The sequence below is a fragment of the Lathamus discolor genome, chromosome 1 (genome assembly GCF_037157495.1).
Source record: "Lathamus discolor isolate bLatDis1 chromosome 1, bLatDis1.hap1, whole genome shotgun sequence".
NCBI lineage: Eukaryota > Metazoa > Chordata > Aves > Psittaciformes > Psittacidae > Lathamus > Lathamus discolor.
The window spans coordinates 22,882,066-22,954,154 of record NC_088884.1 but is presented as its reverse complement, the minus strand read 5'-3'; the positions used below and the strand labels follow the sequence as shown (position 1 = coordinate 22,954,154).

General features: G+C 39.4%; 1 protein-coding gene and 1 long non-coding RNA gene across 8 annotated transcripts; both read right to left on the bottom strand.

Moving 5' to 3' along the window:
- Nucleotides 1-3,328: 3,328 nt before the first annotated feature.
- LOC136007081 (uncharacterized) lies at nt 3,329-12,139 on the bottom strand. Its single transcript, XR_010609459.1, has 3 exons — nt 11,898-12,139; nt 3,989-4,293; nt 3,329-3,519 (listed from the first exon to the last, which is right to left on the bottom strand). It is a non-coding gene; the product is annotated as an uncharacterized LOC136007081 (long non-coding RNA).
- A 14,656-nt stretch (nt 12,140-26,795) lies between these two features.
- IL17REL (interleukin 17 receptor E like) lies at nt 26,796-71,768 on the bottom strand. Of its 7 annotated transcripts, XR_010609626.1 has the most exons (20): nt 71,587-71,639; nt 53,980-54,007; nt 51,207-51,287; nt 49,546-49,587; nt 47,623-47,772; nt 46,720-46,829; nt 45,181-45,295; nt 43,513-43,557; nt 42,437-42,576; nt 42,202-42,273; nt 39,908-39,962; nt 38,772-38,935; nt 36,482-36,529; nt 35,765-35,822; nt 35,290-35,435; nt 34,186-34,285; nt 32,696-32,755; nt 31,655-31,712; nt 29,322-29,376; nt 27,735-27,768 (listed from the first exon to the last, which is right to left on the bottom strand). XR_010609626.1 is itself a non-coding variant. In XM_065665222.1 (17 exons), exons 1-17 carry the CDS (start codon nt 71,686-71,688, stop codon nt 27,741-27,743), a joined length of 1,434 nt encoding a protein of 477 aa, XP_065521294.1. In that variant the 5' UTR covers nt 71,689-71,768; the 3' UTR covers nt 26,796-27,740. The 7 variants fall into 7 exon arrangements, 1 of the variants encoding a protein (XP_065521294.1); XR_010609625.1 differs by lacking the exons at nt 49,546-49,587; nt 51,207-51,287 and adding an exon at nt 71,729-71,757 and having other exon boundaries at nt 71,587-71,628; XR_010609627.1 differs by lacking the exon at nt 49,546-49,587.
- Nucleotides 71,769-72,089: the final 321 nt, after the last annotated feature.

Genomic DNA, 72,089 nt, shown 5'->3' with positions numbered 1-72,089 from the left:
GTCTGCATGCCTCAGCTCTGTTGAGAGTAGTTTGCTCTCCACACCCATATTTCAGTCTGGAGGATGAGATAGAAACACAGAAACCCTACACTGAATAATAAAAAGCTCTACAAGTGCTTTTAGCTTAAGCTACAGTCCCTAGTGGGAATCTTTCTTTCTCTCCCCGTTCCCACAGGCTTAATTCTGGTGTCTCCCAGCTGTTTGTAATGCTGCTCAGAAGAGGGAGGACTGCCTGCATCCAGTGATCAAAGATATTTCTATTGCCCTAGTCTGAGCATCAAATTCATGTCACACAGGTTACCTTCCAGCTGGCTGTCCCACCTCTGTGCTGGAACACAAAGCTAGGAGACCCAGGATGCTGTGATTGAAGGGCCAGACCCTGGGGCAGAGACCATCCAGAGTCTGATCAGTTTCTAAAGTGACAGTCTGTCCCGACATAGTAGTATATGCAACAAGAAAAAGCAGATCTTTATCTGAATACTGATAACTTTTCATCCCATTTGTGAAAGTACAATGAAAAATGTTGCTTTTGGAGAACAATTAGGTTTTCAAGTGTGTACTTTTCATTTCAGGTTATTTTGCCATATATTAGTAACATGGACATTTGTAATACAAGCAGAGTAGCATAAAAAAAGAAAAAAAAAAAAGGAAAGAAAAGAAAAGAAAAAAAACATGAAAGAAAACCATGAAAGATGCCATGTCTACCTGTGCCCGTGGCGCCGCCGTGCAGCAGCACTTCCGTGGGGCAGACAGAAGAGGGTCTGGCTCCGGTGCTAACTCGGTGCCGCGGTACTCGCTGCGGACCGGCCGCTGGGGCATCCCGGGGGGCAGCCATGGACGCCCCCGGCCCGCTCCCTGCGCCACCGCATGCAGTATGGCCGCCAGGGGGCGCCCGAGGGCCGCGCTGCTCCCCATGCGGCTCCCGGGCCTCCCAAAAAGGCCCTTTCCCGGCTGGCTTGCTGCCCCGCGCGGGGTCGGTGCCCCGGGGCGAAGCCGCGCACACAGCCCCGCTAAGCTGCGGCAACAGTCAGAGCCCTGCTCTTAAGGGTGCAAAGCCAGAGAGTCGGGTGCGGAAGGCGGTGAGCCCTACCCACGCATCGACCCTTTCTGTTCATTTTTGTGTGCCGGAGAGCAGATGAAACCCCAGAAATGGCATTTCAGATGTTTGCCAAGTGATACTGAGCAAATCGGAGCGTGGTAATGAGCTGCGGCAGCAGGGAATTGTCTCCGGGACCAAACTCTGCGAGAGCCTGGGCATTTCAGTGAATGGAATTTCTGTGGTTTCACGGGTAAGGTTGGGTTTGGTACAGCAGATAACCGGTGAAGGAAAGGGTGCAGTTCCACAGGAGACACACTCTATGTCCTCTGTTGTGACACTTTACAACTTACCTTTTACACAAGAGGGATTGTTATTGCTTGATGTCAAAGCAAGAAGTGGCTATCAATTCAGGGTCGTTTATACAAAAGGTAACACACGGAAGGGTTGAGTGATTCACTTTAGGTCATTAAGCAGTGGGAAAAGCACAGGCCAGAATTCAGATTCCCCAAATTCCGATCGACTTTCCTATGCAACGAGTAAGTCTTGTACCATGCTTCTGCAGCGATTCACACCCTTCCACGTCATATAGTTTGATGCTTCTCGCTGTACTCTCTCACACAGCTTTCATTGCATAGCAACTGTGGCAAGATATCAACCATTTGAACCCTGAAAACATGTCTTGCAGAGGCAGGAAAGAACCATTATCAGCTTGGGATACAAATTCCCATTTGCAATCTCAAACAGTTTCCACAAACAGAGGTAATACCATTGTTCCATTAAAGCCAATTCCTCCCATTTCAGAGGGGGCAGGAACTCATTCTCTGGGGGAAACACTAACAGGATTAAAACGTTTAGTTCAGTACCAGTGGAACTAGATCCTTTTCTCAGGGCAGGGATCAACCCCCTCTGAAGAAAGGGTTAAATTTAAACAGAATAGTGAAAAATATATGGTCTCTAAAAGAGGTGGTTTTCCTGCCATCTCTACCTCTCTTTCCATGAAGCTTTAACGTATCTCAAAACAAACAGACAACCATTTTTTTTCTTGGGTCAGTTTTCTGCTAAGTAAAGGACTTAAATCAGTTCAGGGTCTGACTAGTGCAAATGGGTGCAAGATGAACAGGGAAGTCATGCAGCTGAGAGTGAGGGGAGACAAACAGAGAATGAAGGAGCTCACTCCTTCAGCTGTGATGACTGGCCAAAGCCATCCTAAGCCATCAACTTCACCACCAGTAGCTGAAAAAATGTATACACCAACCCCTCCTCCCTGAGAGAAGATTTGGAGCTTGTCACGTCTGGACTCCCTTCCTTCTGTAGGTGACCTGAGAGTAAAAGTATACATGATGTTGCCAGAAAAAAAAAAAAAAGTAAAAGAGACTACGGCTTTCAGACCTTTCATGAGGGGTGTTTCTCAACACATTCTATTGAAAGACAAAGTTCATGTGCAAATAAAACCTCTCTGTCTCCCAAGTGCATAAAATTGTCCTGACTTTAAGCACATTCTCCCCCCTAACTTGACAGAAAGCTGTTGATTAAGCCATCTTCTCAAAAAGATGGAAACACTACTCCTGGATAAAGTAGCCCTGTTTGTATTTTTCCTTCAAATTGTATTTGCACAGGAAAGACAGCATGTACAACTGCTTTTGGCTTTATTTCTTAGCCATTCTTGAGAAATCCTTTGGGCCTCTACCAAAACTTTCTCACACCCCACTGAAGGACAGTAGTAGGCTCGGCAATGGTGCGCATTCTCCTGATGGTGACCATAACCTCCAGAAGAGCAACAGTCTTGCTCAGTTTCACATTCTCCACACCCAGGGACACTTGCTTGAGTGACTTTTCCGTTTGCTTCAGTTGCAGTGACAATCAGGTACCAGGAAGACAAGGATATGCTGCTTCTGCATAGCTGTATGACTGTACACGGGACTGTCATTTGTCAAGACACTGACTGTTCATCAAGATCTGACATATGCTTAAAAAGGCAATTTCAACCAGTCAGAGGGGGTCTGCAGAAACAGTTGGAATATCAGCAATGAAGGCTGGAGGGTGAAGGCAGCAAGTTCAGGCACATCGCAGCTCAGAAGAGCAAGATACCAGCAGAGAGGAAAGTACCTGCACTTCCCCTGTCCTTCAGCTGCTGTGGGACTGCGTCCACAATATATGGACAAATCACAGAACACTGTCTTCCCATCCACAGGTGCGATTTCTGCATTTCTGTTTGTAAAAGATCTCATTGACATGACCTCAATGTGTTTTCACCTAGTTATTATCCCATTAAAATAATTATACCACCTCTTTAAGCAGCAGGAATTTCTGTCCTATACCTTTACACACATTAAAATCCCCTGCTTGCAATAGTGGATGCAATAAGCATTTATTTCATTAGGATCATATCTTGGTTTTATTAAACATCCTTTGCATTGCAGTTATAATTTCCTTGTCCTTGGCAGCATGGGCTTTGATACGTAAATTCTTCAGATGGGTTCCTGGAATAAAAAACACAGCTTTCTGACATAGCCAAAAATATCTCTTCTGAGCAGAGCCTTGGAATATGTACGTGTGAGAGGCTGGGAGAACTGGGGGAGCCAGCTCAGACTGGCCTCTGGTCAGGGATTCCCAAACCATATGAGCAACTCATGGTGCACAAGACATTTCAAAACCTCCCCTATTAGGGAAGATGCAGAAAGAAACTGCTGCTGCCACTTAAATACAAAAGAGGAACTTACAAGTTTAAATCTTTCCCGGTTGATTACGAAGTCAGCCACGTAATTTCTAGTCACCATGTCAAATGAAAACTCTGAGTTCCCCTAAAACTGAACTTCCTGTACGTGAGATAAGTTAGCCATAAGTTTAAATTAATTCCCCATTCCTGCAATCCCAGAAAAGATGTCCTATTACTCTATATTCGGCAAACAATATAGCAACATTAAAAAACCTTTACCATCAAAAACTTACCGGGTAATATCTTGTACAAAGGAAGTTATCTTTTGTCATTTGCAGTGGAAAACATTGGATTAAGAAGCTTGTTCATACATCAAATGTATCTTTTTGCTCTTCTTGTTGCCTTGCTTTCTTTCATCCTCTTTGTCACAGAAAATATTAATAGTTTGCTCAAGTGACTTGCCTTCCATTCGGGTGTCTTGTCACCCAGTAGACCTCCAAGTGAGGATGTCTTTCTTTATCCACTGGCAACTGGCTTAGAGAAAAAGAATTTTAGGCAGTTCTCCAGGAAAATCCAGACCTTCATTTTCAGCCATGACCTGAAAAATAAGATTCAAGTGCAAAGGTCATAATCTTCCAGATCAATGAGCACACAAGGTGATGGCTATTGTGGTTGTCTGAGGTAAGCCACTACATGCTGCTTCTACCCTCAAAGGGGAAAAACTTGGATCTAGCCTGGCACTAGTGTGTTCTGAGGGTGGTAGTTTGGGGATATTAATGACATGAACTTTGTTTCTTTTCCTCCATGTTCCCTTTATTTATACCCGCGTGTAGAGTGTATTGCTTATGATTGAAGAAAAACCTTTTCTTCAAAGCTTAGAGAGCTTGGTTTAATTTCCTCAGTTTAATTTAATCTCTCCACAGTTCTGCATGGGGATGCAAAACAGTGTGTACATGTGCTTATTTGTTAAGGATTCAAAGTGACTGAACTTGGCCAAGAGACTGAATAGTGCCTTCTTTACTTTTCTACTAGTCAGTCCCTGCCAGAAAAGTTACATGAGTGAAGATACCAGAGATACCATCACCCTGGGATGCAAGACAGCCAGGACAGGATGAAAGGAAAGCAGATTTAGAAGTGAGAAGTTGGTTTAGCTCTGAGTGTGAAGAACTGTATAAGAGTTCTTGACATATGCATGGCACCTGTACCTGGCCTTGCAGTCTCTTTGCTGTGTATATTTAAGACACATCAGTGTAAATATTTATATATCTATACCTGCCTATATAGACACACAGTGGGCATGCACTCTGTGGTGGTTCACACTTCACAGTAAGCACACAAAGAACAGCCTATGCCTATAACATAGCAGTTCCCTTGCTGAAGAAAGCCCGGCAGGTAAGACTGGGCATCAGAGTTATGGTAATATAGGCTACCTTGAGAAAATCCTTCAAAAGAGAAGTCTTTTGAAGGGTTTTCTGCTGTGAGAAACACAGGGCAACACCTAACTCATAATATGCAGAAGTGAGGAACAGTGATTACAGGAATACTTTGCCAGCTGTTAAATCCAGAGCTTTCTGTAAGTAACACGTCATCAGAGATTTAGGTTTGCTTTTCAAATGTCTTTCTCACTGACCCTGCAGAGACATCTGATTCTGTTTCTCTGCATATGAAAAACAATTTAAACAGCGCAACATCAACAGAAAATGGGCCATTAAAAATGATAACAATACTTTTACATTCACTACTAAGTCCATGTTGACCATCTTGTAAGAGCTTTTTATGCACCCTGCTATCCTTTTGGAGAGTTCTTAAATGCTGTGAGATTGGCATACTCTCTGCCTCCATTAGGGCTATAGCAACACCAAGGAGGCAGCCAATATGCATGATCCAAAAGCACATCCTATACTGTTTGGCACCTAAATTTTAGGCCACTGTTCCTATACGGGATTTGTGAGCTCTGGGGAAGAGCATAATTGAACTTATTTAGGTTAGCAAAAATTCTCCAATCGTTTCAGCAGAGTGGATTTTTAAGAAATACCTTGTCCATATAGAAACAATGTCAGGATCTGCTAATATAGCATTATCAAATTTAGGGACAGGTTGCTTCAGTGCTTCTTACATCTCCAGACAGTAGTTTGGGGTGGAGAGCTGCAATACGTCACACAGTGTTAGAGAGTCTCTTTCAGGTGAGAAAGATCAGAAAGCCTATCAAGGTTTTGCTGACGCCAATTAGGGTAGCAAAGATTAGAACAGAAGAGATTTTCAGTTATCACAGCATCCATCTTGCTTTAGGCTGAGCAGTGATGGGATGCTTTTCTCCCACTTCCATTCTGTGACAACAGAAGGCTTGGGTACAGAAGGTTTGGGTTGGTCAGTGTCATGGGATTCCCCTTGGATTCTGGAAAACACTGTAGCAATCAGAAGGAGCTGAGAGGAAGCCTACAGTCTCCACTGTCCGGGAGACACCAGCAAGGCATTCCTAACTCTGAGCTCTTCAGAAATGGAAACATTTACATTTCTTTTTTGTTAGTCCTGTAGACATGTCAAACCTGCAGTAAGTACAAAAAAATCCTTGTTGTTCAGAATCTATGACTGTTCACTTGTGGTGTTTAAAGACATGCCTGACTAAGTTATCCACCAGACTGTTCTAATAACTGCAGCACAGAGTGATCTGATGCCAGATCAAAGCATGTGTTTGAAAGCTTGATTACCTCCTGGCATTCAGAAAAGCTCTTGCTGCTTCTCGCTTCATTGTCATTGTCTATCATTACTTATACTGATTATCCTGAGATATGCTACAGAGATCATTCAGGAGCTTTCTGGTCTGCTTCAGACTCCAGTGCTGAAGGAATTTGCAGCGAATACCTGTCTCTCGGGCAATGTGTAAAGTAAAATAATACCTGACAGAAACTTACCCAAGTATAATACAAAATGCAAGTTAAATATGTTTTGTGCCTGCCCTCAGTCCTTTTCTGTCTCTCTCTGCAGTAAACATTGGCAAAAGTTTTCACCCCAAAAGGCCTGTTTCTACTCATTAAAATTACTTAGATCATTAGCTCAGTCTGTGTGTTTAATTTACATTCAGAAACTGAACCTTGTTCATTTTCCAAATGGTGTCTGTTTCTGTCTGGTGACTGTAATAAGAGAGCAGACACCAACTCAGTGGTAGATGTCTACACCTGATCAGATGAATCCCATCAGCAGCCAAATTATTGCCCAAGCTACTAGATTAGAGGCCTTTCAATCCCTACGTTTTTCATTGTGAATTCCTTCTGATCACTTTACATAGTCATATTACTTCATTATGCTGGGTGTACAATGGGAGGTAAAGATCTGAAAATGAATCATTTGAGCTCACTTCGGTAAACCAAAGTGGATTTTTTTGATCGTGGACTATGATAACATTTCTTTTAGATTTTAAAAACAGCAGGATAATGTCTAGATTTTTAATTAAGCTTTTTGTGGGAACATCTGTTCTCTGAAGAGCTACATGCTCACGTTTTTTCTTCATGCGTAACAAAAACAAATGTTGAAATGTTGGAATTTTGCTTGATTGAAACTGGGCTGTGTTTAACAGCACTAAAAACATACTGAATTTAGCCAATTAGGTCACAGAGTTGCAAAAGGACTTTGCTGCAAAGAACAGCATACCATATTTAAACAGCTTTTTAGTGTTTTCCTTTTATGTTTACTGTAGCAAACTGTAATGCTATGAAATACTGGCCATACCTCTATTAGTAAGATGGACAACTGGGGTCTGTTTTCTGATCATGCAAACGAATGGGACAGCCTGGCTTGTTTGCCACACCATAGCTAGACCATTTCCAAAGCATGATCTTCACCATGCTGTGTATTGTGACCAGCCCCTGGCCTCGTGTTATCCCTCAAGCCACTCCTGGCCATCATCCGAGGAATTGCTAGTTAATGGTCATACACCACGCAAAACTGGGCCAAATAGAGGGGCAGTAGACACCAAAAAGTATGAATGATAGATGCTACTCCTCAAGCCAATGCTTTGGCCCTGTTTAGCTTGCTTCAAGTTTGCTTTTAGTTTACTGCTGCTAAGTAAAAGTGGCATGCCGCACCAGGAAGGGTGAGCTCCCTTCTCCTCATGCCTCAGTGGTATATTGGTGGTTCTAATATATCCTACTGTTCAATCTATTTCTTTCAGTTCAAAGTGTTTAAAGTAATGTAAGAGGTGTTTTGCAGTCCATCAGGATGTTTTCATTACAAGTGATGGTGGTGGTGTATTGTGTGCCCAGGGATATACTATGGCAGTGTCTGGAGGTGAATGGGAGGGCAAAAAGTGTTCATATATCATGGAAAGACTGTACAAGGGAAGAGAGCCAAAGCTGGGATAGTCATATATACATGGTACCTTTTGAGAAAAGGTCCTGGAGTGAACTGTCCCCAGAACTACAACAGGGCTTTTTCCTAGCTCAAGCGGATAAGAGAGGGCCAAATCAGAACCACGGAGTGAAACTACAACCAAACGCAGTGAATAACAAAAGTCTCTCTCCTTTGCCCTTGTGCATTTAGCAGCAATAGCAACTTCAGGTTGTAATAAAATGTTTAACAATGGTCTATCATTGCTTTTGAGAACTCACCATGGACTGGAGAACTGGACTTTAGAGTTAAACCATGCTTAGCTTGCAGGTTCTCTAAAGCCAAGACTATTCGTGTCAGAATTTCGCTTTCAATTTTAGAACAAGTGAACTTGAAGAGAATGTAAAATTTCTGAACAAAAGATAACGTAAAACTTTGCTGTTCCAAACTGGAGCATTTGTATGTGTGGTTTGTGACCAGACTTTGAAACAACAACTCTCTTGCATGGTAACAGGCAAAGTGACACTATCATCTGTTTTGTAGAGATATGATTTTATTACAGCAATGCCCAGAGAAGATTCCCCTTTATAAAAGATTCATAAATGTCTATTTTCAAAAGGCCTTATCTGAACCATAAAATATATCTGTAGGCAAGTGCTATAAAATAAGGCTGTGGCACTCAAGCATGATTTTATATTTTTGGCAGCAGCATAGACAGTATGTTTAAATTTGATTCAGTCCTTTTTTGGTAACTTAAGGGATGTCACAAATTATATCACATTTTTATAGCATTAGATTTTTTTAACAGACTTAATAAAATCCCCAAAGAAGCCTGGTTTTATGCCTGTAATTTTTATGGACTAATAAATCTGAGATGGACTGGTGTTTCACAGCCAAATTCCAGCTCTCTACAAGCATGTTATTTTCACTGTCTTTGTAGAAACACTAATTACTGTAACCAAGACTCTACAAAATCTTGTAGATACAGGTTTGTAATCTACTGGGAAACACCCTGCAGAATCACTTTTGTTTTTACACACTTTTATGTTTAAAGCTTAGCGTGACTGACCGGTGACTCCTCATGGAGAACTATAGTTCAGAGCAATGGCAATAAAAGAAATGTAATAAATGTGAAATAATTTCAGATCTGTGTGATAGCATCTTCTGTCAGTTAACTGAAGAAGAGTTCCCTTTTTTTTCATGCACAGCAGGACCTAGCCCAGTCCCCTGGGCTGGGAGGTGGTGGGCCAGGGACTCTACCTGCCAGGCCAGGTACATGCAGACATTCACATTCAGTAACGAGCCTCTATTTCCCCAGACTGCCTCAGTACCCCAGCAGCTGCAGCTGCAGCCTACATCCAGAACTCCCAATGTGCCAGCGCATCACACTCTTTTATGCATGACCCAAAATGCCTATTAATCTTGGGCCCCCTCACTGCCTGCTCCCCTCAGCACTGCAGGCACTGCCTCTCACCTACTATCAACTGTCTCAATGCCTAATCCCATGCATAGTCCCTCACTGTAAATTGCTTATCTCTTGTCACATCTGCCACACTCATTTGCAAAATCACATGATTCCTTGATACAGAGCCACAGGGCTGTAAAGCCAACAGGGACCTGTGCAGGAAGGCCATGCATTTGTCACTGCTGCTATACTCTGTGTGTTTTGACCTCAACGTCTCCTTTTCAGTCAGCACCAGAAATACACCGAAAGAAGTTTTAAAAGGTTTCAAGTGCTGACTTGACGATATAACCAAAAACAAGCTTGGGAAAGTTCGTGCTGGGAATTAGGTAACACAGAAGTGCTTTGGTTTCTAGGAAGAAGTGACACTGCAAAAATATTGTGAGTAAGGTAAAATGAGGAGTCACACAAAGGAGCTCATAGGGTAGATTGTCCCTGTGCTACTGAAAAGGAGGTGTTCTTATAAATCTGATAAGAAAGAAAAGTGAATGAGTAGGTTGTAGCTCAGCTTGCCTAGGAACAACCATGAGCTACACAAACCATATGAGAGCTGTCTGACTAAACACAGGATGTAGTATTTGTTCATTTTACTGTACAGGTAGCAAACATGCTGTCAACTTGCCTTCACCTCTTCCTCATCCCCATAATCCTCATATACTCAAACATTTTATCAGCCCCACAAGACTGTGTCTCAGAAATTCAACTTTGTCACCCCTGAATCCACATATCTTCCACTCTTATTATTAAAACTAATTCACAGTTACTAATTAGGATGGCTTGAAATGTCTAAGGTTTTCTCAGAATTCAGAGTTTTCAGAATGAAAATAGTTTTCTCCCTTATTTTTAGTTTTAGTTTTATTGTTTTTTAATAAAGCCAGAGCTTCCCATGGGAAAAAAAAAATATACAAAACAATAAAAGATAGTGTTTTGGTCCTGATAGGTGGCAAAAATTGATCACCTTTCCTTTTACTCCATGGAAGGAAAGGCAGTAAAAGTAAACAAGGAAGTGGAAATATTATGCTCCTGAGAGAGCAGACGGAAGAATATCTATAAATAACCCTGTCATTTGGTGAGAAAATGCCAGCTGCAGGAGGCAGCTCCTTACTGGAATTAGCTACAGAAGGAAAGACAAACACAGAGCACAGATACAACGTGCTGAATGACTGGCTGCCTGAGGCCATCACTTAAAAAGCCTTTGGCCCACACAAGGCTGGTGTTGCCAGAAGGGAAGTTACACTGGGGTGACAGGACGGTGATACCCACACTCGAGTCCCCAAGCCTGTGCCTGCCCGTGTCTGCTCTACAAACCCACATTCACTTTACAGAAGCCTTTTCAAGAGAAGCATGTGTTTCCTCACTTTGAGAGCACTTCTGTCTATACTGCAACACTAGCACATTGTACTTAGATCTTAAAGAGCCTGTGAACTTACATAAATATGGCCTTATCCTCTGTTCTTATTTCCTGGTCCCCAGAAGACTTCCTACTGCATGTATCTACACAGAAACTGCTGCTGAGCTGGATCTGCTTCTGCTTGAAAAAGCAGCTCATGAGACACTTACTCCTTCCTATTTAACTCCACTTAACAAATGACATTAAGGGACACAGTCATTTATTAAAAGACCTACTGCATGTCTTTTTGGCTTAGAACAACTGATCAGAAACCATACCCCAAATGAGTTTTTAGTTAGGAATAAAAAAAGCTATTTTTCCTTTCTATACTAAATTTGAAATTCATAATAAAACTTTGACCAACCCTGTCATGATTCAAAAGCTGGAAAAAAATGCTACCCTTTCCTGTTTAGCATAAATCTGTCACTCTTATTTCAGATAGGTCTAATCAGACTGATGTTGTCATAGGTAATTATTTTCCCAAAAATTCATTACACAGAACATTAGCCAAGGACAAGGTTTTGATGCCTGGGACTGCATAACTAGTTCAGCACATATGTGAAAGCTGGAAAGTTCACCCAGAAGAGGAAATAGCCATTTCTTATCACCTTTGATCTGTTTACACTCCTGTGGCTTACTATATATCAGCAACAAATTCCTGTTAAGTATTTCCATAATTCAGATCAGTGTGTCATCATCCAACAACATGGCACGAGCTAGCCTGCAAAAGAGCAAACATCTACAGCAAGCCGGGCACATCCAGTGATTGATCTCTTTCTCAACTTTCACACTTAATATGCCTCAGTAAAAGTGAAAATGCTGGTTCATTCACTCAAATACCCACATGGAGAAAAGCAGTGGTAAACCATACTATTTGAAGTGCATTCAGCATGACTGTCTGCAGCAACCCAGATCTCTGAGACCCCTGGAGCTCTTTGGAAATGTAAATATTACCCTATCTCCAACTGCTGCAGCTTAAGAGCTGCAACTCCATGTGTTACTGGCCACTGCAAAGCCTTCCACCTACCTCCTGCAGAAAGCAGCCTGCTGGAAGGAGTAGTTTCCAACATCAGTGTATAGGCTAGATGATGCTACACTGAAAGACTCTTCCTCTTCTTTCAGATGTTCCAAATATCCAAGGAGTAAGGATACTATATCCTTGACCTCCTATGGAGGTTCCTTATCGTGCTCCCTTCATTGGTTATTATTAAGAAAAGTATAACCTATAGAGGGTTTTAATATTTTTTAATGTAACTTCATTAACCTTGAGCAGGTGCTAGCAAGCTGAGGATTGGTTACTGCGGAAAAAAACTGTGACTTAGACCCTCCCAACTGATCTGTGCCCTCCTTAGGTGCAGTGATTTTTCTCAGTTCTACAACAAACCAGTTAAGACCATTCAAATGAGCACAGCCTGAGCCGTGGCAGTCCCTTGGGCAGCATAGAAAAATTCCAGCCTGCAAAGGCCAGAGTTTGCTCGGTCTTATCTGTACAGATTCCAAGGGGTTTTCTCATCTGAAATAACCCATAACTAGCTGAGAAGAAAAAGTCACACTTCCTCACGCACCCACATCAAAGATGATTGACACTAATGGCCTTTGCTATATTGAGGCAGTTTCTTCCTTTATCACACTGTGTTGCTCTCTAGTTCTGTCAGGGGTTCCCAGCACTGTCTGGTTTGTTCTTATCGTGGCAGCCTTACTGGAAACTGTCATCCCTGTTGCTGTTATTCTTCACAGGATTCATCATTCATGATTATTGCACCAGTTTTCAGAAGTGCTTGTCAAGTGGAAATTCCCAGCTTTGGACCCACTTACACAGATTACAGTCCGTATTATGTTTGCCCAGTTTCCTTATAGGAAACTGGGGACAGGCTGTGCTTTTAGAATTAGTTGGTTTACTTTCTCTAAATCACCTTCCTCTGTAAATGAAAAGAAGCTGTGTTGTAACTGGAAAGCAGCCAAGGATAAGCAGTTTTGTAATGGGTTGTATGTCAGATCATAAGCTTGGTTATTGTCATTTCTGTGCCAAGGCTCAGCTCTCCCCGACATAGCATGCAGCCACTGGAGCCAAAGAAGCAACTCGATTACCTGGACACAGCAATAGGCTGTTCGCTGCAGTGGCACAGCCAGTGTGGCAGAGGCATCGATTATGTGAATTCGCCTTCTGAAATCTCTGGCATGATTTTCTTGATCACATTGTCTGCTTGGCAGAGTACCTGGAGTCATCCTCTTATGCTGAAGCTAAAAATAAAACTCTGGAATGAGAATTTACACTTAAAATGGTTATTGCTGGTGGTAAAGCTCTGTTAAAAATCAGTCTGTGAATTCAGACTGAAGTTAACACAGATTAAGGACTGGAACAAATTTCAGGAAGGCCTAGAAAAACGCAAATTAGGGAAGAAATTATGAAAGAGATAGAAGATTGATTTCAGCTTTTAGATTCCTGCCTGAGAGTATAGCCATTCTGAAAGACAGCTTTGAATGAATTAAAATTCATCTGAGACAAGCACTGATACCATGACCTTCTTCCTACACAATGACAAATTATGTATTTCCACATAAATGGTTGGATGATGCAAATTACTAAATCAAAACACACATTAAATTATGAAAGTAAAATGAAGTACTGATAAGAAAAAAATGCAGAAACTACTTCCGAGGCCAGTTTCTCACCACAAGAAGCGTGTAGAGCAAAACGACATTTGAATATCTCTGGCAAACTAAAGTAGGAAAAAACCTGTGAAATCACAATACAATAAAATGGTATTAAGTCTGTGGGCCTTCCCTTCCCCAACCCTCAATAGAAAAGAAGGGCTAGACAGGGTGAGGAGGCAGAAGCAAATCTTTGCATGGCTGGATCCAAGGACACTATGAACAGACCAGGATGTAATTCTTTGTGTAATATGGGAAGAAGTATTAATACGAACTAATACCTCTGTAATAAGGAAAACCAAGGCGGTAAAACCAAGACACATTCAAAGTCAGGATTCAGAATCAGACAATTTTCCCTCCCTAGAAATTGCCTCTTACTGTGTGCATGTGTGGTCCCTGAAGACTTGGCTCTGCAGTTCATACCTCAGTCATTACCTCATAGGCAGGGATAATTTGACAGCAGATGTATCTTTTGTATTTTCTTTCAAAAGGTACTGCATTAGTCACAGGTTGTGCATTCCTCTTACGCACATTATTCTCTTTTATATAGCATTTTAGCATTCTCCTTTTGGTCCGCTTGCAGGTAAGTGGAACTGAGATGTTTGTAGGGGAAAAAAAAGCATTTGCAAACTTGCATTCGCTTCCCTGTTCTTGTCTTTGCAAAGTGGAAGGACCTCCCATGGGTTCTGATGCTGTTATATTAATAAGTAAAGAAAAGTTAGTAAAAAACTAAGAGTTAAAAAGCTGTGAGGAAAAATGGCCATACTTGCTGTTCTGGCTGTGGTTTCCTGTTCAGATTGGAGGAATGTTTTAGGAACCCTGAAGCTGAAACTGCATCATCATGAAAAGGAAACCTATGAGGGTGATGTACAGTAGATAGAAGTGGGTAAGAAATTAGTGTTTGAAAAGAGATGAGAAAGAAAAGGGATCTGAAAAATTTACTTAGCTGCCTTGATGGAAAAATACTAGGAAACGGCGGATTTCAAGCTTTGCAAAACTTTTATGATTCATGACCATGTGCCTGTTTTACCTCTGAAAGCTATATGTGGAGTAACTCTAGGGAAACTTCAAGGAGGCACATCTATGGATAGCGCAACCAAGCCCTGCAGCCATTATGGCAAAGCCACCCCTGCTTTTCATGAGGAAAATAATTCCCAGTAACTAATACTATGAATATAGCAGATTAATCTGTAATTAGCTTTCATTTGCTTTTACGAGCCCATTTTTTGTTTCCAGTGAAGCATCAGGGAAGTCACTCCCAGAGTAATCCTTTCACCTCATGATGAACAGCTCTCCTCTGGAATGAGCAATGGCCCAGACAGAGCCTCACCTGGACCTGCTCCCTGTACCTCATGTGTTAATCAGCATAGCATACACACGTTTGCTTTATAAACTGCGTGTTAGAACAGGAAGGTAGAGCATTTCATGAACCTATTATCTATCCTCTTTTCCACATAAACGCTTTGGAGATGTTTTCCTGGCACACTGTGGGTTCCCTTGGTCTGCAAGCTGGCCCAGGCCTCAGGGTTTGCAGTCGGTTTTCAGCACACTTGACAAAACTGTTGCACTCCGCCATGCCTGAGTGTCACTCCCACCAAAGCTGCAGCTCTGCCTTTACAGGTACCATAGCACAGTCAGATATTCAGGAGCCACTCCTGGGCTCTGAACCAGGGACTCCCCTTACTTCCTATAAGTTGCCAAGATGCCAGGTAAAGGCACCTCAGAGACACATCAGTGTGGGGTGTTGGTCATAACAAGTTTGCACTGATGTTGTCTCATCAGTTCCTGGAGGGAATTTCCAGGCTTGTTTGTTCTCCTCACTGCACCTCAAGCCCCTGCTTTGCATTTGTGATTGCATAGGTAGATGGTGTCCCTCTCCGCTCTTCTTTTCTGTCAAACCCAGAAGGTGATCCGTACAATTCCCAAATTCTGGAGATGGGGCAGTACAGATGTCAGTGCCAGAGGTTGGACACAAAATGGTATTAGCAGCCAACTGGCTTCACATCTTACTGAATAAGCTACTGGATAAGGTAACTTCCAAGCCACCAGACCGTAACCTTCAGTACTCAAGTGCACCAAGAGAGGGAGGGTCCTTGTTTCTTCTTTGTCACTTTTAAAAAGAAAGAGAGGCTGAGTTGCTGCTGAGGAGTCCCACTGGGCCTTGAAAACACACAGAGCAATGGTGTCCAGAGAGGTGTAAAATGGCTTGTCTTGAAAATCAGAGACTGACAGGTGTCATTCAAAAATAAACAAATGAGACCAAACAGCAGATAAGTAGGTGTCCTGGATGTTACACGGAGAAGTTTGAGGTGGGCTGATGCCAGCCTTATGAAGTTCAACCATGACAAGTGCAAGGTCCTACACCTGGGTCGGAGCAATCCCAGGCATGGCTACAGACTGGGCAAAGAAGAGATTCAGAGCAGCCCTGCAGAGAAGGACTTGGGGGTGCTGGTCGATGAGAAAATGAACATGAGCCAGCTTCAGTGTGCGCTCACAGCCCAGAAAGCCAACCGTATCCTGGGCTGCATCAAAAGGAGCGTGACCAGCAGGTCAAAGGAGGTGATCCTGCCCCTCTACTCTGCTCTTGTGAGACCTCACCTGGAGTATTGTGTGCAGTTCTGGTGTCCTCAACATAAAAAGGACATGGAACTGCTGGAACAAGTCCAGAGGAGAGCCACGAGGATGATCAGGGGACTGGAGCAGCTCCCGTATGAAGACAGGCTGAGGAAGTTGGGGCTGTTCAGCCTGGAGAAGAGAAGGCTGCGTGGAGACCTCATAGCAGCCTTCCAGTATCTGAAGGGGGCCTATAGGGATGCTGGGGAGGGACTCTTCGTCAGGGACTGTAGTGACAGGACAGTAACGAGTTAAAACTTAAACAGGGGAAGTTTAGATTGGATATAAGGAGGAAATTCTTTCCTGTTAGGGTGGTGAGGCACTGGAATCGGTTGCCCAGGGAGGTTGTGAGTGCTCCATCCCTGGCGGTGTTCAAGGCCAGGTTGGATGAAGCCTTGGGTGAGATGGTTTAGTGTGAGGTGTCCCTGCCTATGACAGGGGGGTTGGAACTAGATGATCTTGAGGTCCTTTCCAACCCTAACTATTCTATGATTCTAAGTTTGCTCTGCAGTTTCAGAAGAACCACGCAGTTGTGGAAGTACCTTTCACCACAGCTTGAAATTCCCCCTATCAGATTCCTAAATTCAGCAAAACTTGAGGCCCAACAGATATTCTATTCTTTCCTTACCAGTCATTATGGTTTCAATGCTGTGCTCAGTTTTTCACAATTAATTAAATAAATGCTAAACCTATGCAGCTGTTAAGAAACACTTGATAAAAATCACAGCTGAGAAGGTGAAGGAGAATGACTAATCCAAAGTAAACAGTAATTTGCATAAATTAAGAAGTAAATACAGGGAGACATATTATTCACTGCAGAGTACTTCCCGTTGGAGCATACTACAGCTAATTGCAAGTCAGTGCAATGTCATTCCACAGTTTTCGTTTTTGGCCCCAGCTGTGCTATTAAGCAATCTATCTGAAGACAATGATGTCTTCAAGTGACAAAAAAATTAGGATGAGGCAGAGGGTATGGAAAAGGTATCCAGCAATTTAAGAAGAAATATTGATGTGAATTTTTACTGCTGTAGAGGGAGCATGGGTTGGTTTCTCAACCACTCAATAGGCTCATAAATCATCTAGCTAGTGACATAAAACATTTGCCAGTGATCCTAAGGTATTCAAGCTGAATATGAGAAATTACAGGTGGGTTTCACAGCAGTGAGCAGCTGGTGATAAAATGGTAGGTGATGTTCAATACTGATAAATAAAGTGATATATGTAGGGAAAACCCAATCTTAACTTCACAGCTATAGAAAGCACCATTGATACCAACACCACCATCCCCCCCCTCTACCATGAAACCTTAACTACATGCAGAATGCATCCTGGCTTACACGTACTCAGTAGACTTGGGAGGGGGGGAAGCTACCGTAATGACTAGATTTCAAAACTTTTCTAAAGCTATCTAACTTGCAGAAAAATATTATGGTCTGTATATGATACAGTCACATACAGCCTACTCTACATAGAAGTGATTTGGACTGGAGGCTCAGGACTATTTTCCTTTAAAACCTGACTATATTAAGAGCACAGAGTTTTTAACAATGCTGTCATGGAGACATGAATTAAATGAGACTAATAATAGACTTAAACAAAATCTATTTTACAAAAGCAATTGAAGCTCCATCAACATTGGTGGATCACAGATTTGGGATGTCAAATGCAATTGGTACTACAAAATTGACTAAAGAATTCCCAAGTTTATAGAAGGGTAACCCGGAATGTGCAGCAACTCATCCAGTAAGGCCAGTGCTCTCGACCTGGAAGAGTTACCTTGAGCAGTGTCCTGACCCAAGAGGAGAGTCCCAACTACAGGCTCACTGCTCCAAGGACGACTGACTTGACTGATCCTTCAGCTGGGATCCATACTTACCACGGGAACATTCATGTCAGGATGAACATCCTCTGGCTGGGTCTTCTTCCCTGCAGGCTTTCACAGGGGCGTATTAACATGCATGGAACTGTTACAAAAAAAAGACAAGGAAAGTGCTCACAGTTGGCTTTTTCTTCCTTCTGATTTTGCTTAGTTAAATAAATAATAACAAAACCCCTCTTCTGTCCAGTACACAAGAAGCAGGGTCTGCACAGAACATAAAATTTTATTATTTTGTAATATAGTGCTAAACTCTGATTTATCCATAAGAACTGAGGAATGAGATTTCAGATTTCTAAAAGTTCCATGTTGTCAACAGTTCAGTACTCAGTAGTACTGGTTAAAAACAGGCATGTGACTGTCAGCATCATCAGGTAGGGAACAGAGAACAGGACAGAACATCACTACACCACTGCATAAATTAATAAAGTACTAATATTTGAATACTGTATGCAGTTAAAGTGATTTCCATACAAAGAATAATTAAATAGACCTGAATTCTTCAAACTGAAAAAAATAAAAATCAGGAGGTGATAACATAGAGGTTGGTAAAGCATAAGGAGTGTGAGAAAATAAGTACAAGGAAACTGTTCATTGTCCCTTTCAACACAATACCTACAGGACAACTAGAGCTGGGTGAATGGCATAGCGATTGGTGACAGGTTTAGAGCAGACAGATACTTCACACATCACCTGATTAAACTGTGGAGTCACTTGAAATAGAAAATTTGAGAATTTTATGTAAGCTCAGTAAATGTCTTAGGTAAATTTGCATAAGAAAAACCCTTCCAGAGATATTAAACACACACAAGAAAAATTAATTCATCATGTTCTAAAGAATAGGGCATTGAAGTTGGGGAATATTACCTTATGCTTGTCCTGACTATTTGCAGATGTACCTGTTGAAGACAGTACAAGCTAGATGAACCTTTGATTTGACTCAGGACAAACTCCCACATGTCCTTATTCAATGCTAGGGAAACCAGAGGTGACTGGGTAGAAATGTGAAAAAGGTAAGGGTGCAAAGAAACTCTGTTGACAACGTGCATTGAAATTCTGGCTAACTCATCAAGATTGATTTCGGAGTGTTCTGTAAGGAGGGATGGGATTTACAGGGGAAAGATGTAACTATTCTTACCTCCGCCCCGGATTCTGTAAATTTCCCAGATGTTTAGAGGTGGACCTGACAGTGCTAGGTTAACAGTCAGACTTCATGGTCTTAAAGGTATTTCCCTACCTAAATGATTCTATGATTCTATAACAATGTTTTTTGCTCTCCAGCTCCTTAGCCCAGATTTCTCAGCTACCAGCCAGCTGGGCTTCAAGAACAGGAGAGAAAATACAGTGTTGTGTGGCAATAGAGAATGTGTGCCTCTAGCTCCAGCCCCACAATCCTCCCCCAGGATGCACTTGATTTGGAGATGGCATAAAGGGAAGCAGCTTGCTTCATCATGTGATAAATGCCTGAAGGAGGAACATCTTTATCCTGGCAACCTTGAAAGAGTAGCTACTGTCATAAAATATCCAGTCTGCATCCTGTCCTGACTTATATCAATGGCGAACTAAAGTTAAGCATTTAGGAGAACTAGCAAGGATGACAGCAAAAGCTCATAATGTCCTGATCCAGAACCCATCAAAATTTGCCTAGTGAAGAACCGACTGATTTCTCATGATGTGTACTCACTGAACAAAACCGATAATTACCCACATTCCAAAAGCTGTCCCCTATGTCTCATAGTCTAAAAACTTGTTTTCTACTTACCTGGAAATGAATCACTGGACTGCACAAGAGAATTAAGAGCTTTTATGCTTCTGGGAAGTGAAACTCAGTAGTGTGCATATATTGCCAACCAAAAAATAACACAAAAGAAAAATGGAATCCATATTTGACTGGAATTTACTACTTATTACTACAGATGACTTACAGATCAGAGGAGTACTTTCCTTGGGCGGGACAAAGTCTGTTTTCTTTGTGAAAATACTAAGTGAGCTGTGAATGATGTTGTTTCTGGCAGGCACAGTGGTTGTTGTTGTCAAGTAGTGGTTCACAGGACAGATAATTCACAAGAAAAAGTTTCTTGCAATGCTCATTCTTTGTCTCCCTTTGTCTCACACTTCATACACATGAACACACACACCCCCTTCACAAAAATTCACAACGGTCAGATTGAACATGGGATGGGAATTGTGCTTGTGAACTATATTACAATGAACAGTCTTTAAGTGGCCCTCCCACTTTGCTGGAGTTTTTCAGAATTCCATAAGATTGCCTATTACATTTAAAACCAGTTTCTTTACAGACCTTACGATATAGATAAAGGAATGCTGCTACCCTGTATGCCGAGCTTACACAAACCTATATCCAGGAGGGACTTGATGCAATGGTTCTTCATTTCTGTGAGCTGGAACCAAAATACTGGAGTATTTAATGGAGTAAGATAATGAAACCTTTTGAGAATCTAAACCAAATTAGCCTCTGGTGTTTGAGCCTCATAAAATACAAGAAACATAGAAGGTGGGTTACATTCTTTAAACACCACTTTTCTCTTGTAATGGTGACAGAGCATGGCTAAGGTGGAGTACAGTAGAGCATCCATTCAGGAATCACAGAGTTCTCTTTCATCTGAGGCAGTGACACAATGGCAGCGATTTTTGTACAGCTATTTCGCATGGTACCAAATGTCTCTGCAGCAAGCAGATAATGACAAGTGATTAACAGCCCTCACAAGTACATTTACATTAACTTTTTGATCTTTTCCATGGAGCAGATCTTAGTCTGCAATACCAGCTTGTGCAGACTAAATTGTATATATACTGTTCCAGATTGGCTGTGTCCACAGCCCCTGAAGGGAGAGAAGACACCCTGGAGCAGAAGCTGTGCCCATGCTTTGTCTCAGATGGGAAAAGTTAGTTTGCTCCAAATGAAAGCCCTGGAGTGAACTAATATGTATGCAATATGGATGATCAGAACCCTGAAGTAAACTGGAACTAAAGTTTCACCCTAGGGACTCCAACATATTTTTTAGACAAAAAAAATAACAGTATCAGAGAGTTTTGTATTCCCCAGAGGCTGAGGGTCATTTCACAATGCCTCTTCAGACCTAGTTTCCTGAAAGCCCTGTATCACATTTAAGTGCCTGATAAGACCTTTGTAGCAACTGGAACACATTTATCTCAGCATCCTGTCGGTGTTTGTCTCTCCAAAGTATTGATTTAATCAGTTCCAGTTGGCTGTGATTGAAAGAATTGCTCCCTTAGAGGCATTTCACCTCACGAGATGCAAGAAAACACAGGAGGACAAGAGAGAAAGAGACAAACCCATTAATAAGTTCTCCAAATCCATTTCTGGAATAGAGAAAGACAGAAGAACAAAGCTTTCTGAACTTCAAGAATTCTGCTTACAGAAGAAAAGTCAGAAGATTGCTTGCTCATCAGTGAGGAACTAGCGCATGCTTCGGCTGTGAAGGCATAGGTTCTTGATTTGTCCCTGGCCTTTGTTGGATTTTGGGCATGCCACAAAGGCCTAATTTCCACCCCCCTCCCCCCCACCAAGGTATCCAATTCAAGAACTTATGAGCTCATTTTCATGTGGTAGACAGATGTTGCTGCAGTGGAGCAGCTCCCAGGAATGAAAATTAGCAAACAAAATTAAAAGACAATGCAATAAGATGGCATCTGAAGGTTCTGCAGCAGCAGTTGAAGGACATGAAGTCAAGCAGAAATAAAATGTTGGTTGGATTTGGGTGCAGTTTTCACTGCAGTCCTTTTACTGGGAAGTCCTGTTGCAGCACTTCTGGGAAGTGGGGATGGTGTCTGATAAGCTGGCCAGCAATAGCTAGCTGTTTGGTGAACATTCTCCTGGCAGTAGAAGCAGATGAAGTCTGAGCACCTTGGAGCTTACAAATAAAGGTGATCTGCAGCACACCCTTAAAGAGCTAGAAGTGTTTCCCTAGGATGAAACTTGAGGGTTACAAAGCACCATAGAAGTCAGCTACCTGAAAACAGGCCAAAGGATTTGAGGCAGGCTAGATATTTATGACAGTTTTCTGTTCATCACTAATTCACAGAAACTTGAAGGAACACAGGAAGGAAGCCCCTGCTTGAATCATAAAAAACAGCCCACAGTTTCTGAAAGAAGGGACCGCAAATGAGGTAACTCATTTGTCTCAGCTCAGTCTCGTACCTTAAATAAGCCAAGACAGAAAGAGCAGGTTTGGTAAATGCAACTCAAAGAACACTACAGAACACACATCCAGAAAAAAAGGCTGAAGTTTTGTTTATATAGGAAGGTGAAGATGGATTCCAGATTGCTGTCTGTGCTCTGGCTTGGCCAGAGCAAGTTATTCTCAATCTGTAAACCACACTAGTGCTGTGATCAAAATTATGTATTTTGCCTTTCAGTAAATCTTACTAGATTAAGCGTATTCCCACACAAATACAGTTCAGTGGCTTTCAGGACTCAGATACAAAGCCATTGTAGAGCATGGACAGAAAAATCTTGCCTTGTCTAGAAAAACTCTGAGATATTCAGCCACTCATGGTTGTAAGGTTCATCAGTGTAACCTGGGTAGGGGACAGAAAAGAAACTGGGTAGAGATCTACTCACTGATTCTTTATCTGCAAGACCCTGGCCAGATGAAGGAAGATATTCTGGATTTCACAAAGAATCTGAATAGAGAACAGGAGAGGAAAAGCCACAATAGAGGAAGCTGACTGCCACAAAATCCAACACTGCAAGAGAGGAAGAGATTTATTATCTTAAATAACTAAAGTGAGAATTCTACTTCTAAAATAAAGGGGAACTGACAGGAATGCAAAAAATGAGAGAATCAGCTCTGTCAAGTTCCTGTACTTTCAAGGGGGGAAATGAACATAAAAAGGTTGTATATGGCTGCTGTATAACTCGGTGTTTCTCCACTGTCTGTGTCGTGTCTCTCCATCACACCCTTGCTGTCCCTCCCCACTGCTGGGATTTTAGGACTGTTATTACTGAAGAACTTAAAAAAAATATTACAGGCTTTTTCCACACCCTCTCTAACTCATGCTCTGCACTTAGAAGCTGAGGCATAAAATGACTTGCTGAGGACCCAACAAAATGGGAAGGCCTATAGGGAAGAAGCCCATAGGCACACTTACATGGCTATTGGGTCAAAAACAAGAGTTTTTTAATTACATTGCCTACAATATGAAAACATCCAAAACCTTCCAGCACTCATGTGGGGACAGCAATGTGGAACATGATCCCATCCCAAGCTGATTTTGAAAACTGGACCCTTAGAAGTTAGACAGGAATTTACACAGCTTTAAAGAAGAATGATTTAGGTTTCATGAGTCAAAATGTAGTCCATGGCAGGAAATATATCTTGAAAATTCCACCTGTTGAAAGATGCAGTCTAAAGAAATTATCATCTGCTTTTCAGTAGATAAACTGTCCTGGTTTTGTTGTATCAGGTATATATTAAGAAGTCATTTAGTCTAATGTGCTGGCTCACATATGTCTGACTTTGTAGTTCGAGGCATGAAAGCAGCAGTAAACTAACCGTTCAAAAGAAGTCATTATTTCTCTTCCTGTTTATTTCTCTGAAGTAGTTTATCATAAGTCCAGAAGAGAAATGAGTCAGGAACACAGCATGCAGACCACTGGACTAGACCTGCTGTGGCTGTTACTATGGCTTAGTGAATACACAGCTACTCATTAGGATGTGGTGATTCAAGCATGTCACTCAACTATAACTTGCTATCAAGGAAATGTATCCATGACTGTAAATCATAGAATCATAGAATCATAGAATGGTTGGGTTGGAAAAGACCTTAAGATCAAATAGTTCCAACCCCACTGCCATTGGCAGGGACGCCTGTGAGGGACTGATCTGAAATCAGACTCCACTGTCCATTGTCTCAAAGATTGGCATGAGAAGCTGAAATCGGATTCCACTGACCATTGTCTCAGAGATAGGTGGGAGGAGCTGAGATAAGACTCCAATGTCTATTGCCTGGGAGAAGGGTGTGAGGAGCTGAAGTGGGACTCCACCGTCATTGCCTGAGAGATGGGTGGGAAGAGCTAAGACTCTTCCATCCATCATCTTGAGGATTGGTGTGTGGAAAATTGCTTTCCATTTTGCCAAGAATTACTGCAGACATGTGCAGTTGCAGAGCTGTCCACTAGACCAGGGAAACTGGCCCTCCAGGAACATGTAATATGTGAAGAACAGACCCCCGACTCAGTATAAAAGGGAGAAAAAGACATCACCATGAGCTCACCTTCAAAGGGACAACTCCAGGAGGACACTTGCACAAGGACACCCTCCACGAGGACACCCACCTCCGACGACTATTACGGACTCTTGGGGACATTCTGCTCTGATACCAACTACAGATCCTGAAGGACTCCCATCACCTCTGACAATGACTACAGATCCTGTGGACACTGCTGGATCCACAGTGATGACTATCTGTCTCTCTCTGCACCCTGAATTCTTGCTTCATTTCTATCTTTTTTCTGATTTGTCCCATTGCTATCTCTTTCTTTTACAATAATTTCCTTTTTTATAATAATTGTCTTTTTGTAATAAACCAACAGATTGATTACAGTACTTGACCTCATTTGCATCTTAATCTCACTCTTGGGATCACAAAGGAAACAGGTCTGACACTAGGGTTTTCTCCAGTTGGACCCTGACAACGCCTCACACAAGACCATGTTGCCCAAGGCTCTGTCCAGCCTGGCCTTGAACACTGGCAGGGATGGAGCATTTACCACTTCTTTGGGCAACCTGTTCCAGTGCCTCACCACCTTCACAGTAAAGAGCTTCCTCCTTACAGCTAACCTGAATAAAGACATCCAAAATACTGCAGCAGCATCAGTCTGATTTCCCACACCAGACCCTGTGTTGGTGTGGCAAGTGAAAATAAGCCCCTAAATAAGAGGAGGAAAACTGCTTTATGTGGTGACTTTAAATGTTAGTTTCAGGTTTGTGCAATGCACTAGACAGCACTGAAAATCTTTTGAAGAGATTGCTACAAAGCATCCACCAGTGCTTTTGCTATATTTCAATGATATTCTGATATATGCTAGTATCTCAGAACTGGTGCTTCTGTGATAATACTAAGAATGTACATATGAAATGAAAACCAAATAACTGTGGGTTACCTCAAAAGAGGGTGATTCAAGTTTGCCCACAATAAGCAAGAGGGGAATTTCCTTCAAGAAAAGAGTGGAGGCTCTGCAGAATTATCCAGGTCTATAGGCAATCACATAGGGGATTTTTGCATTTGGCAGTTATTACACTACGTTTACTTGTACATCAGTCAATATTGGAAAACTGCTGCGTAGTTTGGGTGAGAAAAGAAAACTTTTCAGTGGTCAGCAGATTGAAATGAATGCTTTTAGAGTTGGGAAAGGTTCTCAGACCTTCTCTCAGGATTGACCTAACAATGTTCAAAATGCCCTGTGGAAAAAACAAACAAACAAACAAACAAACCCACCCCTTTATTTTTGCAGCTGTAATGCCACAAGGACAGTAGTGTTGGGTAGCTTAGTAATGCCAAACTCCAACTTCTCTAGAAAAGGTACTATTGCACCATGTGAGTGGAACTCCTTCTAGTGCATTAGATGTATAGGGTGGTCCTGTCACTATTTGAGAGAGTGGGAAGTGTGTTCTCAGGTAGAGCAGAAATTTTGTATCTGAAGTAGTGTATTAGATCAGCTTGAAAGTCAATCAGAAAAGCTAGCAGCAATTTTTCCCACTACCTAAATGCAAATGAACAGACCTGAGCCAAAGTATGGAAACTCTATTAGGGATTATTTGCAAACATTGCCATAAGAGGGAATGTCTTAAAGGTAAGCATTTAGATTACATTGTCCGTGCTCCTTCAAAAACAAGTATCCAAGCACAATGAAATATGCTTGAAAAGTGTCTGTGTCTCTCCAGCAGCCATCATGGAAACCTAAAGTACTGCCTTTGAATGAACACTTTCAGACAGTTAGTTTAAGTGATACGTCTGCTATAATCACCATTCAAGCTTTCATTTAAAACAGCACAAAAGTCATGAGGACCATGGCTGGTCATATTCTCTTTGGTATTTCCAGCCCTGCAGCCTACAAGAGAAGACGTACTGCAAGATATTCAGCATCTGTGCAGCTGAAACAGGATCTTATCATTGAAAGCATTCAGCTTCAGTACAGCTATTGCTGCTTCAGGACCTCATAGAAGCTTGTCATTGGAGGTGGTGTTTTCTCCTAACTACTGTTTTCAGATCCCACCGCACCTCTATGATTTTAACTCATTGTCAGTCTGAAGACATACTCAAAACTTGATCTTAAGACTTCACTTTTTAAAAAAAGCATACTGTACAAATTAACCTTCCCTGCAGAAAAGACTTTTCCACTGGAGGAAAGTGAAGAGAGTAATGTTATGATGCTCTCTCAGTTGAATGGCTGAATGTCTTGTTTCTGGATGCAGTCTGCAGGGTAGTGAAGGAAAAGCAGATGTCTGAATAGATCAGTGCTTCTACTTGACAGCCAAAGCAAGTAAGTAAATGCTCCAGGAAATCTCCCTTGCCGCCTCTGCTTTAGCGCTGCTGTAGCACTGCTGGAATAAGAATGTATCAAATAGATGTGTAGTCTACACAATGAAGCTTTGATATCAAAGGAGTCAAGAAGGATTCATTCTCTTCAGGTCACCTCAAAAACCTTGTGTTTCAACACAACACATGTCTCTTACACCATATTTGACTCCTATAAATTGCTCTTTGATAATCTTGAAACAAAAAACCACACTCAGATGGAAAGTATGTTTTTATTGATCAACTTCTTGTTCCAGACCCTCACTCCCCACCCATATTCCTGATCCCACATGAGCAATTCCACATGGTTTCAGGATTTGTTAATAATCGTCTTTTAGTTTACTTTCTTCCTTTCTTTGTTGCACAACAGGAAGTAAGGATGTTTGAAGGGAGTATTTAGGGAAATAAAGGCCAAACATGTGATAATCAGTACAGTGTGTAATATTATTTTGAATAATTGAGTATAAATACTGATATAATGGAAAAAAAAATACTCCAATTATTTCAACTAAACTGTTTCCTTCTAGGCTGGATTTCCACATGACAATTTTAAATAGCTATCAAACCAAAGACATGTACCTCCTCAGACAAATAAGAAAGTTATCTCCAAGTCAAATACAAATGCAAACACAGAAAGCAGTTATTAGATACATTTAAGGAATATGGTCTGTCATGGTGAGTTCATCAGAATGGCATCAGAAAACAAAGGAAATTGCAAAGAATGATAATGTAACAAAGCTGAGGAAACTTCCTCCATTCTTAATTTCTCAAACACTTTTGCTTATGGTTTAAAAACAAAGGTTACAAATAAGAAAATCTGAAATACTTATTCTATAGGTACGCAAGGTACTATAACAATACTCATTTATAGAATATTGTATGTATAATATTAATTTAGAAGAAAATGTGAACCTGATTCTCTAAGTGATCTAAAACATTTTTTGGTTTTAAGTACTGGGAAATAAGGCATCATAATTCACATTCTTTTGGACATGGTAGAATAAGTCTAACTTGCTGTGTGCTTCCCTCACAACAATGATCTCACAGTAATTAGTAGAAACTACCAACATGAGAGATGACCATTTAGACAAGACTTGCAAGTTACACCAAAATACAACTTGATATTGAGAACATACTAGGGACCTTCAAAATGTGTTGTTAAATTCAATGCAAGGAATGCACACTCTTCATTCTAGGGAAAAACAGAAGAGGAAAGAACATTGGCTTTTTTTTTCTCTAAAGTGTGAGAGAGTTAATTACATTCATACATCGCTGGACTTAAATAACACATGTAACCATTTGTCTACAGCTTGTTGACTTGCCTGTCACAGTCCAAACAGCACTCACATGAACAAATTAACAAATCCAAAATACTTTATTCTGAATGGTATCTCCTGACAAGTGAAAAGCCAAAGACTGCCTCAAAGCAAAGATGGTAGCACTTTCTCAGCCTCATGACTTGTATAACTTCTGCAAAGCTGCATCTTTTTCCCACTTTTAAAAAAGGAATTTTCAGAGCATCTCTACTGTCTTTGGAGTTATAGGTTACTCCCACTATTTGAGGTTGTCTCCAAAAGGGTATCCTAAAAGTATTAAAGAGCTCAGGGTCTACCAAATCATACACCCATTGGCTGCAGTAATTATTGATTTTTTTACAATCTGGGAATAGGTGTTTTTCAAAGGGCTGTGGGAGTGAAAAGAAACACTGAAATAGCTGAGAAGACATGTCTAATGCGTGAAATCACAGAGGGGACTAATCTGCCTGCAAATGTCAGAGAGAAAGCAGGGGGCAGGTGCTAGTAATGTGAATCTCTGTCCTGGTTTCAGCTGGGATGAAGTTAATTTTTCTTCCTAGTGGCTGGTGCAGTGCTGTGTTTTTGGCTTTAGTCTGAGAATAACACTGATAACACATTGATGTTTTAGTTGCTGCTCACTAGCGCAACACAAAGGGCACAAAAAGCCAGGACAGAGCAGAGACAGGACACCTGACCCAAACTAGCCAAAGGGGTGTTCCATAACACAGCACATCATGCCCAGTATATAAACTGGGGAGAGTTGGCTGGGGTGGACCAATTGCTGCTTAGGAACAGGCTGGGCATCAGTCAGTGGGTTGTGAGCAGCTGTATTGTGCATCACTTGGTTTTTTTTCTATTTTCTTTCGGTTTTATTCCTCTCTCATACACACTCCTTTTCTTCATTATTATTATGATTATTATATTTTCCTTTATTTCAAATATTAAACTGTTCTTATCTCAACCCACAGGTTTTATCTTTTTCTGATCCTCCTCACCATCCCACCAGGGAGAATTGGAGAGCAGCAAGTGAGCAACTGCATGGTACTTGCTGCTGGGGTTTAACCATGACAATGTCATGCTCAGCAAATCTGAGATTGTTCCAGGGCTCTTGACGGTTGTCTTCTTAATTTATAAACATCTTACTTCTACTGGTTGTTTGTCTCCCCTTGCCCTCTCTCTTTGGCAGCAAGGCAGCTACCTCTGATGTCAGACTACTGTGGTGCAATAGGGAAGAGAGCAAGAAGAGTAAGACCACAGGAGCAAGAGATGTTTTTAGTGAGGACAAGAAAAGGGGAGAGATGATAGTGCAAAATTCACTCAGATGAAGTTTGCTAGTACAAAATTCTCTCAAACATTGCTTCTGTTCTTTAGAGAGGCCAAGGGTATGATTTCAGGATTAACAACTCAAACAGCTCACAAAGGTGTTTTAAAATACACATTGGATGGATACCTGTGTGCTATGGCCTTTGCTGGGTTTCCATTGCTATACGTCTGACCACGGAAACCTGATAAAACAAGTTCAAATGTCAGTTGCCATTTTGGTTTTATTAAGATTCACATATTAATTCTCACATTAACTGATTTGGGTTATTGTTCCATTCAGAATAGATAAGTTTATTTTTTAATAGGTGAAATCAGTCTCAAAATGTTTGGCTACATTAAATGGAATCCAGGAAAATGGCCAAAGGAAAATAAAAAGAGGACAAAGTTTTGCCTTTAAGCCAAATTAAATATGCATTTTCCCATTCCCATCCTCTGTAAAGCAAGTAAGACCAAGCCATTCTAATTCCAAAGCACAACTACTGGTACAAAAATGTAATGGAATTGAGTATAATGCATACTATGTGTCAGAAAACTCTTGCAGCTGGAAAGAAAGTAGCCTTCATGATGGTTAAGTATACTGATCTTTTTATAATAGATACTGTTGTCACTGAAATCTTGGGTTCAAGTAATAAAATATACGTTAATAACACCATGATGCTGTTTGGTATTTTTAACAGTGACATATTTTCACTATGCCATTATAAGATTATTTCTCATTCATTTTGACATTTTGTATAACCCAAATTGTCACAAATTATGGACTAATCTTGGGTTTAATATTCCCTTCAAATTTATGTGGATTGTTTTTCTTAATATCTTAGGTTCAAACACAACAGCATCCCAGGGTAAGAATTATGGTCCTTGGGGACATCATCTTTAAGAAAGTTTCATCATCCTCTGATTTGAAAAAGCTAGTGCTTGAGAAAATATCTTTGTTATAGGAAATAAACATTTAAGTATGCAAAAGTCCTTAGTAGCAATGCTATTACAGTTGCATTAAAAATCTTACACAATAACAGCAGTGAGTTAGACCCACCTAGTTTTGTCCCATCTCTGACGGTAGTTTGTACCGATCTGCCACAGAGGAAGGTTTTGGGAACCCTCTCCTGCTCAGCTGACAGAGATGGACCACATTATCCCAAAAATATTAGCATGGCAAAATTCATGAAGCATGAGGTTAATATCCTCTATACAACAAACATAGTGATCACATATTGATATGCAGTTTCTCATCCTTTTTCTGTATCCCCACAAATTCTTGATCAGAACAAAACTTGTGACAAGAAGTTCCACAATTAAAGAAAATACTGTGACCCAAAAGTTCTTTAGTCCATTTTCAGTATTCCACCATTTTCATTTAATACACAGACCCATTCTCTCTTACTGTAAGGTAGAAGGGCATTCCCAGACTGCCATCTCTGAACCCTTTCAGTATTTTACATGTCTTTGTCACACCCTTCAATTTGTTAAAAGGAAAAATGAATAAGGAAAATGCATCCATATTACATGAATCACAACACACTGATTATTTAGTTGATTCACCTTGAGCGGGCTTGTTACAAGTTTTTAAGTGGAGAAGAAACCAGAACTTGCATTATGCAAGTGCTTGCACAGAGACCTACACTTCCAATTCAAGACTACATATTCAAGCACCCTCCTTTTTAGTGTCAGGCTTCCAAATCTGAAGCTATAGTTAACTGGCAGGTTTTTTTAGTCAACAAAGAACATCTGTCATAGGAATCACACTATGTTTACAATGAACTGGGAAGGGAAGCTTGGGTGGGTGGGTTCAGGGCAATTTAGCAATGTTCAGATTGAGTCTTGTCCCAGCTCGAGTCCTTTTAGACCTTCTAGTTTTAAACTAGTCAATCCACTCTTCCTCACCATAAACCCCACAGCCTTAGTTCACCCTGAACTCACTAACTTCTACACTTCCAGGGCTTCCAGGGCTTTACTTCCAGGCCTTGGAGATTTTGGAATATTCTGATTCCATGAACTCAAATCATAACAATATCCTCACTGTGCTTCTGTAATGAGAGAAGTACTACTGTCCCATTTGCAGAGGTGGGGAATTAACAGCAGGGCTCTGCCTGAATCACTACAATGACAGCACTGTGTGCCTGCTTGCCAAGGATTGTTTTTCACTAATTACCTCATGTACCGACAGCAAGGTAAATATAGATGCGGCATGCAGAATTTGGCATGTGATGGAAAATTCACCCAGGAAGCGGAGAAAACAGCCAGCCACACAAGTTGTCCTTGCCCTTGCTAATTAACTGCTAGTTGAGGTATGAGTCCATTATCTATGAGGAAAGCTGAGCATATCCAGCTCACATGCAGACTTCTGCATTCAGTCAGGTGAATCACACTTTGCTTTCCCAATAAAAACGCACTTCATGTGGAGTGCTCTCTTCTATACAGTTGAGACCTAATTTTTCTTTTGTTACCATTCATACTTACCGCAGTGGATATCACAGATCTGCAGTGGAACTGAATAATCTACATCTGTCCTCCAGCCCTTTTAAAAGAAAGAATTGACGCTTATTCCCCTTCCAGCAGCACTGCTACTAAACACTTGTGTTGACAAAATGATGTTGCTTTATTAGTTTACACAAATTACTACATTTTTAATCTGTTTTTAAATATATGCATATGGAGATTGATGGTCTGTTGTATATTTAGTGAGTTGCAATCACTTTTAGGTTTCTAATGATAAAGCTAATCAGATTTTTTTTCTTGGTGGGGGCTTTATTGTGACAGATAATGTCTTATTTACAAAATAAACTATTTATGTAAGTAAACATCGGTTTTAACACCAAATCTGATTTTAACTAGGGAAAGAAGAACTGTCATTACCCAGAAGACTCTTGCCAATCTTACTTTCATCTTGTCCCTTTCTTCCTAGCACTGGAAAGTGAAGCTGACAATGGCTTGTCCTGGTGTCTGTTGAGAACATTAACTCCAGAGACAAGTAAACCTACCAGCTTCATGCTCATTTTCTATTAATGTTGTCTTAATAAAGTTCAGCTACAGAAACTATATGCAAAAATGTCAAAAATCATTTGCTCAGCTCTGTTTTCAGGAGCACTAATTCTCGTGTGCTATGATGCTCTTACCATGCTGTTTGCTATATGCATAACCTTCTCCAGCTAACGTCACTCTTTGAAAAACTCATCCATGATTTACTTGGATCTTTTGATATCTTGGAACTTTTTATTACAAAGGAATGTATAAAGACAGGATTAGCAATTTCCTTTTGGTATCCCTTTATATGCCACTGACGAAGTAGCAAGATCATGGAGAGCAACTTCTCTGTTAATTAAAGTCATCTCAACAAGAGGTGGTGGCAGCACATCAAGCTATAAATAATGCTCTTTGCCAGCTCTGTTTTCACAGTACTCAGATTTGGCTGGGAGGGGAAAGCAGTGAGAGTGCCTGCTGGTTTTCCTTTTTTTGATGCTTTATTTTGTACAGAGTACCAGGCGAAATCAGGACACATACCTGAATGCAAAACGTTGACCCACACATTTCCCGTGACATAGCAATTGATACAGAATCTCCCTAATGAAAAGAAAAGAATTGAAAACTATTATTTTCCATACCCTGGAACAAAGGAAATATATTGTGTCTCTCCAGCATTTTGGTTTGTTTGCCAGTAATACTACATGTTCTATCCTGTCAGAAAACTAATAAAGTATATATTCACTATGGAGGGTCATTTATTTTAGAGATATCCCCGGATCTCAATGACCGTAAGTAGTGGTGTAGTTTTGCCAAGCACAATTTGGGCAGCACAGGAAGAGGGCTAATGTTCCCACATTTTATGAAGCACCAAAAGGTAGGACATCCTCCCTGCCATATCTGCTCACACCATGTTAGCCAATGACCATCTTCATTTCTTTTCCCTGGTGTACATGAGTTGAAGGAATGACTCTTTCTTTAAAGTGCTTCTGGACTTCCTACCACATTGTATGCTAAGAACAAGTTCAGCCTTGGGGTAAAACCGTCCTACATGACTTTCCTGAAACTTAATGTTTGATTGTTTCTGGTTTGTCCTCAAAATAATGCTAGTGTACTCCACTAATAACTATGAATCCTACAGTGCTCTTTTTTGCATGGCAAACTCCAAAAATAACTGGGGGCAAATTAGATTAATATGTTCTTTTTCGAGCACAAATTCACAGGGATTGAGCAGAATGAACCTTGGTTTCTTGAAGCAGAGAGCTAAGTCTTGATGAAAACTTTGTGTACATTGCTCGTGGTGTTGAGACAGAAAATGTATGTAATTTATTGGGCTTCCATTCTGCCACAGTAGCCAAGGATATAACAGCTTGTAAAAGAGGGAAGAAAACAGCATTTTTAAATGCATCAGTGCCCTTCACAAAACACACACTTCAAAACCTAGCTGTGACTTACTGGTACCCCTTCTCACTTAACAATTCACACAGGAAACCTTTAAAACCCTAAACTCCACAGATTTCACATGAAAGAAGCCGGTTCAGTGCCACTATGTGTTCACTAAACACAGTGTTGGACAACTCTTCTACCATACAGATCGCCATCTCTGCCAGTAACACAGCGTTTCCCTGAATACCTTGCCCCACTAGGACAGGCTCTTGATGGCATCACAATGCCCTCTGCGGTCTGTTGATTTGGATAGCTGTTTCTTCCCAGGCTTTTTTCCATGATTATTCAGCTCTAAGATCTCCTGCAGGAGCAGTTATATTGTTCCACTAAAGTATGTTTTCAGATTGAGCAGCAAAACTGAGTTAGGAAACTTTGCTTTTAACAGCTGTTCTGTTGCATTCAGCACCAGAAGTGTAAGAGCTAAACTGATTCATTAGAAAATTAATTCAGCTGTCAGTGCCCACCCTTTTCAGTTTAAGAAGCCCTTATTCATAGAGGCCTGCTTCGTATATACCCCTGGTATGTGCACCCTGCACAGTGAAAGCATCAGAGGTACTTCAAAAAGTCACAGCTGCAGCATATACCTGCATACAGTGGCAAGAAAGAAGTACAGCTGGTATGTATCCTAAAAAGGGGAGAGGTGTAGCAGCTACAACATGCTTCTCTCTTCAAAAGCACATCCCCCTAGAGCAGAGTGAAGTCAATGCACACAGTCAGGAATAACAGTGGAAATCACAACATTTGGATTTCTCGACTTTCTCCATCATACAACATCTCATATACGTGGTCAGGGGAGCAGACAGAAGGAGCACACATTTGGGAGTGGACATAACACTACCAAGGAGCTGGCTCCTGAACCAGCTGGATACCTTTCAGCATAGCGGTCCTAGTAGCTCCTAGGACCTATCCTGCTAATATTCTCCTATTTGAAAAATAATGCTGTGGCCATTCTTCTGCTCCTTGACCTCACATTCCAGATGCACCTCTTGCTAGATCACAGAGCAGTCCAACAGGGTAACTGGCAGGCTGTGCTGAAGAGCAAGGGCAGGCCAACATGCTGCACTGAAAATGCGTGATACAGGCTTAGCTGCAAGACAGGAATCACTAGCTGTGCCTGAAACAAATCATCCTCCCATAATCTCTTCCTTCCCTCCCCCAGCTTTGCTGGAAGAAGCAGTTGTGTATTCACACAGCCTGCTGGCTCAAAAAGCTAATTTGGCTGAAAACTTACCTTTTTTTGAGTGTTGAGATTGTTTTGGCAGCTGTGGAAGTCAGAGTGGCTCAAGATCATCATGGATTTATGCCTCAAGTCTTGCATTTCATGATGTGAAATTTGCCAGGTCAGCTGTACCAGTGACCCATATATGAAACACTAACACTAACATTTGCTATATACATAATACAAACACTACACCACAAAATGATGTTAAAAGAATATTAAGTTTCCACTCAATAGTCACTTCCTTTGATGTGATTCATTTGACTTCAGGGTCTTTATTTATTTCTTGCTTCAGTGTGAGATCAGAATTAGAACTACAACTTTAAAAAAGTTCCAGTAATTGTTCCAATATGTACATGGGTTTATTAATGCTTTCAAGCTGCAGAGCGATAAACAGAATAATAAATAAATGAATGCAGTTAGATCTGTAAAAAAGTCTTAGAGTGTTTAAGAAATAATATATACAAACCACAGAGATTGAATGGTGCATCCCAAGAGATTCACATGAGGCCAGCTGCGTCCTGTTACACACAAGTACTGAGAATTGTGCCTTGGTTTGGGATGTGAAGAAAACTTGTATTTGTTCTGCAACTGCAGCAGTTCTCATTTTCCAAGCTGATATTAGGGGAAAAGACTTACTTTTAGATGTACAAGGACATATATTCTAAATTGTTATATTTAAAATAAAAGCCTTTTTTGTTTAAGTGTCATCAAGTGATATGCAAGTAATTTTTTTGATTCCCACAAGTTACTTTTCACACTGATAAATACTTGATCTACTGGGGTTACACAGAAGTAACAAGCCATCAAATCTCTTTGCCATAATTTTAAGCTACAGTGTTGTGAACACATCTCATTTGCTTACTAGAGAAGGCTCATATCTAGTGACTGATTTAAATATTTTTCTCAATTTAATATTATGTAATTAAAAAGTCTATATTTACCTGGAAATTCTCCATGAGCAAATGGACATTTAACCCAAGAGCCTTGTTTGGTTGTAAACTGAAAGCAGAGAAATCTGTTAGGAAAACTATATTTTCAGTTTCAATCTGTGGTTACAGATTCATTCATACAGATCAGTGAATTCCAGAAAGCTGGAGAAAGTGAATTCACAGCTTTTCTGCTTATTGTATCTTCCAACCCTTGGTTTAAATTAGGTCCCCCAGTCATTCAGGTATTTATACACATGCTTATTTTACTGAAACATGTAGTTCCATTGACTTAAAAGTAATCTAAAAGAAAGCAATAATATACCTATATTAACCTTATATGGCATCTTTTTCTCTACTAGAATAATAAAAGTCACTCCACTAAATGTAGAGTATCGATCATTTTTATTAACAAGTACCTAATATGGAAAACCTTTTACATTAAGTTTAGTGCATACTTCAGAGTTTGCATTGACCTAAAACATTTTTTCCCTGCTTTTCTTAAGCAGAGAAAACAGAGCACACGATCTGACCTGTCCGCTATCTATCACTGCTGGTGCACTTCCAAAGAACCTCCTTTTAGTCCAATCTTTCACATTTCCTTCATTCTTACTTCCCATTCAGCAGAGCTATGAAACAAAATATGGATCTTAAAGAATATTAGCAACTCATTTTTTTAGAGCTGACGGAAAGAGGGCAGCTAATAGGCGTTTTAAAAGGAAATCCCTTTACCTTCATGCAAAGCCTTGGGTGAGTGTCCACACGAGAATATTTAACCTGCTTGAAAAAAGAGTAGTCGGCATTAGCTGGTTTCATTAACTAGCTTCACAAACACAATTGCCCAAAATATTCATGGTTTGATTACTGAGAAAGGAAGTGGTTCATTTCCTCTACAAACATCCCAGGAAATTAAGCACATAAAACAGTAAGAATAGAAACAATCACTACTTTGGATTAACAATTTACTTCTTTTTATCTGTAACGTAGCATTTTATGCAGTCAGTCAGACCCATTAGAGCTCAATTAATTGCTTCTGTGGTGGTGCCTGTGCAAAATTCTGATTACACAACTTTGTTTCGGTCTCTTATTTACCACTCGTCAACAACTCAGCAGAACATTGAGACATACACCCTCAAGTGCTGTTCCAGAAATATTTTAATCTTTTGTATCCCTATTCCAGAAAAGCATTAAAAGTAATCTGAATTTTAGACATCCATTTAAGTGACCTAAAAAATGTTGTTTTCCTAACAACTGTTTACCCACCAAGGCCTTCACCATAAAAAGCCTTGTCTCCTATGAACAACTACTATCCATGTAAGTGATCTTTCTTAGTAAATGCTGTTGCTCAAGTGAGTGAGCACAACACATGGCATTGTGACCAAACACCTCTTTCGTGTAACTTTTTTGATAAGAACATTATGTTTATCCTCTTGTATACCTACAAGATGGTCACAGAAGACAGTTTTGTAAGAGTCCACTCAGATATGGAGACAGCATTGTCATCAGCAGAGAAAGCCCTATCCTAATTAGAAGAGTTATGTAGCTTATGGGCCTAAGTCAGTACATGGGCATAGTATTAGAGGACGGAGCATTGTGTAGATTTACTGGGGGAGTTGGCACTACCTGAGTGACCTCTGCAGCCATCTCCAGCACACTATAGAGAAGTTTTTCAGGGTTACTGCACAATAAATGAACCAAATTCCATATCAAACCTTTTAGAATTAATTAGAGGAAAAAGGAAATTCATTCTGTCCATGAACTAATATTCAGCCAGTAAAAGAAATGAGTAAATACCCTCATTGCCTGTAATAAACTAACATTGGATTGTGTTCTGGGTAATGGAGATGAGTACTGCCAGCCAAACCTCATTTTAGGCTTTTTTATTTTTCTCCTCTTCAAGCAAAGAGTTGTGCTTGTTGTCAGCAGATGATAAATCCCACAGGGGCCACTCACATGTGTAAAATTAAATATATTTGCCTTTGCAAGATCAAAGTTTTGTTGAAAGCCATAAAATGGTGAATCTGAAGAATCACTTAACACTTGGCCAGGAGTTCCTAATCAAAAAGCATTCAACAGGCTTGAGTCAGTCCCCCCAGATCATGTCATCAGAATAATACTTATAAAGTTTCAAAAATAAAGAATTTTTATTGGATTTTATTTGCCTTTTCAGTTGTTACCTCAGATTTTCTGGCTCCTCTCCACAAGGAGAGCAAATCCTGAAACCTACTTTTCAAGACAAAAGCTAGAATTCTAACCAACCTACTTCATAAATCCATAAATCATCATCATGAGACTTCAGATTGAAGTATGAAGCAGTGCAAGACACATGTCATAAAAACCCTTTTCAATTTTAGAACATAAGTGCTGGAAGAACTCAGGGACACAGAATTTCAACATGCACAATTTTGAGACATCAGACCAGGCTGAGGAAGACACTTCAAAGAGATCCTAATAGAGTACAAAGCAATTGTGCCTTACGAAAGCAGTATGTTTTAGACACAGTTTAGGTCTCTAAATGTTAAATATCCAAATCTGACCCAATCACAATAGACTCAGTTAAAAGAAAGAGGTACCTTCAGAGGGAAATCCCTCCTATCTTTCTTTTATGCCTATCTTCAGATGAAAAGAATTGTTCTCTCAATATGTCTCTTTCATTTACTTCATAGGGCATCTGACATGAATAGCATAGACTTGAACACCTATCTTTTAAAAATGTCAGGGCAGATGAATCATGGCTTTACTATAAATGAAAAGCAGACTCAATTTACCCCAAAGAACTTAGCAAACATTACTAGCTTCACAGTCATCTCCACTTTTTATTTCTTAGTAGTGAGTCAGTGAGCATTTTGAATAAATCATGTGGTTAGTGTACAAGAACAGACTGTGTTTATGAATAGTTTTAAGTATCAGAGAAGAAGAGAGGAATTTGTAACTGCTTTTTTTCCAAAGTCCAGCTCTTCACATTATGCCTTTGGTGGTGTCTTTCAATCTCACAGTTTGAATAAATCTGCACAGCTCTTACTTTCTCAGGAGAACTTCTGGAAGAGTTTTGTATATCTTCACAGTAGTCATTAGACTTCATTAACCTGCATAGGTTAACCATGACAAGCACAGGACAGGCTGGCTCCCAAGCTAGGGTTTGTGTCACTGGGTTATAAACAATGTTATCCCATAGCGCCTTCGTATCTGTGCACAAAGAGTGGAAATGTTATTAAAGATGTCTAAAGATTAATCAGAATTGTTCATAAACCTAGTATCTATGCACATGCTTAAAACCAGAACCGTTGCTTTTCCATTTCCTTGGTATTTTCACCCATCAAAACTGCAGTGTTGTCATTCCTGTGACTACATAAAGGTTTGGAACCTATGCTTTAGCTATCCCTGTAGTCCTGATTTGATGGCATCAGAGAATGACTGCAGTTGGAGGGGAAGGAAAAGACACAGAATACAGAAGGAAGAAAGGAATCATGGGATCCATGATCCAGATTTCCTGCGTTTGCAAAGCATAACTATAGGTAGGAATAAGAGAAAAACTGCAAAAAAACAACCTGTGCCCCATGAGACCCATTCTCAGGCTGAACAGCTACTAAGAATAGAGGTTAGGACTTCATACTGCAGATGGCCAATAGGCTTTGCATTGATGACTTTTAAGCCAGATCTGACTACATGGCATATACATAGCTACAGACAGAGCTTGAGCATTCCTGTACATGCTCTCTATTGCATAAAGAGAGAAAATTTATTTATTCAAACTGCACTCCATTGCTATAAAGGAATGGTAGTGTCATAAACTTTATATTCTTCCACAAAAAAATAAATTGGAAATGAAGACTGGGCTCACTAAAGAGGAAAATCTCTCCCTGAAGTCCTCTTCTCATAGCAGTATTGCAAAGCTGACCTCAGTGGCTTTTCCTCCTTCTGGCCAGTTTGTGTGTGACTTAGAAAATGTGGGAAATTACTGGAAAGTTACTTAGTGTTTATATTGGCGTAAACTTGGTGAACAGTTTGGTCTGAGAGTAAGTTCTTTGGTCTACCCACAGTGAAACAAAACAATATGATGATTTCCTTCAAGTTTTGCAATGTATGGTTTTAAGTGAATTTCAAATTGTGACATACCACTGGAGCTACTCGTATAAAAAGTAATCACATAGTACTTGCCATTTTCAAAAGGGCAAAGTTGTATCCTTCTTGCATCTGGAATTGCCAGCCAGCCCTACAACCCCAAAAGTGGTCATTAGCTAGAGGTTCTCAGATACAACAGTTTTTAACATTTTAATCAGAATGAGACAGAAAACCTTTCCACCAAAGATAAAGATGCCCTGTTTATTAGAAAGCTTTGGAAGTATTTTTTTAAAGAAACTTTTGCACTAGATATCTATTTTATTGTTTGTCGTTACAGGAATTGGAGCTGATGAACCAAGGGGATCCCTTCTAACACTATGTTCTTATTATTTCTGAGTCATATATTTAGCCCAATTTCCTGTAGAAAGTCTTCCAGTTTGATTTTCATGAAGTTTCTTACAGTGTCATTAGTTTCCAGGGGTAACAAAAGACATTCAAGAATCTCAATATCAGACCTCCTGGCCTTTGTAGTGGTAAAAGATGTATCCTTAAAATCTGAGGACTAAAGCTTAACCCAATCTGCAAGTAAATGTGCATGGCTGTTATTATACCCTAAATATTTAGATTAATGTGCAAATGTTCCTGTTACTCACAGTTCCCATCTGTTTGCTCAGCAATCGTATTGTGGAATTCTCTGTGTATACGCTGAGAGGAATAATGTCTTTCCAGTGATAATATCTTTCCATACCTTTCAGAGTGGAATAAAAAAAATCCCTAGGCTTGGAAGAGACCCTGTTTTTCAACTTGCATATTAAGGTATGTGATTTTAGGTGCCTATAGCGCACACATCTGAGTGTGACTGAAATGCCCAAATTACTATTACAATGACCAAATGGAGTCAAGCCAATGCAGTCTACAGTGCTATCCATCATATCTCAGAATAGCCATCAACATTCGGTTGGTTAACTGACTACATTAACTGGATCTCCACTGAATAAAGAGTCTGGACATCTAATTCAGTTGTAGATATCTACAACTGGACATCAACATTTAGGTATCTTAATCCATGAGGTTTAAATCCTATCCCAAAATTCACTGAGAAACTAGGTTCACATGGTATCTTTATATCTTACCAAGATCATTTTAAATTGGGCTGGTGACTTTTTATAACTTTATATGAAAGATAATCCAAAATCTCACTTCTCAGATTATCAGAAATAAAAAGCAAAAAAAGTCTGCAGCTATCCTGAATATATTCATGGAATTATGTTTTTCCATTCTTGTGGCAAGAATGGCTTTAGCTTAAAAAACTGTTCTTTTTCTGTATAAGTGACCCTTCTGATATGTATTTAGACCACAAATGCATTTCCTATTTTCATGTCTTTTACTATGCCAATGAAAATATGTTCTTTGAATCTTTATTATAAGACAGTCTCTCCATTCCCCAACCATTTTAGATTTTCTATGTACATCTTCCATTTGAATCAATATTTCTTGAATACAGATACAAGAAACGTAAACAGCATTCGAAGAAGGCCTTGCCCGTACTTTCCTGTTAGCTTAGAATAACCTAATGCACTAGACCTTTGTTCACATTTACATCATGTAAGCATGTTAGTTTAATCATCCTGCAATGAACTGTTACACCCAGATCTTTTTGCCTCCACTGTTATTTCTAAATGAAGACTCGCATCTTACAAGAGTTCTTTTTATTAGAACAAGTCCATGAACTTGCATTTCAGATGTTACACTTTATCTTCCTTTACTTATGTCACATATAAAAATCTCTAGTCTCTTCCAGTGATCTTGACCCTCTTCCATTTTGATTACACCTCTCAACTGTGTTATCAGCAAATCTCTTTCCACTTTTTGTGCCCATGTCATTGATGAAAACATTTATACAAAAACTGCTCTAAGTGTGGTCCTTAAATAACCTTCCTACTAGCACAGCCCCATTCAACAGGAGTAGTCAAGTTAGCCCTCCAGCTAGGTGTTATCTACCATACAAATCTTGTTCTCACCCCCAGCTTCTTCAGTTCCTCTTTTAGTTTCTCATGCAATACTATATCAGATGATATGCTGGAATTCGGTCAGATTAAATTTTCTTTCTTTTCATTGCTTAGAAAAAAAAAGTCAAATTAATCTTACACAATTCTTTCCATAAATTAATGTAAATTGTATCCCATTTTCTTATCTCCGTGTTTTAATTAGTGTTTCCTAAAAAATATATATTCTTCATTTACATAATCATAAAGTTAGACAAGCCTTTGTAAAAAACTTAGGTCTAGAACCATTTTCTTACAGATTTTTCCTCCTTTCTTGGCACAAATCAGAGATACAATTTCTTTAATCAGAAGCACCAGTATATAGTAAATTCCAGATTGCATTACCTCAATGCAAAGACAAGGCAGTAGCTGAGAATATTTCAGAGAAACTGATTTTAATGATTCCTTCCCTTTTATCTGAAATTAAAAAGACAGCCATGAAGCCAGGACACTAAATTAGCTTTAATAAAGCTAAATAAAGCTACAGAAAGCCATTTCCTATGACTATGACCTCAATGAGCATTTCCACATAAAAATCACCTCCCACCAGTTCAACAAACTGCTTTGAGCTTTAACTCACCATAGCAAATGCTCCTACATCTTCACATGTAAACCATTTGTGGCACAGGCGAATGTAATAATCTTGATCTCGAAGAAAGTTGGATACATTCACTGAAATAATTTTCCTTGCTCTGTCTACATTATAATCAAACTTTCCAGCTGAAAAAGAAAATTCAAGCATGAAATTCACATCTGTTTCTTTATTACTTTATTATTTCTATTTTGTTATTTCTTTAGAAAAGGTACAGAATGAATTTTATAACTTTATATTCTGACATTCCTAAAGATATTATTATTTTTTGAAATACAATAATTTTCATGAGACTAAAATTCAATATTATTCTGTTTAAAATTAGCATTGGCAATACTGAGAGGGCAGGACACCTACTGATTGTACCTCAACCTTAGTACTTGAAATCTTACGTAGTTAGTGTACAAATACCTGAAATATATACACTACAACTACTACAAAAGCTGATTATACCAAGGTTTCAATTTCATTACATAGAGAATATCATGGAATCATAGAATGGTTTGGATTGGAAGGGATCTTCAAAGCTCCTCTAGTCCAACACCCCTGCAACAAGCAGGGACATCTTCAACTAGATTAGGTTGCACAGAACCACATCCAGCCTGGCCTTGAATGTCCCCAGGGATGGTGCATCCACCACAGCTATGTGTGCGACTATGTTAGACAAATACAGTGGTGGGGATGGTGGGGTTTTTTTATTCATGGGTGTGCCAAAATCAGGGTAACAGTTTGGCAAATTAATTTAAATTTATTTATGAGATCTGCCCGCAGACAAAATATAAAACCAGCAATCTGTAAAGAACTAAAAGGACACAAACTGATTTCCAAAAGTTTAATTATTAAATAGGTTGTCAATATCTTTATCTGCTATCTAGCATTTCCAAGTCAATATAAAGAAAGACGCCTTCCAGGACATTACCTATCAACTACATGGTAATTATAAGTAATGGTAGTTGTAAATCACTGGGTTTTTTTCCTGCTTATTTAGCTATGAAAGCATTTCTCTGTATATGATGTCGCCAGAAATATCTCACAGCTTTAAACTGTTTAAAAGATCAACTCACCTGAACAAGCTGGAATATATTTTCCCACATCACTGTTTCTGCAATCTGCAAAACAGAAGCTAGAGTTTTCTTCAGTGCTGCTTTATTTAAATAACTGTGTAAACAAACTGCCAAATTATCCAAAAGCTTCCCAACAAGAAACCTCTCTTATGCCCGTTGTTAAAGGCAGATTTGCATCCACTTCTAGATAATCACCAGAAAAAGAAAAGTACCCTTGCCACACACAGAGATTATATCTCAACTTGCTTTAAGCAACTATCTCACTGGTGGGGGGTTTCTACTGGAAAACCTCAGCAGCAGTTTAAGGTGGCAGTCTAGATTATAACACTGCACTTCTTTACCTAGTACCTAACAGTAATTTAATCAATAATAATAACTGTTGTTGTTACTACTATTATTATTATTTCAGTTATCCTTTCCTTGAAAGCTACTCCTGTTGTTTACCAAACACATTCCTCTATTATAAACAACTTTGCATTTTTGCTATTCTGACTGTACTCTAGGCTTAGAAAGAAACACCTTATTTAGCTCCCAGGGAGAATTAGAGGCCAGGCAATCCTTTCAGAACTAATACCCAATATTTGTATCTCCAAAAATTAAATCTTGATTTAAGAACACTGTATCAGCTCATAATATGCTGCCTGCTGTTTTCACCTCTCCTTGCCTAACTCGGAGCAGAACTTTGCTCTCATTTCCCACACAACTCTTTTCCCTGGGAAATATTTCCTATTTTCATTTGTTTACTCACCCTTACTGTCTGAAGAGTGTCTTAAAACTCATCTTTATAAAACCTTATTTCCCCCCCTCTTTATTCACAATGTACACATCTACTTCAACAGTGAAATGGGATTTATCAAGAAAATGAAAGGCTTTTTAAACGCAAAAAGGCTTTACTCCTAGGAAAGTGTGAAAGTGCTAAAATGTGCCTGATACAGTGTGGAAGGGATGACACTCTACCAATGGGAAAGGGCAAGAGATGCCCACCCACAGGCTCTGGAGATGGGAAGGCAGGACAGTCCCAGGCACTGGATCAAACATGGGGTCCCGTTTCACTTTTTGCACCACCATTTAGTCTCCACTAGCCACACTTCATCTTGGTTGGACCACAGTACTGAATCTATTTCGATATTCATATGGTAGGCGCTTTACCCTGAAACCATGGAAAAGTGATACCTATCCTTATCTAGTTACATGAAATCAAGTGACAGAACAGCTAGCCAATTAAAGTAAAAGAAATTTCTTTGCATTTTCCAATTGAGTTTTCTTCAGTCTCTGAAACCACCTGTGGTCAAACCATGAAGAGAGGCAGAGGCTCAACATTCTGCACAGAGAGTACAGAGAACTGAACCAGCAGGGAGAGAAGGAGCACATGCCAGTTACAAGAAGGCCAATTAGGAGGAGCACATAGTGTAGTTCAGTTTCCCATGTACTGTTAGATATAAACTCTGGTCTCTCTTTTTTATAGCATGGCAGATATTCATATGCATAAAATAAATCATCAAAATGCAGAATAAGAATGGGCTTTGCATACATGAACTACCATCAATTAGGTCAGTGTATCCCAGAATGTGATTTGGCTTTGCATTTGGGCTTTTTGGGGGTTGTGTTGAGTTTTTTTATTTGAGAAGATGTTTCTTGAAAAACATCTGGTTTAAGATATTTTCCTACCTTCAACATAGTATTCCTGACTCAGCTTGACTTCACAGTAATTTGGTATTGTTTTCATAGTCACATAGATGTGTTGTGCTACATTGACTTCAATGCAATTTAATTGTATCTGTACCTGTTTAAAACATTTACAAAATCAATTTTGCGTGTGACTTCCAGAATACATGAAAACCACTGGTCATCAGACCTAAGCAAGTAATATTCTTTGATCATATTTATTTACATTTACAAGGAGCAATAAGCAGTCTCAGATATTGTAGCAGTAAGAGTGTAAAATAATCAAGATTTCAAAGGGTATCATTATTTCTAATTCAGGATGTTGCTGTCCTCGTCACTTCCACAAATCTGAATATCTACAAGTCATCAATTAATCCTAAAAGCATAGAAATACAGGTATCCAAGGCTTGTTGGACTTCAAAAGCAAAAACTTCTTTCACACTGCCAAAAGTCCCAATTTGTAGGCATTTTACAAGCACAAACACTTGCAAGATAGGGAAAAAAAAGTCTGTTTAAAGATTGAATGGTAACTTCAGCAAATATATTCACTCCAGTAACAGTTTGTGAGAGAGAAAATAATTTAGGTAACAAAAGTTGAGGTCCAGTTACAGCACGTCATTCTGACAGCAGTAGCTATTAAATCCCCTGTAGGTTTTCATGTTGTGTATATTCTTATTTGGTACAAGGTATTTGGAGGGGGAAAGGCATCTTATGTCACCATTCTAGTCACTGAGATAAAACTAAGCAAATTTAATTGTGTTTGTTGGTTCTTGCCTATAAAATTAGCTTACTTTGAAATCTACCAGTTGTTCAATGCTGGCCCTGCATTGCCTGTAAGACCATTTGATCATCAAGTGGTACAGAGCATAAACTGCAATTGCAGTTTGGGACAAGAACTTTATTTCACATGTGCAATCAACGTAACATTTACAAAGCACATGAAGTAACACATTTCGTTTGGGATTAATAGCAGTTACCCGCCAGTAACTGCTTTTAAACAGTTGGTCAAGAATGGTTCTTATTTTTTATCCACAATTGCAAATTTTAATAACAAATACTTCTGGGTTTAAGTTAGTAAAAAATTGTACTCTGTTGTTGCATTTATTACCATGAGTTTAGGACACAACAGCTGTCTTCTAGATGTGTAAATTCCACTTAGATGGTTGGACTTACATAAATCATATGTATGCATTTAAAATCCCTATGGAATTGTGCTTCCTATCATTTGGAGTTACAAAAGTTTTCCCACAATTCGGTGGGTGCAAAAGGAAAGCTAGCAAGGTTGATGTGAAAATTAGGCTGTGCAGAGGAAGCTTCTCTTGCAAAAAGGTAAGTGGAGGAAGTACAAAAATGGTGGAGAATTCAACTCATAGGTTGTAAAAGGACATTTTGTTAGAGTTTCATCTAACAATGCTGAAGCATACATTTCATTGCAGTTTTCCACAAAATTAATAAAAACAGAAAATAGGAGATATAAATCCTTATTTTCCAAAAGTCTTATAAACATTTAAAAGAATATCAACCCAAAATAAAGAAGTCTACCTTCTTTCCATTAAGCATCTTGCTTTTTTTCCTTGCAAATCTCACATTTACACACTGAGATTGCTGTGTGTCCAGTGAAAGAGAACAGATTTCCAGCCCACGGATATTCTCTGAAATGAGTTAGGAATAGGTTTCAAAAACATAATTTGAGCATCTTTAAGAAAAGGAAAAAATAAATTCAAATATATCATATTGTAAGATTTCCTTCTGAGTGAAAAGCACATGTATTTTATCTTGTTAAAAAAGGGACATTATATATAACACAAAAATTGGAGTAGGAGCAAGGCTTTAATACAGATTGCTATAAATTGAAACTTTAATTATGCAAAATCTCATGCAAATTTAAAATAAAAAAAAAACAACAAAACCAAACCAAACCTATTAACTCTGAGTGAAGCACACCAGGAAATATCTAAATAGCAACACACTAAGCACACGAATGGTGAGGTGTTAGTAAAAATAGACTATGCCCCAAAAGTCTGAGTGCTTTCATTTTATTTTAGAGCAGAATTGTAATTTCAGAAGCATAACCTGTTTTTTTCTTCTATTGGGGCAGTCACTCATGTCTGGGTTAGTGGGGCAGAGAGAATTAGCGTGTGTGCGTCCATGCACACATGTCAGAGCAAGAAAGAAAAGTGCAGCAGTATGCCTGGGGCACTGGTAGAGGATAAGTGTATTATGTTGGAAGGAAAAATTCAGTTGTCTTTAATTCACTCAGTTCTCACTCCCTTGAGAAGAGCCACGGCTTTATCCTGGTTTGTAGTAAAATGGTTTCACAAAAAATATCTTTCTAATTACATGAAAACAGCTTGGACACAAATATTGCAATATGGAACAAAATTTGGCTGAAAAGCTATAAACAAAAAGAAAACAGAAATATTCAGTAGCAAATCTGCTTCCTACCATCCAGACTCAGTGTTCCTTTAATGTTTAAATGAAGAGAGCATGGGCTTCCTTGGGCACATTTCATCACTGTTGAGATCTTCATGCTTTTCAGTACTATGGAAGGTAAAGATGCAGGAGCATCATGGCAGAAGCTGTTAAAAATACCACCTGCAAATGCAAAGAAAGATAAATCTCATTGTGCACAGGATACCCGAGTCAGAGAAAGCACCAAAGATGAAGCTCCAGTTCTACTGAAGTCAAGAGGAAAGTCACTGTCGACTTCAGCAAAGCCAGTACTTTACTTAACACTTTCACATAGACAATATAGCCAGTTGGCTTCACTACCAATGCACGGGGGATTGGAAAGAACTAAATTACAGATAGGGTTTTATAATACATTTCCTGGCTTAGGGAAGTGTTAACCCATAAGAGAAAGGAATCACACTTCTAACAATTAAAGCTAGAAGAGCACACCTATACTAATAGTGATTTTAAATAATCATATCTGCTAGATCGTGGCTAAGCTAATAGTCCATTTCAACTTTTTTCAGAACCATTACCTGTATCTTATTAGCACTCTCATATTTTAATTTTAGATTTAGTTAATGCTAAATTAAATGTTAAATGCCAAAATATCCCTTTCACACAAGAGGGCACCATTGTATTCCTAGTCCTGGAAAAATCCCTCACACCTACAAGATTTCCTTCTGCTTTAGGCCAGAACAGCAAGAGCAGGATAAATATTATTCAGGCTTTTTTCGAGGTGCAAAGAGTAGGCACAGAACATAACTATTAAGTCTCATTTTATTTTCCTATGGAAATTTAGGATTTCCTATGGAAATCTCAAAAAAAAAGAAAAACAGTTTTAAGGCCCCAAATCTCATCAGTGATATTTTAGCTGCTTTTATTTCTCGGACTTCCCTGCACAGAAATCGAGTATTTATTTATGAATTTATGTTGGTAGAGTGGATTTATAGAATTATAAAATCAAATAGGTTGGAAAAGACCTTTAAGATCATCAAGTCCAACCTTTAAATTTAATCCCAAACGCATTCCTTGGGCGTCTCTGTATCACATACACTCGTTTTAGTCTCAAAAATTAAGAGATTCAAGAAACTATCAGAACAAATAGCCAGGGAACTGGGGTTTGCCCCTGGGCTTTGTGGTATATAATACAGCACGCCTCAGTTTAGCTGCAATTACTTCATAGCAATTTCTGTGAAATATTTCTTACCCTTCCACTTTGGTACATAGCATGGAAGCTAAAAGTCACCCAAGTAAAACAAAGTATTTTACTGCACATTCTCCTCCCCACAGGAAAGGCTGTAAGAACAAAAAAAACACTTGACCCTTGTTAGTTACACTGCTTAACATACTCCTAGGAGGAGTTCAACTAGTATGGCGAAGAGCATAGGATGAAACACCAGTGCCACAACACTATGCACACCATAAAATACAGGATAACACTCTTAAATCATCAGGAAAGGGTGCATCCCTCAATGCCTACCCAAGAATTGTTGTCAAGCATGGATGCCTGTTGACTCACATGGAAGACATATCCACAGTTCTCACAGAGGAAAGGTAGGGTGTGGAGGAGGACAAACAGCAAAGCTTATCCATACTTACCCTTTCAACCCCTCCAGTGAAGGAAAGTGCTCTAAATTTAAAGACTGAAGGTCAAGGATCAGATACTGGTACATGCAGGATGTGAAGACAGATTGACATAAGGCTTGAACATGTCAGGCCTTAAGGTGCCCTCACACTTGGTATCAGGAGAAATAAGTCCTTCATGATACACATCAAATGTCATAAAACACAAACACTTCACACCTGAATCTCCACTCCATCACCTTGGTTTTGAGCCATTAAGCATCTTTTGGAGGCAGCAGGATTGCTGATATGAACCAAGTGGAAAAGAATGGAAAAACAATGACACTTTACCTCAACTGACAGTAGAGTCAACTCTTGATTATCCAAGGCAATCTTGGCAACAAGAGAAGACAATTTGTGAAAACCAAAGAAAAAGCACAGATCATTCAAAACATACAAATTAGGCTTTAAGATAGAAATAATAGTTAACGCAATGGATCCAAGCATTATCACCCTGGCTCGGCTTAAGCCTTGGGAACGGTAAAGAAAATACCAGGTGCTGTTGCCCTGGATGGGCTCAAGCCTTGGAAACCGTGAAGAAAACACCAGGTGTTAATGCCCTGCTCAGGCCTCAGCCTTAGGAACTGTAAAGAGAACTATGAAGGGTAAAGATTGGCTAGCAAAACAAAGCAGGCGGTTTGCAAGATGAAGCAGGATGTGCATCTCAAAGACAGACCGAACAGTGTGAATATTTGTTACCCTTAGTAGTGTTGGTAAATCGGGATGAAAAGGGAGTAAAAGAGTGGAAAGCTACTGCTTAGCACTTAATAGACTATAAAAGGGATGCAAGGCAATCAATCAAAGAATGCATGATCGTGTGTAAAGGAAGCAGAATGATATAAATATGGGCTTGTCACACAATAAAGCGTCTTATGCTGGATTCACATTGGATTGGGCATAGTCCGTTTCTTCCCTCAGAGTACATAGACTTTTGAAGAATCTGTGAACCTGCTTCCACAGAGATGAGACAGCCTTACAGTACAGTGCACAGCAGCCAGATGTAAACACTGTACGCCATGTGCCAAGAATGGGTGGTGTAATAATCCTGAAGGTATCTCAGGATGAAGAGTTGCTGTACATCACCCAATGAATCCACCCACAGTTAATTGGGAGGCTATTATATTGCAGAACTACCTGATAATTATTATTAATAATGTGATGAGTGATGATTAGTTTTAGCTCTGTCTCTTTCCTCAAAAAGAGCCTTTCTTGACAGCATCACATGACATGCAGTTTTGAATACCAAATGGTATCCAGGAGTGGCTGTTTCTGCTCAGTTCTTTGGTTGTTGGTGTAAATTTCTTGATCCAGGACAATAATCTAGCCAATTCCCATGTCTGTGTAGAAATAATTTAACTGAAGAGCAATGTGTATATATATACGCTGTCACAGCTAACAGTTCTTTACAAAGTATTCTGTTTGAGTGAATCTAACTATATTATTTGACCCTACTAATTTTTAGGAGAGACCATCATGACTTAATTGAATTTGGTCCTTAGTTATTACTGCCTGAGGTAAGGTATTACAGATGTCTCAGTCTTGGAACTATCTCAGAAGAATTCTAAGTCATAACTAGGTGCATTACTGACATTAGATCGGCACCAGGCAGATGCCAAAACAGTTTGGGGGACTACTGTCTATCCATAAGCAGGGACACTGTCCTTATTCACAGTTTTTACCTTCAACGTCAGAACAAATAAGCAATACACTGCATAAAATAAAATTATTCTTCCACTTTGTATTTTTTCCATTATGATCCATTTTGAGAGTTGCAAAAGATGCTGCAAAACTCATTATTAATAACTTAAATGGAGCATGTCATGCATGAGGATATTAGTTTTGGATCACAATAAATATATGATACAAGGAAAAGCTGTCAGAAAATAATTTTAATTCTATAAATCATCACAGTATGACACTCATTTCTGACTAATTCTTCAGTAAACTCTTACCTTATCATCGTTTAATCCCCCCGCCTTAGATAGTTTCCTCTGGAACATACACCTCTTTCCTTTTCTCACGAGTAGTTTGATCTACACCCCAGAAGACATAAAGATACATCTTGCTACACAAACCATCTGCTAGATAAATCTTGCCTAAACTTTATCTTTATGAATTATAACTGTCATTAGCCCTACATGAGAGAGGGATTGTTGCTGTAATAAAAGATTCCTTAAGTATGGACACATATAAGCCCAGGCATAAAGAAGCCAAGGCTTATAATTCAGCATGCACTTTCCTTGTACTTTCGCCATCAACTCAACCACAGCAGATTATTTTTTTATCTGATGATGCAGCAATCAACTCAGAACTGTCACGACAGCAAAACACACCTTATGTATATACTTGGATAATAGAAGCCAGAGCTGAGCAATGAATACGTAACAGAAATTACTAGATGGATAATTTGAAGCCTCAGGCAAGAATATGAAATTGTAGAACAGCAAAAAAAAATTGCAGAGAAAACACATTAACAAGTCCAGGCCAACACCCAATAGAAAATCCTAACTGTTTTTTGTTCTGTATTTCTCTCCTACAGGAATTGTAAGAATCTGAACTACTTAGGATGCTGACAGCGCTAAAACTGTGAGCATATCTAAAGGACACTAAAATTGCTTCAATGGAGCATCATTCCATGAGTATAAAATATAATAGCATTTCTAACCTATCTGCATATGATTTACTACAGTATCTGATGCATCTGTGCATTAGGATGGTTCAACAAAACTCATAAACAAACTAGATACCCTCTTCTAAGATAACCACATGGTGCACTTCAGTTAATAAATTGACCAAAATTGACTACTAAAAAGTACTTACACCAATTATGAAATTGATTAGAGCTCAGACTGACAGCCTCTCTTTCCCAATAGATTTCAATGCACAGTAAATTAGAAGGGTTTCACAGGTGTACACTCAGAAACATTTCAAGCTTTCAATATTGGGCAGCACGGTGACACATCGTGCCAAATGTAAGGCTTTTTAAAAATCATAGACATATTGATATCAATGTGTGGATATATTGCAGTGAATTTCAAATACTACGGTAGCCCTTAGGGACTACTAATAGTGTAGAAGAGTAGAAGGGAGAAGGCAGAGTAAAAGCTACTGCCAAATACCACTGAGCTGATAGCTGTGAATTCAATGAAATAGTTATCTTTTTGTGGCAGCAAAAGCAGCGACTACTGAAAAGGTGTTCTATTATACAGTTAAGGTCTTTTAAGGTAATTTTATCTCAGTAAATAATAAAAAGAATTACTATAGAAAAGGAAATATGGAAATGAGTATACACCCACTGTTGCACAAGTGAATTAGGATGAAGACTAGAAAAATGTCTTTTCATCACCCCTATAAGTCTGAGTCATCCTGCATGTTACTTGTATTAAAGATAGCTGATAAGTCATCTTCAGGCAGCACTGAAAACCTACAACCAGGTCTGCTTCACATACATCACCTTGAAAGATAAGGATCTTTAGTTTACAAACTCTTCTGTGCCCAAAGTGTATATCCAGCTAAGAGCTAAACATCTATTTTAAGCTTATGTGCATCATCTGTATGACCCTGCATCTGTGTGACCCTGAGCAGGAGTTTTGGACCAGATGACCTCCAGAGGTCTCTTCCAACCTCAACCAGCCTGTGATCTAAGCACCTCTGGCAGTCAACAGAGGGAGAACCCCTTTCACCTCCCTCTCAGCACATAAAGCACCTTGTCCTAAGATGTGTGAATCACCAACTCGTGGTACATGTAATGAGTCTCCACTATCTAGATCTAAATTTGTGTAACACCCAGCACAGATTTTAACTCAGAACCAACAATATTGCAGGTGTCCTTCCCTTTGATCAAGGTTGAAGGGTTTGGATTCCTCAGCCTGTGCTGCCCAAGGGCATGAAGGCATGCTTCAGCAAGGCAGAGCAAAGGTCAGTGTCCCTGTTTCTTCTCCAGCCTTCCATGTAGTTTGTGTAACTAGGAGCTCAGCTGCCTAATCCTGAAGAGATTCATTCACAGTCCTTGAACCAGCCACCAACGGTTCACTCTGCTCACAAGCAGAAGACTACAGACTTTTTCAGGTGGGACTTTTAACTACACCCTTCCACAGCCATGACCCCTCTCCCCACTTCAACCCGTGTCCCATAAATGCCATGCTTTCAGAGTAAGACTCCCTGCAGCTGATATTCAATTCACACCTCATGCCATTGCATCAGCATTTCACACAGTTGGAGCTCCGCATTGCAGCTTCTCCTTGCCTGTGGACTGCCACATGGATCCAGGAATGGCACCATGGAGACAAGCAGAGCTCAGAGTTGGGCCTCCAGCTAGGAGGGAACAGTCTACAGGGCACCTGCCTCATACTTCTCTGTCAAGTGACCATGTGCGCTAGAGGAGTGATTCATGGACGCTCAGGTTCAGGTAATTCAAGAGCTGTATTATTACTGTAGGTAATAACAATAAGTAGAAGCAATAAAAACATGTGAAATGACTAAGCAAATTCTCCCAATGACCATCTATGGTAAGGAAAATTATAAAGCAACAATGCACAGTCATTATTAACCTATTATTTATCAGAGCCTACCGATTTGCATTGTTTCATAGAAGGAAACTGGTGGCAAACATCCTGGCAGGACAGGGATTGGATGTCACCAAGTAAGTGGATTTATTAGCTGCAATAAATTATCTTTATCTTTCAAAACCAAATGTAGTAAAAAATGTGAATGAGGTATACTCACTGGAAGGTTTGCTTTTACAATGAATCCCCTGCAAACAGAAACAAAAATATTATAAAAGCTGAGGTGACAATAAAAATAAATATTAATCATTGTACACAAATACAAACATAACTTAAACAAGTAAGCATACAGTCCACAACAGAAATCATTTTCAATATTAAACAAAGATTTTCAAATGCATAGAAAATGCACATCACTACTCCGTATGATAAACTGACATATATGGGGACACAAGATCAGTAATATCCTTATTTTCAAGTATTTCTACTGAGGTGCAATTCTTCTAACAAGTTTAGCAGTTCAGTCAAACACAGACGTCATTTCATCAGGTACTGCCATTCACAGTGACCAATAGCTTATTCTTTACAATGGACTGCTTCATACCAGGGCAAAGAAACCAAGCAACTTTTTTAATGGAAGATACCTAGAACACTACTGACTATTATATGATGTTTTAGAAGATCACACTAGGCCAGTGGAAGGACGTATTACAGTAATTGCAAATGAAGTTTAGAAATAAGACTCTCGTTTTTATTTCTTAGAAATATCTGGCTTGGAATCCTGAAAATGAAATTAGGCACAGCACTTAGGGTGTTCAAGTGGGAAAGTGGTTTTGTAAGAGGCAAAGTGAATGTGACAGTGAGATTTTAGTGAGTTTCCAACTATCTTTCAGACAGATTACATTCATTTTCCCAGTAAAAAAAAGTACTTAACCACACACTAATATTCTGTAGAGTATAAAAATAACATGTCTATTTTGACTATTATGCGTGGTATTATAAAGAAAGGCTATTACTTAGCCAGCAAATACTGTTTTCTGGTGTTCTGGCATTCGAGTTTTTGATATAGCACTTTTATACCATTATTCCTTTGTACAGGGCAAAGCTTTCTGCTTCCCTCTAAAATCAGTGTCTCGTTGAGAGACACTTTTGTCACACCCAGAAAAGGAGCAGGCGCCACCTTGTCTCCTCTGCTCTCAGAGGGACTGGCAGCTCTTGGCCTTTTTATAACATACTAAGGCAATAAGACAACAACCTCTGAGGTTTAGAGCCAGCAAAAGTCTCTCAGTGGACATCCTGAAGTTCCCACATTGCAGACAGACTGCAACCCAGGTAAGCGTTAGCACACCATAAAATAACTATTGCTTGGTCATCTGGGAGGCACTCTCATCCACAGGTAATTCTGTCCTCCTCATAAACACAGCTGTAGAGCAAACTCATACTATTGTTCAGAAATGACAGCATGTTAGCTACGCTGTGGCAGCTGCCTAGAGTACCCAAGAAGTGTTTTCTGTCCTTCATTGTTGCTTTTAAGTTCTTAGCTAGGTAAGTTTGTTTTTAAAGGAGGCCTTCAGAAAACCAGTCAACAGGATGTAAACTGTATCAGTTCTCATTCCTCTGTCCTTTTGGCATTTTTATTTTTAATAATAACTTCTGGAGGTAAGTTGTCATCTTTTACAACTGGCAGTTTGTCACTATGACTCATAAAAGCGCAGATGCATTAAAGGTAGCATTTTAAACCACTCATAAAAAGACAGAGATGGTCGTATATTTTCATAGGCTGGAGATTATAAAAATTACTTGTGACGTTGTTAAAGGTATGACTTTGGCTGCTTCTACACAATACTACATCAACACGCAAAAAAGTGTGGGCTGTTGTGATAGGACAAGGGGTAATGGTTTTAAATTAAAAGAGGGGAAATCTAGACATAAGGAAGAAATTTTTTACAATGGTGGTTGTGAATCACTGGCACAGGTTGCCCAGAGAGGTGGTAGATTCCCCATCCCTGGAAACATTCAAGGTCAGGCTGGAGGCAACTCTGAGTAACCTGATCTACTTGAAGATGCCACTGCTCATTGCAGGGGGGTTGGAGTAGAAGGTCCCTTTCAACCCAAATTACTCTATGATTCTATAACGGAAATCAAACTTCTTTGCATAACTCTTCTAAACCTGGGGTACTTCCATTTCAGTGGTTTCAGAAATTCCTCAAATCCCCCTGAAGGACTGAAATATGTAACTGAAGTGACCTCATTTCTGCTGTAATATGTTCATAGAAATATTTGTCACATGTTAATTCTGCTCCCCACAAAAGAGCTTCATTGGTAGTTCGGTGATTCTCCTAATGCACAATAATCAACAGAAAGAAGACCACAGCTTCCTGAATAATTCAGTGCAACACTAAACCAATAGAAAAGGAACATGTCAGCTCATATAAAACTACTGGAATTTTAACTGCTGTTCCAAAGCCCTAATTTTGAATTCATTCTAATAGAACCCTGCAGGAGTATGCAGAAGGACAATTTGAATTCAGACTCTTAACTTGAGGTTCTCCATGGCCTTAGGGTGTGGAATAGACAAATATACAAAATGACTGTAAAAAATCAACTGAGTGGGCTAAGGAGCTAACTTTCCTACTGAGAAAACCTAACTCTTGGATCAGCTCATTGCTGAGCCACTGCTTACTGGAAGAAATTAATCTTTCATGAGGTTGATAATTTAGCAAATTACTTCTGTATTTTTAACTTCCCATTTGGCAGCTAAACTACTGAAAATATTTTGGTTAGGTGGCTTGAGAGAGTTCCCAATTGCCAGTTAAAATTTCTTTGAAGATTGTCTTTAAGTTCTCCAACTGTTCCGTCTGGTTACAATCATGGTGCAAAAATACCTTAGAAAAAAATAAAGATCTCATTGAAATAAACAAAATCTCACAAAACTCAGAAGATTCAGCCTTTTATTTAAAGGCCAGTGCTTTGATGCCCTTGCTATGACACCTGAAGAATGCAAATTACATGTAAATAAACTGTCTTAAGTTACAAACATGGAAAAAAAAGAAAATCACCCACTTCCATGGGGCTGTGGGATGACGCATAAATCCACCTGTACCTTCTGGTCTATTTTAATTAATTACTGGTTTATACTATAGTTCAGATGAATCCTACCATCTGAGCACTTCCCAGTACCATCTGGCATTTATTTTCTCATCTTCTCCATGGGAAAAATGAAACATATCCATCAGTGATTTCTGTTCTGGTAAGGAGATGTTTTGTCATTCTTAAGCACTTGGGTTTGTTCTGGGTGAGGCATTGTTGGGGAGGTTTACATAAAGAATCAAACATTTGCACAAACACCAGTTACAGAGAGCATTTGGTCACAGCTAAATTCCTCCTTTTTTAACAAGTGTTTCTTTTTATTGTACAATACCAAGGGGGAGGGGTGGAGGCAGTATATTCTTTTATAATCCTTTTGCAAAATAGCCAAAAGAGAGCATTTGTCTCAAAGAAGAGCTCAAATAAATTAATCTAGTTCCTCTCCCACTTTCTATATCTTTTGTTTTCAGGAATTTTCAGTGATGAATGCAATAGAAAAACATAACACACTAAAACCAGAATGGAAATTTTCTTCCTCTTTCACAAATGCTGTGGGTGTCTTTTATGCAAAAAATAAGATCCTGATCATGATAGCACATTTCACTCCTATACAGAGAGCATCTTTGATTCCTATCTGCTTTGGCAAAGAGCCTAAGCAAAATATACTTACACAATGCACAAACAGTTAGGGATTTTCCTATTTCTCTAGGGTTTTCCCCATTTGTGGTATTACTCAACCGTAGCTAGAGGTTATCTGAACAGACACCACCAACGTGCAGCATTCTGAATAGAAGGTGTGGTGCCAATTTTTTAGCTAGCACAGCAATTTCTCAGTCTAAGCCAACTGTAATATCAAATTCTTTTGTTTAAAGACTGCAGAGAAGAAAGTGAGATCAGCAGAGAAAGACTTGGATTTAGGGGCACAGAGAGCATTTCCATAAAGTAAAATTGCCATGGATAAGAAACAAAGATTAGACCTGTTGCCCATTTCCTCTCATATCTCCAGGCACTGAATCAAGTGCAGAATTGTGGAAATTCTTCCCTGAATGTTCTGTCATGTAGGAAAGATTCTGAGGCAAATTCAGTTTCACGGTTCACCTGTTAGCACTGTTGTACTTTGTCCACAGAAGAGTTGGTGGCAGCTCTTCCATAACGCCACAAGGAATAGTACTATTCCTGAACATGCCTTAAAATTTGTTCTTTAACTGGGACAAGGTTGTCAGACACTTAACATTCCATTAAGGTGTCTACATTAAAGTCGGTGTACGTAGAGTTGTCCTGGGTTCAGCAGTAGCTACTACTGCTCCTGCTGAACCCAGGACAAGAGAGAAGAGTTCTTGCTCCTTTGAGAGATCCTCAGTGGCAAAGCTATTACCTGCATTTCTTCTTTTTCTACGTTTCTTACATTTCTACAGTTTCAACTGACAGAGAGGGCAGAGAAAAAGGAACACACCGTATTCTGATATTTCCTTCTATTCCAGCAATTTCGGGTTTTGGCCACCATTAACAGTAAGCATGGGACTGCACATATTATTACAACACAGGGAAAGTGTAGCCTTGCAACAACTGATGCTCAAATTGTAGCCAAAAGGCTGATAAAGATGATTAATTTAATCATGTACTTTTTTCTTTCCAGTCCAGAGACGATGTTCTGCAGAGATCCATCTTATTCAGGGCAGAATTAGAAAGGATGTCCCAGATCACTGGGTCTAATCCCCTGATAACATCATCCAATCCCCTTCAAAAAGTGGTGAAGCTTCATTTTAAAACCAGTTAGCCTTTTGTGTGCACTACTCCAATAGCCAATGCTATTTCAGAATCCCTTTTCTCTGCCATCACCAAATCTTAATTTCTAATGTAAACACAATAATGGTTAGCTTGTACTGACTTCTGATTGTGTCCATTATCTTTTCACTCAAATGGATGATTTCCACCCTGGAATTTACTTTCCATTTATCTTCAAGCAGTAATATATCTTTTCTCATCTTTTCCTCTGAGACTACAACAGCCAAGCTCGTTATTCCTCTTTAGGCTTTCCTTCTTACCATCACCTTTCTCAGCAGCTTTCTCTACTTTTATGCATTTGTCTAAATGGAGACCAGAACCACACACAGTTCCAAAGACAGTTCCCCACTAGGGTTTATTTGACGTGTTGGAAAGTGTTAATCTTTGTCTCAATTGGAAGCACCAAAACCATGTCATATCAGTAGTTATCCTCCAACACAGAGACGTTGCTACTTACTGCTTTCTATGTCAGCAATCCAGCAGCAGCCTTCTTTTCTCCATCTACTCGCCCCATTTGTTTCATGGGGGGAAAAGCCTAAAGATACTGGGCCATAAGAGTCCTAAAAGGTTTCTCATGGCCTTTAGTGAAAAAGTTGAGCATGCTGATGCGATCTCAGTCACCTCCATAAACAAAAAAGTCTTTGAGCAGTGGACAGCCACAGTTAAAGTTATACGGCTCTACACAACGTAAGAACTTTGAATGGAAACAGAGAGGACTCAAAGCAGTATCATAAGCTTCTCAGACTATCAAAAATGGCTGTAGTTTCTTTCACAGAGACATTCAGCCCCAAAAATTGTATCTAGGGAGAACTTCACAAATGGAAACAGAGTATGTTTTAGCTTTTTCCAGAGCTACTTTCACAGGCAAAGGAGACAACAGCTTTGCACTTTACATGTCCTTGCTGCTGGTGGGGACTGGGACCTCACAGGACTTTTTTCATTCTATTCTTATAAAAGTTACCACTGTATTTATCTTCCCAAATGTAAGGAAACAGAATTCTTTACAGTACAAAAGCTCACATGGATCACATAATGATTCCTGTCCCACTAAAAGAAAATAATCTTAACTCTATCATGGTCAAGAATTCATACAAAAAGACATGTTACTGGAAATTGGTGAAAAAGAAAAATAATAGGCTTAGAGAAATTCTGGTTATATTTACTGAGAAACGGAGGAATTATAATGATGAATACACATAATATGGTAAATTAGAACTGTTAAAAATTCATAGTGCTGCTGATGCAGTGTCTCCAGAAGACCTTTTCTCAAAAGGAGCATCTGTAATTGTTTTGATATCATGTGTCATTACTTCCATTGCCAAGGTAAAACTATCTCTCTCTTGATCCTTCTTAATTTTTGGCATACCACAAGGTTGTTCTTCAACTTTTACTGACAACGTGGTGATCAGATACATGCAAACAGCACACAATGGGATCAGCTAAGCAATCATAGAAGGAAACATTTGGACTGTTGTCCATGCAGAAAAGGAAGAGGCACCTAAACTTACAGCAAAGCTTTATTTTGGACTACTTTGAAGGACTGCTTCTACAGGAGTGCCTGGATGCTGCTGGATTTTTTAACAGAACACTAAAAACAAAACACCGAATCATGTGTATGCATTATCAAGCTCCAAGTCTCTCTCTCTGTGGTCCAAGCCAAACACAAACAGTCCCATGACTTCAGTGCGGTGCTGAAAATGAGAGGTTAAGTACTACTGAGAAGTGGGATCTTATGCTCAGGCTCAGTACAGATCACACGCTTTTTGGATGAGAGCTGGCTTGTGTCCAACAGAGCAAGGTAACATCTGCCTGTGCTAATGCCATGCTGATGTGCTCTCAGATAAACAGTGAACTGACAACAGGGAAGATACCATTGGGGCTACTGAAGATTATTGGACAATCTTCAGTAACGCTTCACAATGATCTAAAGCAGAGCCTTTTACCAATTGTTGTCTCCTGCACCATTTGCCATTTTGCATGCACATGCAAATGTATGGACCTATCCTCCAAAACCTGCTGCTTATCACAAGGCCAGCACTTCCATGACCACCTAGCACAGCTTCAGTAATGTAGGAACACAACTGACACAAGACCCTCAGGCCCCTTAGATTTTTGTCCTTCTCTTTACCTGCTACTATCCAAGTATAACAGAGATTTCTGTCTTCAAGTCAGTATTATTTCCTCCTGCACCATACTGAAGCAGAGAAATCCTGTTCCTGTATTTTAACTGGACTGTCACGTACTTTAGCTGGACTGCATGCAGCATATAATATCTTCTGACCTTTACTGTGGCTGCATGGTTGTACCTCTTTTACAGAGCAGAACAAGTGAAAGAGTTGGCAGCACAGTAATTATATCTTCGAGAACTCTTTGCAGAGACATTCATTTATCCTGTAAGTGAATATCCAGACAAAATAATATTGCTTTGAGGTCTCACAACTGGGAAGAATGCCCCCTCATATTTTTAAGTGAATTGTATGTAAAAATAACATGATACAAAATGGATGTATATAGAAACCACTTGCTTTCAAATTTATTGGATGAAAGAGAGCTATGACAGTCTGAAATAAAAGCTGCCTGTTCTATTGTATGCTTCAACTACAAGACTAGAAGCAAAATTTGCTTGAAGCAACATTTTAGGAAAAAAAATATATATGCCAATCATTTTGATGTCATGTTTCCTAAAACACTCATACAAGTTGTTAACAAATCAGAATTTCATACAATAGACAAAGTAAAATTAAAATGTACTTTGAATGCCATATCCTCAGCTGGTATAAATCAGCACTATCCCATGCACAGAGTGTCAAAAATTTCAGACTACTCAGCTACTTGAAAGGAAGACTAATCTACCAAATCAGCACTTCTAGTCTAACAATGAGACAGGGACATTCTAACACAGCGTTAATGGTTAGTTCAGTGAATGACTGGAGATCTCACACAGAGGATGATAAAATGGAAACAAAGAAATCTAGGGTGTAAGGGGTCTGGAGGTCACCAAGTCCAGCCTCCTGCTAGAAACGGTACTGTCACCAACACCAGATCACGTCAGCCATTTCTTTTACCATTTCTAGAAAAACTGGAGGACACTGATCCCACAAGCTCTCCAGACAACTACAGCTACTGCATGCTTTGAGGTTAGCATGGAATAATGATCTCTGTAGCACAGAAAAGGCTACAAGAAAAACCCAGCTTGAGGACTGAAGGAAAGAATGACAAAGGGTGTGGAGCATCCCTCATGAGGAAAGGCTGAGGCAGCTGGGTCTGCTCAGGCAGCTGGGTCTGCTCAGCCTAGAGAAGGCTCAGGGGGATCTGATCAATTGTATCTGAAGGGAGGGTGTCGAGAGGATGGGGCCAGACTCTTCTCAGTGATCCCAGGTGATAGGGCAAGAGGCAACGGGCATAAAGTAAAACACAGGAAGTTCCACCTGAACATGGGGGAGAACTTTGCTGTGAGGGTGACCAAGCATTGGAATAGGTTGCCCAGGAAAGTTGTGGAGTCTCCTTCCCTGGAGATACTCAAGAGCCGTCTGGACGCAATCCTGAGCAATGTGTTCTGGGTGACCCTGCCTGAGCAGGGAGGTTGGATTAGATGATCCCTGATGGTCCCTTCCAACCTCAACCATGCTGTGCTACTGTGAAGTCAGCCAAATCTAAAAGATGATTTAGGTACCTGAAACACAATTTAAGCAAACTGTGGTAATCTCAGCCAAACACCATGATCCATAATTACTAATTGCCACCTAACACTTGGAGACACATAAACTTATTAGGCACCTCCCTTTCTGATCTGAAAGCTTCATGGATATATGACCAGAATGAAGCTGGAATGACATCTAGCTTATGCCAGAGTTCTTTGGGATAGCATACACTCACTTGTGAGACACCCACATCCCCAGAGCAGCAAGTGGCTGGAGGAGATTTAACAGTAACAGAGGTCAAACTAACAAAGCTTAAGTTTAGCTTCTTTCAAGCTGGAAATATTAGAAGAGGAAAGTAGAATATGGGACCATTACAGCTTTTATACTCTAGCATCCAAGTCCTTATCTCAAGGGACAGCCATGTTCAACATCCTCCTTCACCTGAAGCAGTTCTACCCTTAAGATGTCTGTTTGCTACACTGCCCAGTAAAGGAGAGGGTTTCCCAGGCCTCCTGTCAAAGCAGTAATACTGCATACGGAGGATATGAAAAAAGATGGTCTGAGAGAAGGACAGGCAAGATGTAATTTTTAAAGCTGATGATTTCACCATTCAAATGGGAAATCTGTTTCCTACTTCAAAGGCCACTTACATTTTATTTTCAGCAGTCTTCAAAAAACCACCCAAAAACCAGAAGCTGAAACTTTGGAAGACTGGCTCAGCCAGTCTTCCTGAAGACAAACTCTGAAGAAAGAACGTCAAACTGGCTCCTAACTCAGGTGCCTGGGCTGTAGAGACTGGAGGTGAGACTAACATAGTGCTTAACTTTTTCCCTTGCCTAACTTGAGGCAGCACCATGATGAGCACGCAGGTTTCTCATACTGCCCTAACAAGTCACTAATGCTTTTTCATTCTCTCCATGTAATCTGTATTTAATAACCTGGAACAATAGGAAAGGAGCAGGGTCATAGAATGGGTGAATGTTGCAGAGATACTATCCTGAAATGCTGGGAGCAGAAGGGCTTAAAACCAAAAATTCACTTGCTAATCCCAACCCTGCCAGCATGAATCACAAATACCAAAATTTAGAACAACAAAGCACACTTGGCAATAATTTATTATAGCAGTTTCAAGACTTTGGAGGCCACGTGTCAGGGCTGACACCCTTCAAAGCCATGGAAATATATGCAGGAGCACGCTTCTGGGGTTTTGCAGCTCCCATACATATTGTGTTTCTTCCTCTTCTCCTAAACAGAAAAATTTCAAACTCAAATAACCTTGAAACTATCCCTGATTATAGCTTTTCCTGATGGAAAATATTTTAAATGTTGTCTTTGGTTTTATTCTAGCCTTAGCTTGTTACATGATTGTGTAAGGCTGTAAGGCCATACAAATGATACCTCAGGCCATGCTAGAAGCAGTGGTAGTTTCTGATGGCAATCCTGACAGGCCACTGCATTACTTCCTGATGCCACAGTATCAGTTAAGGAACTGTTTCCATTAAAGACTTGATGATTAAGACACCTGACTAGCTCTAACTGTGCTTGCTTAAGTTACAGAAACACTCTAGCCGCAGCAAAATGAGGTAAAGCTTAGTACTCAAAGGTGAAAACATACATTTATTTACTTATTTTGCAGCTGCACACTTGAAAATATTTCACAGGATTATTTCCTAACTATTCATATTTGTATTATTATGGCAACTGAAAGTCTTAATCCTACATCAGAAATCTTGCACCAGAATCCCTCTATACATGCCTGTCCTCTCCTATCAAGAGCCACAAAAGCCAAAACATCTTTCTTTGAAAGAGCTAGCAATGTGTGTACATGAAAGATTAAAACACATTCAAAAAATGCCATATACAAAAGCCCTACTGAAAATATCTATACTGTGCATTCCAGCTGAAACATTTGCAGTTTGAGATAACCGATATAAAAGCCAGTTATGAATACATTTGGAAATGCTAAGGAAGAATAAATAATATAACATACAAAATAAAAAATAATTACACAAAAAGTCATTGCACAGTCTATTTCTTTTTTTACTGTGAACTTTTAACTCTGTTGGGGGCTGAGGACCAAATTATGGAATAATTATGTTTGGCTTTATCTTGTGTACCTTCCAGGTACCGTAGTTGCTAAAGTTAGCACAGTCCAACTAAAGGCAGAGGTCCAAAAGAAGGGCTTCCAAAGAGGCAGGATTCTACCAATGTTTCAACAGCAGCATTGTTTCACCTGACTCTCCAGATCATGCTGTTCTCCCTAAAGGCAGCAATAATTCCTGGGCATTGCCTCAGCTTAATAAACCCATCAGTGTTCAGTACCTTCATATATTGCTTCACCCTATGTCTCATTTTTAATCATAGCTCTTACTCACTGAAAACCACCTATGCCTCACATTTGGCTAAAACGTATGTGTTTTTTCCCCCTAAGTGGAAGAGAAAATACTCATAGAATCATAGAATCAACTAGATTGGAAAAGACCTTTAAGATCATCAAGCCCAACCATTACTCCAGGGCTGTCAAGTCCACCCATAAACCATGTCACTAATGGCCTCATCTACATTGAATGGTAACACAAATGAGATCATGCTGTAAAAATTATTCTATCTCAATATATTAAAAATGAGGGAAAATACAGCTAGTGGAGACAGGAGAGCTATAGCTCCTTTAAACCCTGCTCCAAATTCTAGTAATCCCTATAAGCTCCTAGAAGTATCTCTTCCTTGAAGAAACTGGTAAGAGGAAAAAAACCCTACTTACCTATTTTCTAGTCCTCTCACACTTAAAAATGGCATATTATAGATAAACTAACACATTACGGACCAAAGCCAAGCATGAAGCATGATACTATACTGAGAATAGCAAAAATTTTTTATTTTTTTTTTAAAGGAGATAAGTTATAATAGAAAGATATAGACATTCGTAAAGTAATGGAGAAAACTGTCATTGCAGTCATGGAAGGAAGAACAGCAGGTCAGGGAGATGAGGAAGTGGGAAAAAGATCAAGGAAGTTTGCATATGTAGGGATGAAAGGGAAAAACAAAACTGGAGACAGTGAAATGTGTTAAGTGCAATAAATTCTATTTCCTCCAAGTTTTTCCAAGAAAAGAAAATGAATGCACATCTAGTACTGCACAATGTTGTTTATATGATTCATACTTTCTGAAAATATGCAGGCAAGTAGAGGCAACTCCAAGACAATATTTTCCAGAAATGATTGAAATTTACCACACATACTCAAAGCAACTAAGTTGAAACATTTTCTTTCAAGAGTCACAGATAATCTGCAAAGTAAAACTAAAATTCTCATCTTTTTTGCATAGACACTTCCTGAAGGAGGTTATATGTCCCATACAGTTTTCATGGTGAGTTCAGTACTTTGCATGCTGAAAGGGCAGGACATGCAGTACAGCAAGAGCAGCCTTGGCTCTCTTGACTGTTCTGAAGGAATAAGCTAAATATGACTTGACAGACCATCTTTACATCCCACAAGAGAGAAAATTATGAATGAAAGCAGAGATATTAGGGTTAGAAAGCACTCAAGATGCCATCTACTTTACATGTCTGCCTTAGAAAGAATGACCTTTATCTGAGACGTAACTGAGATTTTCATAGCATGTGTGGAGATCTCTATAAGCTCCACAAGCAATCCATTCCAGACCTCATCATCATTAGTTACTGTGACTTTCCAGCTTATTCATGACCTCAGAAAATTCTAGACCACTGAATTCCTGCAGTTGTAAAAGCAGGGTCAGTACTGTGATGTGTCCATATCATAGAGCTGGTCTGGAACTTGGTCACCAACAAGCTGCTGTTCAGGATATAGTCTCTGCTTTCTATTTTTAAGATGGCAAATAAATCCCCGGTTTAAAAAACAAACAAACAATCAAACAAAAAAAGACAATAAATGCCAAAAAATGAAAAAAGTTTCACAAAGAAAAATATTTTCCTGAGAGTATGAATACTAACACAAAAACATCTACACCAGAGTTGATACATAAAACCTAGGCATCTCTTGCAAGGATGATGGTAACAAAACACATATAACTTGAAATAACGGTTCCTGATTTGAACAGCCTTGTAACCACAGCACACAGGAATTCAGGGCTCCTAGAAACCAAATTATTTGTAGTTAGAGGTAGGGGGAAGCTTCTTTCTGAGGTCCAAATTACCTACCTATCTGGGAATGAGGTGAGCTTCTCAATGCTGAACCAAAAAGCCACGAGAGTATCCAAAGCTAACCTTAGAAATAAGTCTTTAAACCCTCTTTTTGTTCCTTCTCATTTTTTACCATCCCTGGTTCTCTCCCATGCACAGGCATTCTGGCAAGAGAGGAGGACCAGGATAGTATAAACAAACACGACAAAGTAACAGGTACAGCATTGCCAGCTTCAGCAAATGTACAAATTAAGCTAATCCTAGACCTCACTGCATGAATTCCAGCTAGGCCACACCACATGGTCTCATTATAGTTACTACCACTACTAAAAAAGATTTGTCAGCCCAGATTTCATCAAATTACAAGAAGCTTTCCAACTGCAAAGCAGTCAGACAACAATATTCTGCAGCTGTGGAAAGCACCTACTCCCAGATCTCCATATTCACCACTGTATGCTGGGCTCAAATGGAGCTGACGAACATCTTCCCTCCCTAAGATCAGCGCTGAGAGAGATCTGTGAGCTAACATTCACAGCCAATAATAAAGGTCACCCGCTCCCATGTCCTGCTGAGCCTGCTTATATATCCCTTTTTAGGTTTGTTTTTTTTTTTTTAATATCTACCTCCTGCTGTGGGTACTGATCGCACATCTTTATGTGACATATGAGGGCGGTGAAGCCTCTAGCACTGCCTTGTGTTTCAGTTTCAGGATACCTTGTCTGGTTCAGTTCCAACATCTGTTAATTTTGTGACCCCAGCTTCCATGACTTTCTTGTAGTGCCTCAGCTCATGCTACTCCAGTGGATTACCTCTTTCAAACCTTCTAACTTTTTTCCAGAGTTCTCAAGGAAGGAAGAAGGGAGAAAGAAAATAAACAAGAGCTACTGCTGCATTTTTTGCAAGTTCAGACTCGCAGGGCTTTCTCCATCTCCACCACTCCTGAAAGTGTTGGTAGATGTTCTAATAATGAGGATCACTGGAGTATTTTGTAAGTCCCTGCTTGTATCTGTCACTGGCTGTTTTCTTCTCAGGAGGTGAGGAAAGGGGATGGCATAGGACATAGCAGGAAACATGGAAGTTAAGTGTCTTATATCATTGTTAAGATATTTCTGACCTTAAGAGCAAATGTAAAACACAGTTCAAGAGATAAGTCACCTTAACTCACTGAAGTGCAGCTCTCCTGACTATCAGCAGAGAAGGCAAGCAGGGATATCTAAGCAAATGGGTTAATATCACTGTAATACAGTGACTCAATATGACTGTTTTGACTAATGAGTACTTAACGCTTAATCATAGTATTCAAAGCATTTAACTAAAACATGTAATTAAGACACATCACACAGGAAGGTCATCACTATTTTGTACTTGTGAAAACTGGAGAAAGGAAATTACTTGAATAGGGCCACACAAGTGAGTCAGTGACAGGCAGGGGTGCAAAACCCAGGCTTTCTATGTAGTGCATGTTCTTGTGGATTATACTCAGCAAATATTAGCAGAGGGTATGTTTTATATTTGTATGCATCTCCTCCGGTCATCAACTATATCAATGCATGCACAGACTTTTGTCTGTGGTGAATCATCGTCCTATGTCAGGACTTCACACTGTATCTCTCTCACTCGTTCTGAGGAAGCCAGGCCTATGAGCAGTCTCTTCAGACATTTTCTATGTCTGAATATAGATTTTCAAACATATTTTAGGGAAGAACTGAATTATGTCACCTAGATTATAATGTCCATTTTTTAGTGGCTTGGGAACACTGTCAAAATATGAATTGCTTCCCGTAAGAATGCCAAAGTATGCCAATCTATGCCAGCTGAGTTAGTGGCCTAAGGGCTGTTTTTGCACTGGTTTTGCAGTGTATAGTATTCAGCAACAATAGACTGATCTCTGGCATAAATATCCAGTAAAGAAACATCACATACATCAACTGTGAATACCATGAACAGGGAGCAACTATATCAAGAATTTGTTGCCAATAACCTTTATAATTGCAGGGAAATCCCGGATTCCATTTTGGGTTTCCTTCTTTATCCATGGACTTTGGAAACATTACTACATTTAAAGGCAAACAATACAAATACTATTTCATAGTCTTCTGGAGAGCTTTTTAAATGTAGTGCTCTTGATCTTTACCAGCTGTTCAGTCAAATTTGGTAAGCCTGTTTCTTTGTGTACAGCCTGCAAACAATGCGGATTGTAAAATGAGTAGGGCACAAACCCAATTTCAATTGCAGGCTGGGATTCCCCTATGCTTTTACAGGGAAACTTGGTTGATAACTGTGTTTGCTATTGGGTGAGGCATGGAGACCAAACCCATTGTATTTAACCTCTGAATACCAGAAAACCACACAAGTTCTAAAGCCAAGCCATTAAAATCAGGAAGGAGAAATAAATCATAGCGCATAATAAAAGCTTGGTTGTTCCTTTGCCATAACTCAACCCACAATTGTATATTTTCATGCTGTTTAAATTTTCATTTACTTGCATAAACATCCAATGTTCTTTTGTTTTTTTCCTTTCGTGTACTGAACAGAAGTACAGCTTGTGGTATAGTAATGAAACCTGGATGTTGCCTTGTATAAGGCAATGCAAAGATGTCTTGCTGAATACATATGGTAAACTAAGAATGATTCATAAAATTATAATAAGATCCAAAATCTAAACAGTTCAGTGAAGGGTTTTTAAGTCACATACCTCAAAACAGTTGTGTCATTATTTCCCTCTCGCAGCCCATACTTTACTCTTCTTAGTGAACAACTCAAAGTGTATAACCAAAGTGGAGTAGCCAAGGAGGTCAAAACTACTTACAAATATTCAGGAGACACAGCCACCTTAAAATCTAATCTGCTGGTCAAAATGTAGGGTTTTAGTTATTAATGCTGCTCAAAACCTTCTGACAGTACCCACAGTCTGAAAAAAGTAGCAAAATGGAAATCAATAGCTTTTCATTCCCCTATAGCTTGATGAAGAGCCACACAACCTCAGGGCTGACTCTGCAGAAGAGAAATCCACTTGTATAAACTTACCAGAAAACTTCATAAAGAAAAAAACAATTTTCTATAATACTCACTTGTAGCAATAGCAGCTACAGAAAACTTATGGTGGTTTTAAAATTACAGTATCTCACCTTAAGCAAATTGCTATAAAACATGGTACTGAAGACAGCACACATATTGCACATAGACAAGGACAAATTTTAAATCCTGGTTAGTGCCCCTAAAAAGACATTGAGTCAACATCACAGATGAAGTTAAACAGCTCCCTTTCAAACTAACGCAGGTAAGAATGGCATGAAAGCCACAAATTGTGGTCAGTTCTGTAGGGAAATTGAAGTTACTTCCACAGGAAAAGGAAGGAGTTTTCTCTAACAAGCTAGTAGTGAGACTCCTAATTTCATGTAGCTAAAATGCTCTGCAGTAGACTGAAATGCTGCGCTGGCAGTAATTTATCCTGTTGAGATCATTGTTGTTTCCAGTGAGAAAACATTTTTGTCTTAAAAAGCCATTAATGTGTTCAAGATTCCACAGAATACATCTAGCAAAAACATTACATAGAGAACATGAACTGAATCCTGTCTCTAACATCACAGATGATTAATTGATTCCATTATAGTGGAAACAATGTATTTCCCCTGTAAACTAAAGCAAAACAAGACAAAACAAACAAACAAAAAACCCCACAAAACGACAAAACTAAAAAAAACCCACAAAACCAACCCAACCAAAAAACAAAAAAAAAAAAAACACCAAAACCAAACAATACAACACCTTTCTCATTTATCCAACATTCATTTAATATGTTGTAGGACAAATCTATATCTTAGGCATCCAATGAATGCATGCCTATGACAGAGAAAGATGCTGTTTAAGGTCCTCAGAGGTCAACCCTATCCACTAGAGAGAACCCCACCATAAAAAGGCTGGTATTGTTTTTCACATGCTGAGTCTGACAGTCACACACTCTGTGGAGGGATAAATTAGAATGGTTAATCATCTCTATTTTAAACTCTCATTGCAGCAGGCCGAGGAGCATAAATTATTTAAAATGCACGTTTGCATTCATAAATGTTAAGTACATAAAAATTATTTAAAAGTCCTCAGCCATATCTAGAGATTAACGTCTTATGACTATACTTTATTATTCTGAAAATGTTATTTAAGTGGATAGGCACTACAGAATTTAAATGTGGGAATATTAAACAACTTCAAGGGAGGGGTCTTTCAACCTAGTGTTTTATAAGCATCTTTATTCCTGATATTTTCTAGGATAAACATATAAAATATAGAATAACTTTCAGAAACATGTACTAACTTAATATCTGTGAAGTACCACTTTAGGATGCCTCATTGCCTCTCCTTTTAAACACTGGCATATCCAAGAAGTCTGAACAGACAGCCACTGTCTTTCATGCCATCAATTCTACTTCTCTGTAGAAAGTACATAGTTATCATTCTCAACTAAGACTGAAAATCAGGTACACGATTATTTTATTCCTTTTTATTAGTATTATTTATATATCTTTCAGATTATTCTTACAGTTTCAAAATGCCAACAGAAGTACGATATCTCCACACTGCCCCTGTGTGGGGATACTTGGAAACATACGAATTTCAAATACTGAAGAGATGGTATATGGTTCAGACTCCACTTTATGCACATACATAAGTAATTAATTTAACACTGCAGTTCCATTCATCCTACAAAATTAAACCCAGTTTTTACTCTTTCTGAAGTTTAATTAATTTATTTTTTTTTTCGTAGGAAAGTCAGTATTATGTATTCCCAACATAATTAGCAATTTCTGAACCCTTCCATCCCTCCCTCTTTCATCTCTTTGGCAGCACTGCCCTTGCTAACACTGACTCCCCAAAGCAACGAATATGAACTTAGTAAAGTTTTTCAAATACAAATGACAGATTTAAAAGGTACTAACAACAGCATTTGGAAACAGTGTAAGATACATTTTCTTACTCCCTTCCTAACAATCATTTTTGCCACTTTGGACACTTGATTCAGAATGACAGAAATATAAAGTGAATGTTCAGGACAGCTGAATTAGTTTTCCATTTTCCTTTCTTGCTTTTCTCACTATTATTTTGGCAACATACAACTACTAAACTAATAGGTAGCAAATAGGAACAAGTAACAGATTACCTGAGAACATGAAAGTCCACATTCTTCAATCCTGGGAATAATCTGACAATCAGAATTCCAAAAAAGAATTGTTAGAAGAATCTGAACATGAATATTTATCATCCTAAATTGGAAAAAAAAAATAAAAATAAGAAAGCAGAACCTCAGAAGAAACCTTCTACTCTGACAATTCTCCCTCTCATGCTAAAACTTTAATATGAATTTTAGTCCCTCCCACAGCACTTCTGGGCTCCTCCCTCTAACACATTTCAAAGAAAGAAAATAGCTAGTTGTAGGAAATATAAACCATGTTCAACTCATGTTCCATTTTGAAAAATGGGAAACACGGATTTCTGACAATCACAGTCAAAGCATTTTCCCTCTGGATTTTACCATGTCAGCTTCATACCAGTTTTAACAAATTTCTTTTCTGTAAATTCTGTGTGTAAGCAGGAATTTTGTTTCTAGAGTGATGTACCAGGCAGGTTCACTGGAATCCAAATGCATTCTTACATCTACCTGTT

Excerpts from the sequence above, each read along its gene's own strand:
- IL17REL (XM_065665222.1), bottom strand. The coding sequence starts at position 71,688 with ATGATAAATATTCATGTTCAGATTCTTCTAACAATTCTTTTTTGGAAT. Across the intron at positions 54,008-71,586 it reads GTGGACTTTCATGTTCTCAG|GGGATTCATTGTAAAAGCAA; the intron begins GTAATCTGTTAC and ends TTCTGTTTGCAG. Across the intron at positions 42,274-42,436 it reads ATGTAGGAGCATTTGCTATG|ATAAAAGGGAAGGAATCATT; the intron begins GTGAGTTAAAGC and ends TTTTAATTTCAG.